Genomic DNA, 72089 nt, shown 5'->3' with positions numbered 1-72089 from the left:
CATTTTAGTTTGAACCATGACAGACCAGACCAACCTCATTATCGCTTTTACTGGATATCACTCACAAAATAAACCTCACCCTATAAACTAACTCTCTCTGTCAAACATCTGCTTTTCCTTCATATTGTTACCTGAACTTTAGAGGAAATACAAGTTGCGCAGGAGTTTAAGGATGACGTTCTTGGCTGATGTCAGTGTCAGTGGGTAAAGGTGAAGGTGAGTTCCATTTCCACGAGCTGTTCTCCTCTGTGCAGTTTCACACAGTGGTGGAGTCTCTTATTGACAGGTTCTCAGGTTTGCAGATACAGATCAGAACACGAGGGCCCCACTCATTAGTCTGATGGATGTAGTTTCCAAAGCGCTAAGTTCTTGGTACTTCAGGGCAACACAATAGAACAAAAGATTTACATAAGACCTTCCAGTCACTGGGCACGGGCGGGGACTTGGCCAGAGGAGCTGTTTACGGGGAATGACAAGGACAGTGAACGCAGCACGGGTCGGGCCAGGCAGAACTTCGCAGATATAATTACATTTTCATCTGGTGTTTTGAAAGACTTAACCCCTTCACTGTCTCGTGTTTGCCCCACGGTCTAAAAAACAAACTGTAATCTGCTTATACGAATTACACTTCATCATGCATGTGGAAGTAATAATAATAATAATAATAATATATATAATTAATTTGGTTTGTCTCATTTTTGTCTGTCCTTTGAAAATACTAGACTTTGAGCATTATTTATTATTTTCTCCTGCCAGTTACATTAACTTTAAATTATAAAATCAGATGTTATGAATGCTTGTATCATTTGTTTATTTGTTTTTCAAAATAAAATCAGAATAAAAAAAAATTTAAAAAACAACTATTTTCTTCATTATTTGTCTCCAAAACTTAAATGAAAAAAAAAAACACCTCTGCAGCAGTGACCGAGGAAACATTTGCTTTTGTACTACTACTAAACCAGGTCTAAACCAGGACTAAACCAGGTCTAAAACCATGTCTAAACCAGGTAAACAGGACTAAACCAGGACTAAACCTAAACCAGGACTAAACCAGGTCTAAACCATGTCTAAACCAGGTCTAAACCACTAAACCAGGTCTAAACCAGGTCTAAACCAGGTCTAAACCATGTCTAAACCAGGTCTAAACCAGGACTAAACAGGACTAAACAGGTCTAAACCAGGACTAAACCAGGTCTAAACCAGGTCTAAACCAGGTCTAAACCAGGACTAAACCAGGTCTAAACCAGGTCTAAAACCAGGACTAAACCAGGTCTAAACCAGGTCTAAACCAGGACTAAACCAGGTCTAAACCAGGACTAAACCAGGTCTAAACCAGGTCTAAACCAGGTCTAAACCACTAAACCAGGTCTAAACCAGGTCTAAACCAGGACTAAACCAGGTCTAAACCAGGTCTAAACCAGGTCTAAATCAGGTCTAAACCAGCTCTAAATTAGGTCTAAACAATGTCTAAACCAGGTCTAAATCAGGTCTAAACCAGGTCTAAACCAGGACTAAACCAGGACTAAACCAGGTCTAAACCAGGTCTAAACCAGGTCTAAACCAGGACTAAACCAGGACTAAACCAGGTCTAAACCAGGGTCTAAACCAGGTCTAAAACCAGGTCTAAACCAGGTCTAAACCAGGACTAAACCAGGTCTAAACCAGGTCTAAACCAGGTCTAAAACCTCTAAACCAGGTCTAAACCAGGACTAAACCAGGTCTAAACCAGGTCTAAACCAGGGACTAAACCAGGTCTAAAACCAGGTCTAAACCAGGACTAAACCAGGTCTAAACCAGGTCTAAACCAGGTCTAAACCAGGTCTAAACCAGGACTAAACCAGGTCTAAACCAGTCTAAACCAGGACTAAACCAGGTCTAAACCAGGTCTAAACCAGGTCTAAAACCAGGTCTAAACTAAACCAGGTCTAAACCAAGTCTAAACCAGGTCTAAACCAGGTCTAAACCAGGTCTAAACCAGGTCTAAACCAGGTCTAAACCAGGTCTAAACCAGGTCTAAACCAGGTCTAAACCAGGACTAAAGCAGGATTTAACCCTAAATCCTGCTGCGTGGATGTGTCTCCTCTTCTTCTATCAATAATATTTTTAATTTGGTTCAGTAAAGTCTGGGCTTTTTATTTTCTTTTATCAGACAAAACATCTCATGTTACAATATCCAAGTCTTTGCTTCTCTACAGCAAATCAAGTAATCCAAAGTATTCAGATTACATTACTCACTTTAAGTAATTTAATGGATTACGTTACAAACTACATTTTGGGGTATGTAATCTGTAATCTGTAGGGGATTACATTTTAAAAGTCACCTTCCCAACACTGTTATTACCTACACTACAGAAATCAATGCAATACTCAATATGACACCGTGATGTTAATAAAAATCACTTTGTAGTAACGATACCTGCTCAGGTGAGTTTCTAGTTTTGATACTTCAGTACTTTTAGTGTTTATTATTATCAGATTTTCCAATACTTTTGATACTCCAGATGTTTCACCTCGTCTCACCTCTGCAGCAGTGACCGAGGAAACATTTGGCTTTTGTTCAATAAAATAAAATAAAAAGTCTTTAGATTTATATAAAGATTCGGTTCTGTTGATTCTTCAGAAATGACCGATCACATGAGTGTGTGTGCGGGTCAGGGGGTGTGTGTCATTGGTGTTTCACTCAATAGATTGTGCAATAGTGGAACTTTGGAATCTTTTACTTCACCCATAAATGACAAACCAAATAATCACTGAAGTGTGTTATCAATCCCTCTGTCCTAATATGTCCTGGTCTTCCTTCAGCTGGACCGCAACACTTTTTTGTATATATTTTATTTAGTGCTGTCATGCGATTAAAAAAATTGAGAGATTAATTAATTATGATCTGTAATTAATTAATCTAATTAATCTCATTTTAATCTCACCTAAAAATTGCTGAGAAAAGCTTCAATTTGAGGTATTTTCATTTAAATTCATTATTACATTATTGTGGCAGATCAAAAGACTCATATAGAACAAAAAAAGTGACTTTATAAAGTCATTTATTGTTTAACAAATCTCTTCAAATTGGCTGTTGAGCCCAAGTCTCCATGAATAAGAAACTGTTTGCTGTAAAGTAGCAAAGACGAGGAAATCTGAACATTATAACTTTTGTCTATTTAAAGACAGTAAAAAGTCCAGTCTTTCCTTAACCATATTAAAAATATTATTGATAGAGAAATGCTTTATATATGAGATCACTGGTTTTAGTCCTGGTTTTAGTCCTGGTTTAGACCTGCTTTAGTCCTACTTTAGTCCTAGTTTAGTCCTGGAATGGGTTAATCCTGGTTTTAGTCCTGGTGTTAGTTCTGGTTTGGTCCTGGTTTAGTCCTGGTTTAGACCTGGTTTAGACCTGGTTTTAGTTCTGGTTTTAGTTCTGGTTTAGTCCTGGTTTAGTCTTGGTTTTAGTTCTGGTTTTAGTTCTGGTTTAGTTCTGGTTTAGACTTGGTTTTAGTTCTGGTTTTAGTTCTGGTTTAGTCCTGGTTTAGTCCTGGTTTAGACCTGGTTTAGTCCTGGACTGGATTAGTCCTGGTTTTAGTCTTGGTGTTAGTTCTGGTTTAGAGGCTCACAGGAGGAAGCGCGGTTTACGCCGCGTACGCGAGAAAACACGATCCACATGTGTGTGTGTGTGTTGTTGTCCCAACAACACATAAAAACAGGTTTTATAATAAAGCAACTCGCATACAGAAACACTAAAGTTAGAGATTAAAAATGAGATTAACGCGATTAAAAAACATAACGCGCTAAATATGACTGTAGTTAATCGCAATTAACGCGATAATTTGACACCCCTAAGTTTATTGTGTCATATTGCCAAAGAGTAACCAAAATAGTACTCAAGTAAGAATAACATTAGTTCAAAATAAATGCTAGTAGAAATCCAAAGTAGTGGGTCCAGATGTTACTCAAGTCATAGTAAAAACATATTTCAGAACAGAACTATGACAAACATCTGAACTGCTGGGACGTATCATCTGTTTTATATTTTAAAATGAAGGCAACAGGAAGGACAAAGTTTCAAATCACGCACAAAATCCGGTAAAACAAATGTTTAAATAATTTCACATAAAGTTTTTGTCACTAGACTCACTCACAACGGGAAGAGGAACCAATAAATTTACTCAAGTAAGAGTGTTGTTACTTCAGTAAAATATTAGTGAAGTAAGTGTAAAAGTACACTTACCTCTTTTTGTCATAAACTCGGATGTGATTCTGGTCAGATGTTCCCCAGATGTTCCCCAGATGTTCCTGTAGCTCAGATGTTGCTGTGACCTGGACTGTGGCCATAGACAAAGATCAAAATAAACACTAATATTTTCTGAAAAAGTAATGTTATATGTGTTGGTGTCAAAACCATTTGATTAAGTAAATTTAAAATGAATATGATGTAAAGTCAAATCAAATGGAGGTTGGTGACAGGCTGTACTGAAGCTCATATTTGAGAATGGATCAAGTTTAATGCCACACTGTGGTACATTCCGGTCAAACCTCAAAGAAGAATGACAGAATTGAGAATAAAGAAACTGAACCAGTTGTGTTTGCTAAATCACAATGAGTGTGTTTACATGCGCATCGGTGTCCCCGTTATGATCGGGTTTTTTGAGTATCCTGGTTTCTTCGTGGTGCATGTAAACGCAGTATCCCGGTTATGGCAGTATCCCGGTTATGGCAGTATCCCGGTTATGGCAGTATCCCAGTTTCAGTATCCCAGTTATGGCAGTATTCCGGTTTTGGCAGTATCCCGGTTATGGCAGTATCCCGGTTATGGCAGTATTCCGGTTATGGCAGTATTCCGGTTATGGCAGTATCCCGGTTATGGCAGTATCCCGGTTATGGCAGTATCCCGGTTATGGCAGTGTCCTGGTTATGGCAGTATCCTGGTTATGGCAGTATTCCGATTATGGCAGTATCCCGGTTATGGCAGTATTCCAGTTTCAGTATCCCAGTTATGGCAGTATTCCGATTATGGCAGTATTCCAGTTTCAGTATCCCACTTATGACAGTATTCCGGTTATGGCAGTATCCCGGTTATGGCAGTATCCCGGTTATGGCAGTATCCCGGTTATGGCAGTATTCCGGTTATGGCAGTATCCCGGTTATGGCAGTATGGCAGTATCCCAGTATCCCAGTTATGGCAGTATTCCGGTTTTGGCAGTATTCCGCAGTTATGCAGTATCCCGGTTATGGCAGTATCCCGGTTATGGCAGTATCCGGTATTTATGGCAGTATCCCGGTTATGGCAGTATCCCGGTTATGGCAGTATTCCAGTTTCAGTATCCCAGTTATGGCAGTATTCCGATTATGGCAGTATTCCAGTTTCAGTATCCCAGTTATGGCAGTATTCCAGTTTCAGTATCCCAGTTATGACAGTATTCCGGTTATGGCAGTATCCCAGTTATGGCAGTATTCCAGTTATGACAGTATCCCAGTTATTAGAAACCGGGATACTGTAGCTGGTTTATTCCGATAGTAACCGGGATACTGTGGCATGTATGCTCAGTATCCCGGTTACTGCACTACACAGAAGACAACCACTTTCCAGTCTTTTCACCGCAACAGTAGCAACATAATAAAGTGTCCGACATAAAATAACATAAATAAAGTGTCCAACATAAATAAAGTGACCAACATAAATAAAGTGTCCGACATAAATAAAGTGACCAACATAAATAAAGTGTCCAACATAAATAAAGTGTCCAACATAAATAAAGTGTCCGACATAAATAAAGTGTCCAACATAAATAAAGTGACCAACATAAATAAAGTGTCCGAATAAATTGTCCAAATAAATAAAGTGACCAACATAAATAAAGTGTCCGACATAAATAAAAGTGACCAACATAAATAAAGTGTCCGACATAAATAAAGTGTCCAACATAAATAAATAAAGTGACCAACATAAATAAAGTGTCCAACATAAATAAAGTGTCCAACATAAATAAAGTGACCAACATAAATAAAGTGTCAACATAAATAAATAAAGTGTCCAACATAAATAAAGTGAACAAATAAAGTGTCCAACATAAATAAAGTGTCCAACATAAATAAAGTGTCCAACATAAATAAAGTGTCCAACATAAATAAAGTGACAAAATAAAGTGTCAACATAAATAAAGTGTCCAACATAAATAAATAAAGTGACCAACATAAATAAAGTGTCCAACATAAATAAAGTGTCCAACATAAATAAAGTGTCCAACATAAACAAAGTGTCCAACATAAATAAAGTGACCAACATAAATTGTCCAACATAAATAAAATGTACGACATAAATAAAAGTGACCAACATAAATAAAGTGACCAACATAAAGTGTCCAACATAAATAAAGTGACCCAACATAAATAAAGTGTCCAACATAAAATAAAGTGTCCGACATAAATAAAGTGTCCGACATAAATAAAGTGTCGACATAAATAAAGTGACCAACATAAATAAAGTGTCCAACATAAATAAAGTGACCAACATAAAGTGTCCAACATAAATAAAGTGTCCAACATAAATAAAGTGTCCAACATAAATAGTGTCCAACATAAATAAAGTGACCAACATAAAGTGTCCAACATAAATAAAATGTCCGACATAAATAAAGTGTCCAACATAAATAAAGTGTCCAACATAAATAAAGTGACCAACATAAATAAAGTGACCAACATAAATAAAGTGTCCAACATAAATAAAGTGTCCAACATAAATAAAAGTGTCCAACATAAAAAATCCAACAAATAAAGTGACCAACATAAATAAAGACCAACATAAATAAAGTCCAACATAAATAAAGTGTCCAACATAAATAAAGTGACCAACAATAAATAAAGTAAAGTGACCAACATAAATAAAAAAGTGACCAACAGAAATAAAGTGTCCAACATAAATAAAGTGACCAACATAAATAAAGTGACCAACATAAAGTGTCCAACATAAATAAAATGTCCAATAAAGTCGACATAAATAAAGTGACCAACATAAATAAAGTGTCCAACATAAATAAAGTGTCCAACATAAATAAAGTGACCAACATAAATAAATAAAGTGACCAACATAAATAAAGTGACCAACATAAATAAAGTGACAACAAACATAAATAAAGTGTCCAACATAAATAAAATGTCCAACATAAATAAAGTGACCAACATAAATAAAGTGTCCAACATAAATAAAGTGACCAACATAAATAAAGTGACCAACATAAATAAAGTGTCCAACATAAATAAAGTGACCAACATAAATAAAGTGTCCAACATAAATAAAGTGACCAACATAAATAAAGTGATAAAGTGACCAACATAAATAAAGTGACCAACATAAATAAAGTGACCAACATAAATAAAGTGTCCAACATAAATAAAGTGTCCAACATAAATAAAGTGTCCAACATAAATAAAGTGTCCAACATAAATAAAGTGACAACATAAATAAAGTGTCCAACATAAATAAAGTGTCCAACATAAATAAAGTGTCCAACATAAATAAAGTGACCAACATAAATAAAGTGTCCAACATAAATAAAGTGACCAACATAAATAAAGTGACCAACATAAAGTGTCCAACATAAATAAAATGTCCGACATAAATAAAGTGACCAACATAAAGTGTCCAACATAAATAAAATGTCCAACATAAATAAAGTGTCCAACATAAATAAAATGTCCAACATAAATAAAGTGACCAACATAAAGTGTCCAACATAAATAAAATGTCCGACATAAATAAAGTGACCAACATAAATAAAGTGACCAACATAAATAAAATGTCCAACATAAATAAAGTGACCAACATAAATAAAGTGACCAACATAAAGTGTCCAACATAAATAAAATGTCCGACATAAATAAAGTGACCAACATAAATAAAGTGACCAACATAAATAAAATGTCCAACATAAATAAAATGTCCAACATAAATAAAGTGACCAACATAAATAAAGTGTCCAACATAAATAAAATGTCCAACATAAATAAAGTGACCAACATAAATAAAGTGACCAACATAAAGTGTCCAACATAAATAAAATGTCCGACATAAATAAAGTGACCAACATAAATAAAGTGACCAACATAAATAAAGTGACCAACATAAATAAAGTGACCAACATAAATAAAGTGACCATACATGAGTGAAATAACTGTAGAATAAAAGGCTGCACTAAACCTGCAGACGTGCTGCACTCGTCTGACCTGCACTCGTGTGATCTCTGAAAAACTATAACATGAACTATCTCCTATACTGTATACGCACAGAACAGACTCACCATCATCAGCACCTCCTCTGTCACAGAAAGAACTCACGTAATCCACTGAGTCGTGTCATTTAGTCCGAAAGAAGCTGAACCTCATCAGTGGCCCAAGGAGCGAGCTGTTTTTTATCACCGCTGACAGTTTATGCAAATGAGCCATGTGGTCTTAAGTTTCCCTAAAATGTAAACAAATGTGGCAAAGTTGAATTATATTATCAAACGGGCTGATGTGGTTCTACAGCAGGGGTGTCAAACTCATTTTGTATCAGGGGCCGTATCCAACCTATTTTGATCCTAAAGGGGCCGGATCAGAAAACTCATGGCATATAAACCCCAAAAATAACAATAAGTTCAAATATTTGTGCAGAGAAAACACAAATCTATTACAAAAATCTTTTTTTAATTGATGAACTCTTTCTTATACAAAATATTATAATATTATGAACAACCTGAAACTTTAAGAAAAATGCAATTTCAACACAATGTTTTAACATGAACTTCGTATGCAAATAAGAATAAGTAAATTTTTCACTCTGCGTCCACTTTTCTCATTTTGGACATTTTTCTGATGAGGGTGTCAACAGTCAAAACAATCGTCCTTTAAGAGCGTTTGGAAAGAGACATGTCTTCATTTGTGCTGCTCTGGTGGGAGGGGCCACGTACAGAGACGCTGGAGACCAAATTACCAATATTTAAACAGAAAATATAATTACAATATTTTAGTAGAAAATCAGCCGAGGGCCAGATTAAAGGTCTTGGAGGGCCGGATCTGGCCCCCGGGCCTTATGTTTGACGCCTGTGTTCTACAGTGTTTATGGTTTATATGTTGTAAAGTTGAGTTTATTTATGCAGAAGATTTTAATGAAGAATCTGTTGGGTTTGATCTGTGCAGTGGATTGTGGGAGATCTCAGAGCTCCTAAACCTCCCGAGCTTCCTCTGCTAAAGGAGTTTGTATTTTTCCTGGTTTATTAAATTGATTTTTGCGCTTGCGCATTTGTAAGATTATGTCAAGAAACCGGGATATTCCATTTGATCATGTACACGGGGATATGAGTGTCCTGGTTTCTCAGCGCGCATGTAAACGCAGTAACACGAATACTGACAGAACCGGGATATGGCGAATAAACAGGATACTGATGTGCATGTAAACACACTCGATATTGATCTATGTGCCAGGTGATCGTGTGCAGGCGGAGGTGAAAAACATGGGTAGTGTTGAGTAAAATAACCTTTTCCTCACGTGTTTGTTAGTTTCTTCTTAGATAAAAATGACACAGAAACAGAAATAAAGTCCAGATAATTTACTGATTCCAATATTAGAAAGTCACACTCGTACAAGGAGTCTGCGCCGACATTCCCACGCAGAGACTCAATGTTTTACGCTTATACAATGACTTTTATACTCAAACTACAGTGGGAGGCGACCGTGGTTCAGACTTAGCGCCTCTTCGTTGATGCACAGTCCAATCAGACTCCATCCGCGGTGTCACGTGGCCACCAAGTCATGACATCATCCCATATCAGTAGTTCTTGTCCTGTTTAGTTACTTTGCTATTAGATAAATTGGAATATCATGCATTTGTCTTGGCATACATCTATGAGTCAGAGCACTTATCTTCAAATGACCTCGATACAATAATGAACGATAGAAGTGATTATACAAAATAGTTAAGCCTAGTTATTTATCCTAACAGTAGATCAGAGCGATGACGTCATGAATACAGGAGAATAAAAATGACTCAAACAGGCACGAGTCACTCTAAAGACAACGTCAAGTGAGTAAATGAGAAGAGAAATCGACTGTAACGTGTTTAAAAGCTCTAAAAAAAGTGTATTTTGCAGAGTGGGCGTCCTTTAAAAACCTTTGTCCCTCATAAATCAGCACTTGTGTTCTTATTGTTTGAGACAGTCTGATGTGGGGGCGGCCTTTCCCTCTCTCACTTCCTGTCTCCTGTCTCCTAATGTTTTCCCCGCTCCACCCTCGGCTCACACTGCACACACACTAATAAAAGGCACCGTGTGAGTGTTTTCGCAGCTGCTGTGAGGCCCTCAGAGCGGCAGAGGAGCCCACTGAAGGAGACGAGGCTCCAGAGTCTGAGGAGAAACCACTAATGCGACACAGGGAGTGGCAGCGCTAATGCAGCAGCTCAGGCTCACAAACAGTCTCCACCACAAGTCCACAGAGCTGGAGGAAAAGGTCCAACTGGCAGAAGATACACAACATAAAACGTGGCCATGGTTTTAAACATGAAAAACGCTGTGGTCTTATTACTGTAACATGTTACAAAAGAGAACAGCATCACTATGAACAGACTTTGAATGACATCACATTTATATAACAGAAAGTTACTTACAACAATGATTGTACTTTTCCTCCAGCTCTGAGCCAGGAGTGTGTCAGCGTTTTCATCAAGGGTCACATCACAACACAGATAAAGCAAAGGGCCGATCGAGGGCCATAGACCAGCGCTCAAAACACTCACTCAAATCTGTGGGTTAGAATCATGTCCTTTAATCCTGTTTAGATCCACACTGTTTTAATGTGGCTTTATGAAGGTAAAGTTTACAAAACTTTGAGTAAAAATTACTGCTTAAGGTAAAATGGGTCAATTCACCTAGAAACCTGAGGGCCAAGAATAATTGATCTGAGGGCTGCATTTGGCCCCTGGGCCATAGTTTAACATGTCTGCTGTAGACAGTTGGTTCAGTTAGTTTGTAATAAGAGTTAGAAGGAGAGAACTGCTGCAGGTGAAGACGAGGAGCTCACATGAGCAGAGACAGAGAGCAGCAGGTCCTGCTCCTGCTGCACCTCTATTTTGTATCTTCTCATGTTTAACAAACAAACTGTTTTATATTGTTTAGATCTTAAATCTTGTTCAGATTGAATTCTGTTTTAAAACCACACAAAAGTTGATTAGAGGATGATGTTTTGCAGCAGTGACACGTTGCGTCTGTGGAGACTATGAAGCATTTGGCTCCTGCACAGAGTCACTCCTCGAGTGTTAAACACAACTGTACAGTTTTTATAGAGTCATTTTGAAACCGTGTGTGAGTGTAACGACGCCTGTTGGACACGTGTGTGACATCACTGGTGTAAACTGTCTGATCGTTAATAATAAAAGTGATGCCCTGTTTTGTTTTGGTGCACTCTGAGGTTGAACACCGGGGCTCAGGTCACAGTGGCTCAGGTGGAAGAACATTTGTCCTATAACTGGTCGATTTGAGTTTGAAATCTCACTCTGTCTACTTCATGCAGCTTTTTTGTCCTTTAGCAAGACACTTATTGATTCTCAAAAGTACTTATGGTGCATTCCACATAACTGATGAAACAGGATTTTTTCAGCTATTTATAAAGCAAAATTTCCCTGGAACGCTGCTCAAACTGTAAATTCTGACCTGTGAACTCAGAGCAGCTCACAGTGTGAGATAAACAAAACTTTAATGTATCTGGACGAGGAGACGAGGTCGGGGCTGATAGTTCCTCTTATCAGTCAACTGGGACTTTTGTAGTCCCGGTTGACTGATAAGACTGTTACTGTTTTTAATTGAGTTAATGAAACATCTTCAAGAAAAAAAGTAAAGAGGCTGAAAAGGAAAATGTGGAGATGATTGTGGTTAAAGGTCCTGATGCAAAACTGAGCTTTAAGTCGTGTTTTATTGTTGTTCTCAAAAACAGACCTGGAGTTGTGTTTTGTTTCATTCACATGTTTGAGTAACTCTTTATTATCAGTCTGTCTCCATCTCTAAAGGTCAAAATGCTCTGTTCCACCTTGTGATGTCATGAAGTGGTAGTTTTCACGTGAACAGCTCATTTTACCTTTAGTTCAGTAGAGACTGGCAATAAAATAAAAATGATTCTAGTGAAGGTGTGTGGAGTTTAAAAGCCCAGTGGAGCACTTCCTGTATCACCACATGATGACATCACAAGGTGGAGTGTTTTCAGCCTAAATCTGCAGGTTAAACATGTGTGAATGAAACAAAACACAACTCCTGGTCTGTTTGTGATGAGGAAACAACATTAGAAGTCAAGTTTATGATCATATATACACGCTGCTTAATTATTTAAACTGTACTAGCAAAATTTTGGTCAAAATGTTCCACATTCGACTCTTTGGGCCTGTTTACATGAGAACACTTGTAGGTAAAAATGACAAAAATATTTTATTGGAAGTGATGGCTAAAAACACGCAAAAAATCTGAAACCACCCTCCAGAGTGGAAAAGTTGAACATGCTGCACCGTAATGTTTCCCTCTACACTGACCAAGACACAAAACTCTGGTCAGATTTATGTTATTAGGTTCTTTTTTCAGACCAAGAGTTTGTTTTCATACCTGACACTTTCAACTACTCACTCGCGGTTTTCCTCAGAGTCACGTGATGTTTCTGTGACGTGTCTGGTCGGCTGATTTAAACAGGTTTTGGCGCTGTTTTCCTACCAGTGGAGGCAGGACGACAGCGCCACCTGCAGTCCGACTTCCTCAGGACAGTCTCCCAGGTGTGTGAGAGTAAAAAAGCCCCCTCGTCTCGGTTTATCGTCCTGCGGGCACGTTTCCGTATTTCGATTGCCTCTTTAATGCAGCGACGATGTTTGTTTTCCTCTGTTCCAGTGACGTTTGCTCCGTCCCAGTCCATAACGTGGTTCTCTCTTTTACAGTGCTCAGAAACCGATTTGAGTTGTTCCTGTTCTGCTTTGTGTTTTGCTGCCTTCGCTGTTTCCTTCTCGCATTCTGTTCTGTGTTCCTTTTTTCGTGTATTGAACGCCCTCCCCGTTTCCCCGATGTGTGTTTTATTGACCGGACACGTCGCAGCAACATCACGTGACTCTGAGGAAGACCGCGAGTGAGTAGTCGAAACTGTCAGGTATGAAAATAAACTCTTGGTCTGAAAAAAGAACCTGATAACATAATTTATCGGAAGACCAAATGCCAAAACGATCGTCCTTTAAGAGCGTTTGGAAAGAGACAAGTCTTCATTTGTGCTGCTCTGGTGGGAGGGGCCACGTACAGAGACGCTGGAGACGCTGCTGTGATAAACACCGCAGAAAATTAACAAGATTTTAATAGAAAATATAATTACAATATTTTAGTAGAAAATCACCCAAGGGCCACATTAAAGGTCTTGGAGGGCCGGATCTGGCCCCCGGGCCTCATGTTTGACACCTGTGCTCTAAACTCTCCTGTATCAGATGTGTGTATGCTCTCTTTTATTTCTGCTGTACAAGAGGTTAAAACATTTCAGTCTAAATATGTCTGAAGTACACAGAACACAGACAGAACCTTCTCGTTCGTTACACCTCCGAGCTGCTTATACAACACATCTGTACTGAGACGTTCGCTCAGACACACGGGGGGAAAAATCGGGGACAGGGCCTGAAGTGACGTCTTTGTTTTGACTACACTTCACTTGGAAAACATCATCTTCAGACAGAGCCAGGATTTTGTCATTTTCCGACCCACGTTTCTCTCTTAAAATGCTTTTGTTTTGGCGTTTGTCCTTTTACGGCGTGTTTCTGGACGGGAGCGTGTTCAGATAACGAGACTCTTCATGTGACATCGGGAGCATCTCTCTTTTTGGAGGGACACTTCAGATATCTACGTCCACAAACAGAAACATTTTGGAGCCCAGTGATGTTTACAGAGGAGTATTAATACTTTGGAGCAGATGTCATCAACATTCCCTGGGATTGTGTTGCTAAATGAAAAGCACTGCTCTGTCTGAAGCTCTGTTACTCCAGTTAGACCTAATCTGAGTTTTGTTTGAAAATAATCTGACCATAAAAAAAATGATTTACCGTATTCTTCAGTTTATAAATCGCTCTGGACCATAAATCACACCAGCCAAAAAGTTTGTAATGAAGAAGAAAAAAACAAATATAAGTCGCACTTTTTGGGGAAATTTATTTTATAAAATTAGAGACCAGGAACATTTCATCTTGAAAGTTAAGTTAAGTCAGACCTGGGTTAGACCTGGTTTAGTCCTGAGTTAGATCTCGTTGAGTCCTAGTTGAGTCCTGGTTTAGTCCTGGTTTAGTCCTGGGTTAGACCTGGTTTAGTCCTGGTTTAGTCCTGGTTATAGACCTGGTTTAGTCCTGAGTTAGACCTGGTTTAGTCCTGGTTTAGTCCTGGGTTATAGACCTGGTTTAGTCCTGGGTTAGACCTGATTTAGTCCTGGTTTAGTCCTGGGTTATAGACCTGGTTTAGTCCTGAGTTAGATCTGGTTTAGTCCTGGTTTAGTCCTGGGTTAGACCTGGTTTAGTCCTGAGTTAGACCTGGTTAAGTCCTGGTTTAGTCCTGGGTTAGACCTGGTTTAGTCCTGAGTTAGATCTGGTTTAGTCCTGGTTTAGTCCTGGGTTAGACCTGGTTTAGTCCTGGTTTAGTCCTGGGTTAGACCTGGTTTAGTCCTGAGTTAGATCTCATTGAGTCCTAGTTGAGTCCTGGTTTAGTCCTGGTTTAGTCCTGAGTTAGACCTGGTTAAGTCCTGGTTTAGTCCTGGGTTATAGACCTGGTTTAGTCCTGGGTTAGACCTGGTTTTGTCCTGGTTTAGTCCTGAGTTAGACCTGGTTTAGTCCTGGTTCAGTCCTGGGTTATAGACCTGGTTTAGTCCTGGGTTAGACCTGGTTTAGTCCTGGGTTAGACCTGGTTTAGTCCTAGTTGAGTCCTGGTTTAGTCCTGGTTTAGTTCTGAGATAGATCTGGGTTAGACCTGGGTTAGACCTGGTTTTGTCCTGGTTTAGTCCTGAGTTAGATCTGGTTTAGTCCTGGGTTATAGACCTGGTTTAGTCCTGGGTTAGACCTGGTTTAGTCCTGAGTTAGATCTGGTTTAGTCCTGGTTTAGTCCTGGGTTAGACCTGGTTTAGTCCTGGTTTAGTCCTGGGTTAGACCTGTTTAGTCCTGGTTTAGTCCTGGTTTAGTCCTGGGTTAGACCTGGTTTAGTCCTGGTTAGATCTGGTTTAGTCCTGGTTTAGTCCTGGGTTAGACCTGATTTAGTCCTGGTTTAGTACTGGTTTAGTCCTGGGTTATAGACCTGGTTTAGTCCTGAGTTAGACCTGGTTTAGTCCTGGGTTAGATCTGGTTTAGTCCTGGTTTAGTCCTGGGTTAGTCCTGGTTTAGTCCTGAGTTAGATCTGGTTTAGTCCTGGTTTAGTCCTGAGTTAGACCTGGTTTAGTCCTGGGTTAGACCTGGTTTAGTCCTGTGTTAGACCTGGTTTAGTCCTGGTTTAGTCCTGGGTTAGACCTGATTTAGTCCTGGTTTAGTCCTGGTTTAGTCCTGGGTTAGTTCAGGACTTGAATTAAGAACGTTTTTCAGATTATAAATCGCACCAGCCAAATGAAGAATTATAAAACATATATAAGTCGCGGTTTTTGGGGGAAATGTATTTTATAAAATCAGAGACCAGGAAGCGACATTTCCTGTTGAAAGTAAAGTTCTAGTAAAAACAACAGAACAGAGAACAACAGACTGTTAACGTCACATGTGAACGAATTGAATGAATTAAAGCTTTTAATGGCTTCTTCTAAAAGCTCTTGGACAGTAATGTCACGATCCAAATCCTGCTTGAGATAATTTAAAAAAATCATCTCTGTCAGCAGGAGCAGGAGGACATTCTGTGTCAAGTCTTTAGTTAAGGAATACAGGTCCGCTTGAAAAACCAGGAAAAAAGACACAAGCTCAACTCAGTTTGAAGACTTTTATTGAAATTGTTCAGTTTCTTCAGCAGTAGTAGTAGTATTTATTGTAGTCGTATTTGTAGTAGCAGTAGTAGTGGTATATGTTGTGGTAGTAGTATTTGTAGTAGTAGTAGTAGTTGTTGTTGTCAGGGAATTCTACCCAAAAGACATCAAAAATACATTAAATAAAGACACACCAGAAAGAGACGGTTAAAATTTATACTTGCGCAAGGAGAGTCGTGCACACTGTCTGTCAGCTCCCTGACCCGACTCTGCTCAACAACTCTCCAAGTCACACTTTTATTGAAAATCATTTCACAGATAAGCATACTTGATGACATCACAATACATACATTTCACATGTTATCTTATAACTAACAATCGTCAACTGAACCACCCTCCCATTTCACTCTTGATTACACATCCCAAAGATAGACAATTGCGTGGTTCCCCAAGGCCTTCAGTTTTAACATAAGATGGGACAAACCCAGAATTGTTGGCGCCCATAGTAGATGAGCTTAATCTGTCAGTTGACATGTCATTCATATCTGCTGCTGGTATCATGTCCTGTACTTCCTGAACCAAAACAGACCCAAAGCAATGTTGATTACACCATGATTAATATTTAAATGATTCACCCTTTAAATGATTAATACTTTAATGAAAGAATTACATATAAATGAGTAACACTTTAATGAGACTTTAATCAAAGAAATACATTTATATCATAGAATTCTCTAACAGTTGTAGTAGTAATTCAATTCAATTATTAATGATATAATTATAATTTATTAATTTACCTTACAGATGAACTTAAATAGCTACAGTTTTAAACAATGGCTCATTTTAGCAATTAATTTTAATTGCAAATATAATTTATTTTTTATACAATTTAAAATGACTAGTTAAAATAATAAAATATTACATTTATTTCATACAAGTCAAAATTTAATGAATTCATGAATAAAAAAAGTTTTTGTCCAGTTCAGTTTCTTTTCTGTTTTGTCTCGTCTCCACCAGAGTCGCAGAGGAAAGTTTACCCAGTCCAAGCCCTGGAAACAGAGGCTCAGAGAAGGACGAGGAGAAGGTCCAGAGGTGGAACAGTTCTCCATCAGAGGAGACGTGATAGAAGGACAGAGCTCCAGCCTCAGAGTCCAGGAACACGCCCACTCTGCCCGAGAACACGACCCCTTGACTAGATGACAAGTCCACTTCATCAGAGGACATGAACCCTGTCTCTGACTGACAGGAGCGGTGGAGTCGTGTTATGACGCTGTTGTGACAGACACTGTACTGTCCAGAATTTAAGATCGTCAGAGTCCAGGATTGATCGTTGAATCCAAACCCACACTCCACATTCCATCCTCTCCGTCTGATCCCTCTGTAACTCACTGCTATATCAACCCCCCCACTCCAGTCCACCTCCCAGTAACAGCGCCCCCTCAGGTCAGTGCAGCTCAGGACCTGAGCGTGGCCTGTGAACCTGTCGTCATGATCTGGATACTCCAGCTTCTCCTTCACTCGTGTCACAGTCCGATGGTCCTCAGACAGAAGCAGAAGACTGTGAGCTGAGTTTGCGTCCAGAGAGAAGTCACAGGAGTCTGAAACACAAACACTTCACTTCATGCCCTGACCTGTTGAGTGCCTCAGGGGTCAATCCTGGGCCCCCTTTTGTTCAGTCTCTACATGCTGCCATTAGGCCAATTAATAAGCAGCAATAATGTGTTCTACAACAATTATGCAGACGACACTCAGATCTATGTCTCTCTGGCAGCAGGAGACTATGGACCAGTGGACTCACTCTGCCACTGCATCCAACAGATCAGTGTGTGGAGGCAAAATCACTTTCTCCAGCTAAACTCTGACAAGACTGAAGTCATATTGTTTGGTCCACAGAAACAAAGCGACAGTGTCAGCAGTCACCTCCAGTCTCTCTCTCTAAAACCTTCTAATCAGGCAAGAAATCTTGGGGTAATAATGGACTCAGACTTGAACTTTAACAGCCACATCAAATCAATAACACGTGCAGCCTTTTACCATCTAAAAAACAACAAAAATCAAAGGTTTACTGTCTAAATTAGACTTGGAGAGACTTATCCATGCGTTTGTCTCCAGTAGGTTAGATACTGTAATGTTCTGCTCACTGGTCTCTCCAAACGAGCTGTGAGACACTGCAGAACATCCACAGTGCTGCAACTCAGGTTCTGACTTGAACCAGGAAGTGTGAGCATATAAGTCCTGTGCTCAGGTCTCTGCACTGCCCCCTGTGGCTCTGCTTGTACAAGTCTCACCAAAGTCCATCTGTGACATGTTAGTGCCAATCAACCATCTCACTCTCTGAGGAGCTCAGGGACCAGCCTCCTGCTCTAGTCCTGGTTTAGTTCTTGTTTAGTCCTGGCCTCCTGCTGGTGCCCAGAGTCAGGACTAAACACTAGTTGCGTCCTTATTGGACCACGTCACTGTGACTTGCTCCTTCCTGATTCGCTGGGTTCGTGACATTGGTCATGTGACGCTATTGCGGAAAACAGTTTAAACAAACCAGAGACAAATGGAAGCAGCGAAGCTAGAACTACTTGCTAGTACACGGCCCACGAAAAGACAGTTTTTATGCCTGCCTCTTCCTTGGCTCTAAATCAGCTGTGCAAGCTTAATAGTGTTTCAGGCCGTTTCACGTTAAAGGGCAAAGTATCGTTCTATGTGTATGTGTGTACGACCTGCACACGTATAATCTCTGAGTTTAACATGAACCATCTCCATAGAAGCACAGAACGGACACAGCATCAGCAGCACATCCTCTGTCACAGGAAGAACACTCATATTCCACTGAGTCGTGTCCTTTAGTCTGACAGAAGCTGAACCGCATCAGCGCACAAGGAAAGCTGTTTTTTTAAGTGCTTAGTTTATGCAAACGAGTCATGTGGTTTAAAGTTTTGTTTCTGTAAAACAAACACATATGCTCAAAGTTGTGTGGATAGGGAAGACTTGCGGACGCAGAAACGACTTGTCTGGACGCAGATCATTTCCAATACGGTGATACGTTTCAGTGTAAATGTAGCCTGAGTTTATGTTTACTGCACCTATCACATCTGTCACACACCTGATTCAAGATGTTGACATTTGAACCAGAGTGAATGACCTGAGTGAATGACCTGAGTGAATGACCTGAGCTGTTCTCTGCACGTTACTGTATGAAGGAAACAAAACAGACTCACATTTCCTCAGACCTGGAACCATCCAGCGCTCTCCAGCAGGATCCAACCTGAAACAAACAAGTCAAGTTTAGTCCAGTTTAGACCAGATAAGGACCAGACCAGGACCAGACCAGAGACCAGACCAGGACCAGACCAGGACCAGACAAGAGACCAGAGAACAGTGTTCTTTCACCTGACAGACAGCAGGGGGCGCTGCTCCTGTAGAGCAGTCAGGAGCTCGGCGGAAGGTCCTGGATGGTTGTAGCTAAGGTCCAACTCCCTGAGGTGGGAGGGGGCGGAGCTCAGAGCTGAGGCCAGAGCAGCCCCGCCCCTCTCTGAGACCAGACATCCAGACAGCCTAAAGACACAGAATTACACGCATGTGGACACAAGGGGGCAGAGTGCATCATGGGAGCATCTCACCTGAGAGTCTCCAGTCTGCAGGAGGCGCTCTTCAGTCCAGAACACAGCAGCTCCACGCCTGAGTCCTGGAGGTCGTTGTTAGTGAGATCCAGATGTGTGAGACTGGAGGAGCTGAGGACTGAGGCCAGAGGAGCACAGCTGTGAGGAGACAGACCACAGCCCCAAAGACTGAGGACAGAGAGGGACGTTAGAGACTAGAACCTCCACACAAGAGTTTAAATACAGTCTGGACTCACAGGGCTTTGGTGGAGGTTCTGACCACCGGCAGCAGACCCAGGAGAGCATTCTCCGAGGCCTGGTATTTCTGCAGGTCAAACTCCTCCAGGTCTGAGTCTGATGACAGTAAGACGAAGGACAGAGCAGACCACTGAGCAGGAGACAAGGTTCTATCAGAGAGGTATCTTCTCATGTTCTTCTGTATCTCTTTCACCAGACTTTGGTCGTTGAGCTCGTTCAGACAGTGGAGCAGGTTCAGACTTCTCTCTGCAGACAGACCCTCTTCATCCAGCTTCTGTTTGATGTACTTTACTGTCTCCTGATTGGTCGGGTCACTTCCTGTGTGAATCAGCAGACCCTGCAGCAGCCTCTGATTGGTCGGCAGAGACAGCCCCAGGAGGAAGCGCAGGAATAGGTCCAGGTGTCCATTTCGACTCTGTAAGGCCTGGTCCACAGCAGAGTGGTAGAAGGCTGCCTCTGGTGTCATGGAGGGGACAGAGGATATCTCTGTTTCTGAATAGTCCTCAGACTCTTCTGGGTCAGACTCAGGACTCTCTGGTGTTTCTGGTCTAGTTTGTCTTGGTTTATGACTTCTTGGTTTCAAAATCTGGAGGAGCTTTGTTTTGAGTGTGGATTTCAAGGGTAGTTTCAGTGTTTTTGTTTTTGTTGTTGGAGTCCTCTCAGAAGGTTGTCTGTCAGACTGTGACTGTCTCTTTCTCAGTCCAATTGCTGAAGCCTCTTTGGGTCTTATTTCTTCTGCTTCAGGACTTACAGACGGGACAAGGAAATCCTCCTTTGAATCTGAATGCTGCTCAGACTCATGACCGGTACATTCTGGACTCTCAGAGAAGTGTGGTGTCTCCAGCAGGTTCTCTCCAGAGCTGTAGAAGGTCTGATGGACGTGAAGAGCTGCCAGAAACTCCTGCACACTCAGATGGATGAAGCAGTAGACCTTGTCCTGGTACAGGCCTGGCTCCTCTCTAAAAACCTGTGTGAACACTCCGGAGTACACTGAGGCCACTGCAGCGTCCAGCCCACACTCGCTCAGGTCACTCTCGTAGAAGATCAGGTTTCCTTTCTGCAGCTGCTCAAAGGCCAGTTTTCCCAGAGACTTCACCATCTCCCTGGTCTCTGGAGTCCAGTGAAGGTCCTCCCCTGATCCCTGGTGATACTTGATGTTCTGAACTTTAACCTGCACCACCAGGAAGTGGACGTACATCTGTGTGAGAGTCCGGGGCAGCTCTGGTTCTATTTGTTCTAGAAGCTTCTGTAGAACTGTGGAGAGGATCCAGCAGAAGATTGGGATGTGGCTCATGATGTGGAGACTGCGGACGCTCTTGATGTGGGAGATGACGGCTGTGGCGTGGTCTCTGAACCTCTTCTTGAAGTACTGCTCCTTCTGCGGGTCGGCGAACCCTCGCACCTCTGTCACCATGGAGACGCACTCAGCAGGGATCTGATTGGCCGCGGCGGGGCGCGTGGTTATCCAGAGGAGAGCGGAGGGAATCAGGCTCCCCCTGATGAGGTTCACCAGCAGCACGTGCACTGAGGTGGACTCTGTGGGGTCGCTCAGGACTCGGGTTCGGCTGAAGTCCAGAGGAAGTCTGCACTCGTCCAGACCGTCAAAGATGAAGAGCACCTGGAGCTGTAGTAAGCTGCAGAGATCTTTGGATGGACTGAAGAAGTGGTGCAGCAGCTCCACCAGGCTGAACTGTGTGTCTCTGAGCACATTCAGATCTCTGAAAGTGAAGGGGAACAGCAGCTGGAGGTCCTGATGGGTCCGGCCTTCAGCCCAGTCCAGACCGAACTTCTGAGTCAGCACTGTTTTCCCCACGCCGGCCACGCCCTTTGTCAGCACTAACCTGATTGGCTGTGGTGAATGTGGGCGGGGTTTAAAGAGCTCTTCACATGTGATGGTCTCCGGAGCAGCCGGTCTCCTGGACGCTGTCTCCACGTGTCTGACCTCATGTTCCTGGTTGACCTCTGAGGCTTCGCCCTCTGTGATGTAGAGCTCTGTGTAGATCTGGGTCAGGGGGGCGGAGTCTCCTGCTTTAGCCACGCCCTCAAATACACGGCTGAACCTCTGCTGCAGATCACACTTCAGTTTATCTCTGAATCCAACTTTACTCCCTTTAAACAACACACAAGTGTTAGAATGTGAAACATGTCCAATATTTCATACAGAAGGGCATCTGACACACAGGGAGGGCATCTGACACACAGGGAGGGCATCTAGAGGTTCTTACTGCTGAGCAGGCGCTGGGCCAGATCCTCCTGGTCCATCCTCTTCAGGAAGTCCAGGGTGATGTTCAGAACCTCTCTGCTCTCCTCCTCCTCACTCTCGGAGCATTCTGTGTAATCTGAGGCCAGGAGACTGTGGAGCCTCTGCAGCTGCTGTTGGACAAACCTCAGGACCTGCTCCTCCAGAACCTGGAACCACACACTGTCTGAAGAAATGTTCTGAGTATGACGTCACCCACAGCGCTCAGTTCCAAATGGAGCTCATGGAGGCCAGCACTTACAGCGGCTCATCTGGAGCCAGAGCTTCAACAAACCATTATTCTCATCTCGACGTTATTTTTTCCACTACAGTACAGTTCACACCTCCACACCTCGTCCTGTAGTGGGCTGTGAAAATGGCTCTAGACTCTAGAGAGACTCTATGAATTTACATTTAAACTTAAACTTTACATTTTAGACTGTAAACTTTCAATTTACACTGCAAACTTTACATTTACACTACAAATTTTACATTTAGGCTGTAAACTTTACATTTAAACTTTACATTTAGACAGTAAACTTTTCATTTAGTCTGTAAATGTTACATTTAAACTTAAACTTTACATTTAGATTGTAAACTTTACATTTCACCTGTAAACTTTACATTTAGTCTGTAAACTGTAACACTGATCTGAACTACATCGTCAGAAGCGACAAATTCATTTACATGAACGTGTGTGTGTTGTGTGTGTTTGTGTTCACAGACCTGGAAGACGGTGTCCAGCTCTGCCTGAGGCTCCTGTTCAATAGGACTTGCACTGTCATCTCTGTCGACCAATAAAAACAGTGAGCTGTTTAGTCCTGGTTTAGTCCTGGATCAGTCCTGGTTTAGTCCTGGTTTAGTTCGTACCTCTGATTGTCTCTGTCTTTGAAGTCTATGATCCAGTCTTTGGAGCGTTCACTTTTCAGAGACTCTGTGGTGGGTCCGTAGGGGGCGCTGTCATCTCTGAGGAACATTCACAGATGTGTTTGAAAAACTGAAGAAAGATTTGCGTGTGAAGCATAAACACACAACACACACACAACACACATTCTGTATACAGTCTATGATCAGACGTAGGTTTCTTTCTGTCGTGGATCGAGTTGATTCTTGATCATTTCAGTTTGAGTTGACTTGTTAAAGGCCTTTGACGGCACAGGCCCTGTAGAAAAGGCCCCCTTGTGGCTGCTACGTGCCACAGACGTTGACACTAACTCTCTCCTCACTTGCCACGCACCTCACTTCACCTGGACTCTGGTCTTGGACTCTTCATCCTGCAGCTCGTTGTCCGTCTGTCGGAGAGTTCGCTGTGAGCTGCAGTGTTTTAGTAGTGCAGACTGTTATTACCTGCCTTTGTGTACCTGCGGTCACCTGATTGTGTGCATCGTGTGCGTCTTGTGTAAGTGTTTGTTGGTTAATGCGTGTAATTGAGTGAGTCATTTCATTATATTTTGTCTGTTTTTATTTCGGCTTAAGGTGCTTTATATTTATAATGTTATGTCTTTACCATGTTCAGTGAATTTCTATATTCCAGTAGCGTGTACTCATGGAAGTTACTTATTTTAATTGGTTGCAGGCCCTGAAGCATGCCTTGTCACGCAGTCGCAGGTCAGGCCTTTGTAATTACCTTCGTTTCTACCAGAGGGAGTCATTCTTGTAAACCTTTTTTGTGTGACTGTACGTTTACATTTACTCATTATTGTTCTTGTTGTTTCAGAACCACACACACATTCATTCACCAACACAATCAGACAGCATCACATAAATATTCTCCAATCACCTGATGTGGGCTCCACCTTAGGATCCAGTAAAATAATATAAGCTCGGGATAGAAGCACATCCTTCCTCACAGCCCCTTTACCCTGAGAGGCTGAAGACGTCGACCATCTGACCAACTTTATGAAATCCTTTTATAGTGACTGAGACACTGACCTGAGCTGTGCAGACGCTCCACTTCGGTCTTCTTTAAAGTTGATGATGACATCTTTGGAGCGGTTACTGCTCAGAGAGACTCCGCTGGGGCCAGGATCTACTTTAGTCCTGATATAGTCCTGGTTTAGTCCTGGTTCAGCTCTGGGTTTACGTCCAGACTCTGGTCCTCCTCCAGAGTTCTCCATTTTTCTGCAAACATAAAAAGTCTTTGTTAAGTTTTACATTTCACATTTTGCGCTCGTCTGTTTCCAAAAAGTCAAAGCGAACAAACTCCTGTGGGCTTTGCTTTGGGGCGGACTGAGCGAGGGGAGTGCGTGTCCGAGGTTTGAACTAAAACATTTCAACTCAAAGTGTAAAACAGGAAGAACGAAACATGTAGTGAGTGTTTGGTGTGTGCTCCCTCTCCGCTCTCCTTCTGTGGGTCTGACTTTCAGCTCTGGACCTGTGAGTCTGGGCCGCACTTGTAGCTGTGAGTCCTTCAAAGTCCTGTGCTGTGCTGGAGCTCCACGCCTCTGCTGCCCCACACTGCTCACGTTTACAGCAGGTAAAATGAATTGTTCTGAATTAAATAGAATTAAATTAAATATTCTCCTTCGAGTTTACGTGGAAATAACGCAATGATCTTCTCTCATCTGTCTTATTGTATCACCTCATGGTCCCAGGCCTCCTCAACTACATTAAAACCGCTTTGTTCATTATACAAACTGACCCTTAAGATCCTTGACAAAAAGCCCAAAAACTGGCACCACTGTGAAATTACAAAGAAACATCAACTTTTTAACTTTGAAAATTTTATCAATTTTAACAATCTTAAATTATTTTTTAAGTGTCTTAACCGCAATACACCATTACACTCAGAATTTGCCAGGACCATAAAATGTTCACACAGAGCGAACACAAGAGGCGCTACTAGTGGTAATTGTGTTGTTCCTAGGTACAGGACAAACTCTTGGTCAGTCCTCGTTCTCTTTTAAAGGGGCCAGTCTGTGGAACGGTTTAACAGCTCATTTAAAATTGGAAACCAACTACAACAAATTTAAAAGGAAATTAAAGTTATTGTATGTTTCCAGTCAAAACTGCATCCACTGAAAATCTACTGCATATATTTTATCTGTATGTAATTTATGTGTCTTGTACTTTCTGTTTTTATGCATGTAGTTTATATTTTTTTATGGACAGGTGTTGAAAACTTGCACTTGTGCTAAAACATTCAAAGCAACGCATCTGGCTTGTCTAATGCGATTGTGATGTCCTTAATAAACATAAATAAATAAATAAAAAGTCTGAATTGAGGTTTACGTGGAAAACACGTTAAATCCCCTTTAAATCGCTCAAAGTCTGGGGGGGTTGGGAGTCTGATGGGACAGAGACACAAACTTATTTATGTTTATTGGAAGAAAACACACACTTCAGCTGCTGCCGGCTTTTTTATCATCTTGGTTTGTCGTTACGTGTGAGGATGTGTACTGCGATCCAAACCCAGAGCAGCTCCAGTTCAGGTCGGGCTCAGATGAGCTGGAGCGGGGAGTGGTGTTACGAGCCTCGGCCTGAGAAGAGTTTTTCCCGGAAAGATTGGAGGACAGCAAGCCTGTTCCGACCTGTGGACGGATCCAGCGCGGACACTCAGACCACTGCACAGATATAACTCTGACGAGGAGGAACCGAGAGGAGGACGAGACCCCCAGCCCCGTCCCCCCTGCGCACTACGGCGAGTGTCCCTTGTCTTTACCGCTGTTTCCCAAACTCAGACCCCCAAAACATGACAAACATGATACAAACTTTTTTCACCATTTTGCAGAGCGTCATCATGTCAGAAGAGCGACCCAACAAGCATGAGCTGAACAACCGGAATTATTTTCAAGAAGAATAAACATGAAACATGATCCAGGAATAAATTAATTTGGCTTTAAAATCAGAATAAACCAAACACTGACTACAAAATTAAGTCTGATTCCTTTTTTAAAGCAGAATTCATTTTTATTCAGAATTAAATGATTTTTCTTCTGAATTAAAGCTCTCATGTAAACATAAATGAGGTGAGACATGACACGACTGGACTCTGCCCTCAGAACACTCCCAAAGCTTTTATAGTCTGTGCTCAAAGAAACTTTAAGGCGCTGTTTTTTTCTCCGCCATGTCGTCTGTTTTAGTTCGTATCTTAACTAAGGACACAAAAACAGCATGCACAGGTGGAGGGCACAGGTCGAGGGCGCAGGTCGAGGGCACAGGTCCCATCCATGTCCTAACCAGACCCAGCCCTGCTCAGCAAAAGAGTCAGGTCAGACGAGTCGTGTCCAGGTAGAACAGACACACATTAGACTGTCTGTGGATTTGAGGAGCAAAAATCTGCACCAAAATATCTTCGTGGGGGTCGGAGCAACGGCCCAAATGTTCTGAGACACGTCAGCACCGTCACACTTACACCAGGCAGTGTTGGGAAGGTGACTTTTAAAATGTAATCCCCTACAGATTACAGATTACATACCCCAAAATGTAGTTTGTAACGTAATCCATTAAATTACTTGAAGTGAGTAATGTAATCTGCTGTAGAGAAGCAAAGACGAGGAAATCGTAACAGAAGAAGTTTTGTCTGCTAAAAGAAAATAAAAAGCCCAGACTTTACTGAAACAAATTAAAAATATTATTGACAGAAGAGGAGGAAATATGGTCCACGCAGCAGGATTTAGTCCTGTTAAATCCTGCTTTAATCCTGGTTTAGACCTGGTTTAGTCCTGGTTTAGACCTGGTTTTAGTCCTGGTTTAGACCTGGTTTAGACCTGGTTTAGTCCTGGTTTAGTCCTGGTTTAGACCTGGTTTAGACCTGGTTTAGACCTGGTTTAGTCCTGGTTTAGACCTGGTTTAGTCCTGGTTTAGACCTGGTTTAGACCTGGTTTAGTCCTGGTTTAGTCCTGGTTTAGACCTGGTTTAGACCTGGTTTAGACCTGGTTTAGTCCTGGTTTAGACCTGGTTTAGTCCTGGTTTAGACCTGGGTTTAGACCTGGTTTAGTCCTGGTTTAGTCCTGGTTTAGACCTGGTTTAGACCTGGTTTAGTCCTGGTTTAGTTGGTTTAGTCCTGGTTTAGACCTGGTTTAGTCTGGTTTAGTCTGGTTTAGACCTGGTTTAGACCTGGTTTAGACCTGGTTTAGTCCTGGTTTAGACCTGGTTTAGTCCTGGTTTAGACCTGGTTTAGACCTGGTTTAGACTGGTTTAGACCTGGTTTAGTCCTGGTTTAGACCTGGTTTAGACCTGGTTTAGACTGGTTTAGTCCTGGTTTAGACCTGGTTTAGTCCTGGTTTAGACCTGGTTTAGACCTGGTTTAGTCCTGGTTTAGTCCTGGTTTAGACCTGGTTTAGACCTGGTTTAGACCTGGTTTAGTCCTGGTTTAGTCCTGGTTTAGTCCTGGTTTAGTCCTGGTTTAGACCTGGTTTAATCCTGGTTTAGACCTGGTTTAGACCTGGTTTAGAGTCTGGCAATGAGTGCAATTACCAAGAAGAAAAATATCGCCCAAAATGTGAAAACAGGAAAATCCCTCTGTGTAATCCATTTATTTCAACAAAGTAACTGTAATCCAATTACCACTCACTGAAACAGTAACTGTAACCGAATACAGTTACTTATAATTTGTACTCTGATTACGTAACTCCGGTACATGTAATCTGTTACTCCCCGACACTGCACCAGGTCAGGCCACTTACACCAGGTCATGACGTTCTACTGGTTTAAAGAAGGTTCTAGTTAAAGGTGATTCTTACCTGCAGCTCCGGACTCGACGGATTCATGTGACACACTTCACCTGAACAAAGTCCACACACACACACACACACACACACACACACACACACACACACACACACACACACACACACACACACACACACACACACACACACACACACACACACACACTCTAGTCTCGGGGTTTCACTTGTGTAACCTGATCTTCGACTGAGTCTTTTATGGTGAAGTGCTGGATAAATGTTTACGTCTGCAGGCGACTGTGGGCGGTGGGATTTTATTTTCTATTTCAGTGACGTAAACATCGTGGAAAATTTGTGCTCATTTTATAACAGCGTAATTATTATTTTCTTAAAGGAGTATATTACACAAAAAATGAAAAATCTTTGTCAGCTTCCTCAAAAACAGACCTGGAGTTGTGTTTTGTGTCATTCACACTTGTTTGAGTAAACCTGGATTATTATTAAGTGACCCAGATCAGATTTTTTTGCTCCTATGCTCCTGTATCTGATCTTTTAATGACAGTCTGAACGCCACACGGTTGTTGTTTTTTTCTTTTCAAAATGGATATGTGGTCCTAAAACTGATCTTTTGACATGCAACTTCAGTCTGAACGGCCAGGTCACATTCATCCCACCTACGCGTCACAACAACACAGTAACAAGCTCCTGTTGCGCCGAAGTCTTTGCTCACTGGAATATGACGCTGAAGACGTGTTTCCTCAGGTGAGAGTGATGCAAGTAGACTCTCACAAATATACACAAACGTTCTTCCCGTCAAAACGAAAATTGTTCCTGAATTCCGTGGCAGTGAAGCAGTGAAGCGCATCACAATCCCACCACTCTCGGCTACAACTCTGCTCCCACACGTTCCTTTCTACGGACGTCGCTGCCGCTGCCCCACAAAACACCACGGACAAAAACCTCGTCCTTCTCCTTCTCAATCTCATCCTTAAAACAAATAAGTTGTTCATGTTCTGGCTCCGGTACGAGAACTTTAAAATCTCCAGGTGCTCAATTCTCACGTCCATGTTTAGGTGACTTCTGTAAACACTGAGCACATTTGCGGGACAGTTTTGGAGCGTTTAAAGTAGAGCCTGACCGATATATCGGCTGGCCGATATTATCGGCCAATATGGGCACCTGGAGACATATCGGCTATCGGCCGATATGCTCGCTGATATGGGCCGATATTTCACGTGGGCATGTTATACCTCGTTATAAAGCTTAGACTCTCTACATTATGTTCATTTAATCCAATTTACAGACAGATAAATGTCCTAATATGTGGCTCCGCATCAGTATTTATCTACGGTGTAATTTGTCTGTGTCCGTACTGTCCCTGAACACACCACCAGAGTGACGTCACTTCACTGGCGTGTGTTTGTTTACACCCGCAGCCGTGCGCAACACTGAGATTATTTTCTTTTTCGGACAATCGGTTTGAGTCTGGATTAAAAGGACATTTATTAGTGCAGATTTGTGATGTGGGAGGAGCCTGTGTGAGCGGTGAGTGTTGGAAATATGTCGACTTTGAAGCTAGTTTAGGTTTTGTTAGCTGTTAGCTGCTGTAGCTCCCGCACATAAACAGGCTGTTTTCTATTGGTCTATTGTAAAGTGACTGTATTGGCCGTATATTTGTTACTGGACCAGCATTGATATGTAAATGAGCTGTGAATAGACGTGTGAATTGATCCACATTTATGCATATAATTAATTACCGCGGTGCGCACGTTTTTACGGCTAAAGGCTAATAGCGATAGTTTACTAGCTTGGAGTTATGGGTCGGTCGCGATCGAAGCGGCTCTTAGTGCCGACTCTTTGAAGCGAACAACAGGAGCCTGTTTCTTATTGGGAGCCGTGTTTTCTCTTTTTCTCACTTTTTCTCTTCATGCCGCATGTAGACCCGTAGTTTGACAGCAGCAGCGGCTGAAAACGAAACTTTCAGAAATCTGCGTGTGCATAGGATAAAAAAAGTGCATATTTGGCTGCAGTTCAGCATAAAATGAATAAACCAGGACTAAACTTGGGCTCGAGTGAAGGGGCGAGATAGAAACCAAGTCCCGACACTCAGTCCTGGTTCAGTTCTGGTTTAGTCCTGCTTGCAACAAAACCATCTCAAGAGTCGCTTGGGAGCCGAAAGAGCCAGTTGCTTTAGTGAGCCGAGCCGGTTCTCCAAAAAAAAACTGGAATACTCATCACTAGCAGTGACAGTAACAGTAGCGAGAATGTGATGCAAAAATGCCATTAGGCCAATCTACTGTCTGTAAATATGATGTAAAGAGTCAAAATAACAATAAATGTTGCCTAAATAAACCCAATTTAGAATCAAGCCAAACCTAAGTTTTTTAATCAATTCAAGATTTACAGTGAATTTTTACATCACTAAATATATCGGCGATTATATCGGCAGCTCCAACTCCCATTATATCGGTTTCATATCGGTCACAACAAAATCCATATCGGTCGGGCTCTAGTTTAAAGTTCACACTGGAGATCAAACACAAGTCGCTTTTATTTGGAAAGGTGAACGACCTTGCCAAAAAATCGGTATTTCACAAAAAAATCCGAATTGAGCATTAAACCCTGCAGTTTGAACGTAAACAGCCTAAATAATAGCAGCTTGTAATCACTGTTCTTCATCAGGGTTTAGGCCTTTTCCTCGTGCGACTTTTAGTTTTTTTTGGAGTGGCTGGATTTTGTTGTGTCTAAAGAAACGACCCTTTCCTGAATCGCTTTAGAATGATCTTGAGCTGTTTCAGTATCTCTATGATTTAATGCTGAAAATCACATTCTAAAGAGTGTTTTTTATTGTCACTGTTGTATCGGAATCAACTTTTCCTCAGCATCGAAATCGAGTTTGAACTTTGAAAGTCGCTTAACGTCACTCAAAATCACTAACAAGATTTGCGACATGAACGTTCTGTGTCAAAATAGCCTGCGGTTTAAAAAGATACACATATGTCTTGTTTGCAGAGTAGAATTTTCAGATAAATAACACGTCAAAACAAATAAACCAAATTTGCCGTGAAAATTGAAACGCGCGGAGCCGTTATGTGTCGTGACAGTGCGCTCGGTCTCACAGGGATCGGGGGATGATGGAGCTTTGAGAAGAATGGATTCTGACAACAAAGTGCGGAGGGAGAGACCGACCGAGTTGCCGGCTGGTCCCTTAGGTCCCGCTTTAGAGGAAAGATGAGCGGCGCAAATGGAACAAGACAAACGTTTGTGAGTGAGCTGCAGTCATCAGAGAGACGGTTGGGGATTGATAAATATTGCACAAATGCCGATCCGAAATGTTCAAGAAGATCTTAGCTGGCACGTCATTTTGGAATTACTAACGTTAATAATCAACGTCAGATCTGGTTGTTCAGAAGTTTGTGACGTCTTGAGGCTTACGCTCCCATTGAAAACCAAAGCCCCGGGGTCTAAACATGTCCGTCCATTCAAGTCAATGGGCTGAGCTCAATGTCGTTTGTCTCTACTAACACTAACTCTCAAATTAGAAATGTATGGAAGGGTACCAGTACTTTAAGATCAGTAGTTCTGAGCTTTCACATGAGGCCTGTCCATACATGTGACGGAGCGCCTGTGTTGCCCCGTCACCTCCCGACTGGCGCGTCTGCATCTGGCCAAAGAGCACGACGCTTCCTTCCCTCCCCGTTTTGCGGAGCTAAGCTCCGATAGTCTGGTTTATGCAGGAAGCTCGTGTGTCTCGCGGTCCTGTTTTTTTCCCCCAACATCTGAACGGTTTCCCGGCTCGTGCGTTCGAGGTGCACACTCGACGCCGACGCTGCTTTCCTACCTGCAGCAGCCTCCGCGCCGTTCTTGAGTTTAGGGCCAAACCGAGGCACTTCCTAGTTGTGCTTTAAATAGCGCATAGTGGCGCGCTCCAGGGGGACATGTGATCGTGGACTCGACCATTGTGTCTTTTTGGGGTCATTTGTGGGTTTTTGAAGTTGTTTAATTAAACTTATGTTAACCTTATGAAAGGTTCTTTAAGTTATTTTTATTAGGTTTATTTCCAAGTTGATTTGTGTTCCTCAATACAATTTTGCTTATGTTAATTCCTTAAAACCCCATTTTGGTTAATTGGTTAGCCCAGGGGGGAGGGGCTAAGGGGGTATAAAAGGAGGGAGCTCCAGTCATTTGGTGGGGGTATTTGGCCCTGACTACGTGGGGGTGCTGCAACTGTAAGTGATTAGTGTACATATGTTTGTAAATACTTCTGTCTACCACCTCATTTTTTTTTGTCACTGTAAATATTTCACTCTGCACTTGGAGCTGTGGTGCGAATAAAAACCCACTTAAGTGAAGTTTTTGACTGAGCCATCATTTTTACATTTATTTCGGACGAACCCGTGACAATACACCTTAATTTCTGGACTATTGAACGCACCTGAATATTAACCACATCAACTAAACTCTAAATAATTCTAAATAAACACGTATTTAGGCCCATCCATTCCATCCATTTTCTTCCCCTTATCTGGGGCTGGGTCGCAGGAGCATCAGTCTAAGCAGGGACTCCCAGACTTCCTTCACCCTGGACACTTCCTCCAGCTCCTTCAGAGGGACCCCAAGATGTTCCCAGGCCAGCCCAGAGACATAGTCCCTCCAGCGTGTCCTGGGTCTTCCCTGGGGTCTCCTTCCAGTGGGACATGCCGGGACGACCTCCTGAGGGAGGCGCCCAGGAGACATCAGAACAGATGCCCGAGCCACCTGAACTGGCTCCTCTCCACATGGAGGAGCAGCGACTCTATTCCGAGCTCCTCCCATGTGATTGAGCTCCTCACTCTTTCTCTGCGGGAGCGCCCAGCCACCCTGCAGAGGAAACTCATTTGGACGCATGTATTCATGATCTTGTCTTTTCAGTCATTACCCAGAGCTCATGACCAGAGGTGAGGGGAGGAACAAAGATCGACGGTAAATCGAGAGCTTCGCCTTTTGACTCAGCTCCCTCTTCACCACAACGGTCTGATACAGCGACCACATCACTACCGATGCTGCACCGATCCACCTGTCAATCTCACGCTCCTCCCCTCACTCGAGAACAAGACCCCGAGATACTTAAACTCCTCCACTTGAGGCAGGGATTTTCCACCCACCCGGAGACGACAAGACGCCTTTTTCCGGTCGAGAAAAAGGTGGCTTTCCCTCTCCATATATAAATAATTAATGAATTCATATTGTTTTTATTTTTAATTAATCATTGCATTTATATAGCGCCTTTCAAGATACCCAAAGTGCTTTACAGTTCATTATTCATTCACTCGATTCTCAGTGGTGGTAAACGACAACTGTAGCCACAGCTGCCCCTCCAACCACACACCATCACTCACACACACCACTTCTATACTAGGCAATGTGGGTGAAGTGTCTAGCCTAAGGACACAACGACAGTATTTTGTGACTGGTGCCCCACTGTGGCTCCTGGAATTCCCAGTGTCTCCATCCAAGTCCTGACCAGGTCCGGTCCTGCTGAGCTTCTGAGACCTGATGGGATCAGGCTTTGACAAGCTGGTATGGACACACCTGAATATAAGCCTCGGGTGTCCATGCCTTGAAGAACTTTTTCAAGTTGGGGCCGTCTGCTTTTATCGCCTCTGAAAGTTTTTGTCATTTTTTTTAACAATGAGTCAGTTCGTCACGCTGCCATCGCCAAAATCTCACCATCGACTCATGGAGGCCGAGCTCAAGTGCAGCAGCTGTTTCCTTCTTCACCAGTCACATCGATCACCATTAACTTAAAGGTTGTATGGAGGATTTTTTTTGTTTCAAATTGTCAATGATAGATTATAGAGATGCAGTCGCCTTGTAATTATGATGACCAAAAAAAAGAGAATAAAAATTCATCAACTCTGGACGTGGTGGGGCTAAACATTTGCCAATAGATAACGACACTGCCTCGTTATCTGTGAGCTGACAGGCTGTCAATCAAACTCCCTACGTTTCTAGTGTAACTGACTTGCCTGCGCCGCCGGTACGTGGTTTACGTACGACTGTCACACAGTCCACAGACGCAAGACGCACAGACGCTGTTTACTCCACCAACGCAACAGTTCTTAGCGGCTTTTTTTGACCTATATCTTCCTCGCAGTTCGCACAAAGTTTGTTGCAATGGCAACAAGAATCCAGGAGCAGTTCGCCGCAAAAGAAAGTCCGTTTTTGAGGTCGCTGAAAGAAGAAGACAAGGGGAAAAGCAGCGAAGCCAAACTAAGGTGATTCTTGAAGATTCATTCCAGCGATGGCGCGACTGAAGCAGACGCAGGGTCTAAAGACTGACGCACTGGTCCACAAATTACTCCTGGACAGGAAACTTCTGCTTATTATGAAAACGTACTTTATTTCCAAGAGCTACACAAACGTTTTTCAGGACACGAAAGCGATATCCTATGTCTGAAAACGTAATTTTCAAGGCAAAGAAAGAGTCCGCTTGCTGCTGCGTGTTGTAGCTAGTTCATTCGCACTGAATCTCCGCGCAACCTTCTCTGCACCCCTTTCCTGCTCCTGTCCCCGCTGCCCGATCCACTCTTCCCCCTGCTCCTCACTTCTCCGGGCACAGAATCTCCGCGCACCGCTCCCTCTCCTCTCTCCTCTCTCCTCTCCCCCCGCTCCTCACTTCTCCGTCTTGCCTAACCAACACTGTAGTTAGTTGTTTACAAGTCATGTGCACCGGCTGTAAACAAACCTGTTTCTGGCGTAAAGGAGGAGGCGGGAGGAGGCGTTTCTACGTAGGAGCTGTAGGGGAGGGGGGTGGTTTCACGCATGCGCAACATTTGAAAAAGGACAAACAGCTGCTGGATTTCTCGTTCCTTGGAAAATCCTCTATACAACCTTTAAAAGCTGCATCATCTGTATTTCTTCGTGTGTTTTCCATGAAGAGGGTGTGTGAACGAAGCGCAAAATAACTGTTCAAAACACAATCAAATTAGTATCTTCCTCGTTACATCACCCCGTCTCTCCTCGTACGTATGAATGGACAATGCCCCAAAGAAATAATCCGTCCATATATTCACTGCATCGTTGTATAAGTCGCAGGGTTCAAAGTGTGAGAAAAAAGTAGCGGCTTATCGTCCGGAAAATACAGCTCTGAGAATGAGACAAACTTGAATGTGTCTCTGTCTGCAGGTGAAAGGCTCGTGTGCTACGTTCTGATCTCTGTTATTCTATCAAAATATAATCTAAAATACATCTTCACTAGAAGTCATTTGGATGATTTCAGCCTTGGAACTGCCAACCTCTGCTGCACTAAAGCTAAAAAGAGCTGTTAACGTGAGAACTACAACATTATAACATGGCTAAAAGTTCACAAGAGTCAATTTTGCAGATAATAGGGCAAAAACGCAACACACTGACAACCAACGTTCAGATGTGATTATAATAGATTTTTAAAACAGCAGGAATCAGGCTGTGTACAGTTCAGTTTAAACACACACAGAACCATTCTCTTTGGGAAATGGATTAATCTCAATTTAATTTCTATATTCTATCCCAAACATATGAGCAGTGTTGGGGAGTAACAGATTACATGTACCAGAGTTACGTAATCAGAGTACAAATGATGAGTAACTGTATTCGGTTACAGTTAATGTTGCAGTGAGTGGTAAATTGGATTACAGTTACTTTGTTGAAATAAATGGATTACACAGCTGTATTTTCCGGTTTTCCTGTTTTCCCCCACCCCCTTTTTTTTTTTTTTGTAATTCTACTTATTGCCGGAAGCTAAACCAGGTCTAAACCAGGACTAAAACCAGGTCTAAACCAGGACTAAAACCAGGTTTAAACCAGGACTAAAACAATATTTAACAGGACTAAATGATTCTGTGTGGACGTGTCTCCTCTTCTTCTATCAATAATATTTTTTATTTGGTTCAGTAAAATCTGGGCTTTTTATTTTCTTTTATCAGACAAAACATCTTATGTGAAGATTTCCTCGTCTTTGTTTCTCTACAGCAAATCAAGTAATCCAAAGTATTCAGATTATGTTACTCGCTTAGTAAAGTAATTTAATGGATTTACGTTACAAACTACATTTTGGTGTATGTAATCTGTAATCTGTAGGGGAATACATTTTAAAAGTCACCTTCCCAACACTGAATATGAGTAAATGTGTAATACACCGTCAGGACGTGAGTGTAAACGCCATCTCCAGAGCCCTCTGCTGGACAAACTACAAAAGTGCAAGTGCTTCTTTCCAAACTTGAGAACCCGAGTTAATTTACTACTTTTTTATTGTTTACTTTTATATATATATATATAAAAGTAAACAATAAAAAAGTAGTAAATTAACTGCATTAAAATATAAATATGTATTGATATTTTTGTATAAGAATTTTTACTTTTTCAATATGACAGACAAGATTAAACCAAAAACTGGTTTAGTCCTGGTTTATCTCTGGATCAATCTGGATTAAATAAATCTGAGTCTAGTTTAGTCCTGGTTTAGTCCTGGATTAATCCTTGTTTAGTTTTAGACCTAAAAACAAGTGATTTCTTTTAGTCCTGGTTTAGTTCTGGTTTAGTCCTGGTTTAGTTCTGGTTTAGTCCTGGTTTAGTCCTGGTTTAGTTCTGGATTAGTCCTTGTTTAGTTTTAGACCTTAAAACTGGTGACTTCTTTTAGTCCTGGTTTAGTCCTGTTTAGTCCTGGTTTAGTCCTGGTTTAGTCCTGGTTTAGTCCTGGTTTAGTCCTGGTTTAGTCCTGGTTTAGTCCTGGTTTAGTCCTGTTTAGTTCTGGTTTAGTCCTGGTTTAGTCCTGGATTAATCCTAGTTTAGTTTTAGACCTTGTTTAGTTTTAAAACATGTGATTTCTTTTAGTCTTGGTTTAGTTCTGGATTAATCCTAATTTACTTTTAGTCAAGGATTAAAACTCATGACTTATTTTAGTCCTGGTTTAGTCCTGGTTCCTGAATTAATCCTTGTTTAGTTTTAGACCTTGAAACTCATGACTTCTTTTAGTCCGAGTTTAGTTCTGGTTTAGTTCTGGATTAGACCTGATCTTAGTTTAGACCTGTAGTTTAAACTGGTGATTTTGAGTCCTGGTTTAGTTCTGATTTTCTCAGTTTTCACCTTTTCTTTCTCCGTGACCTTTGGTTTAATCCTGGCCTACATTAGCACACATTATCATACATTACCTCCACAAGGTCACCTCCACCACGAGCTCATTTTCTTCAGGTTCCTTCAGGATTTTTTTTCGTTGAAGGTTCCTTGGGTTTCACCTGGAGCAGGATCCCGGGAGAAGAACAGCTCACGGGGACGGAGAAGGAGGACGATCAGAGGAGACCAGGAACTGAACACTGAACCAAACATCTGGATCTAAAATGGAGAGACTTTTATTTATTTGAGGTTGAGAAGACGACAAAAGGAGATGTTTTGGTGAGTATAGAATATAGAGTAGGAGATGAAGCAGTTTGAAGAGGATTGTTGGAGGTTCTAGATCAGGGGTGGGCAAACTTTCTGGCTCGCGGGCCACATAGGGTCCTAAAGTTTGACTGAAGGGCCGGACAGAAGACAGGACATAACGTGTTAAGAGCTCAGATTCATTACGTTCTTATTCACATTTATCTAGGACTTCAGACGCGGGCTACACGTTTCATCACTGCTGTGAAAGATTCAGAACATAAAACTGTTGAGACGTGTTCCACTGCACAACACGAGTGAGAATGTACATCATGAGTTCACCGTTTTCAAATATGACTGATAACAGCTCAAAAACAGAGCTCACGCCAAACAACCACAGATATTCAACTGTGAGTGTGATACAACCTGCCTCCAAAATGTTGTACACTTTAATAATTACAACTCAGAGACACAGGTTTCCTTGATTGATATTATCAACTCAAAATGGAAGCAGTGCATCTTATATCTTAAGCACCAACTACTTCACTCATGGTCCGAATAACTCCTGTAAGAACACTTTACCATAAAGCATTGCGGCCAACATACAGTGAACCCTCGTTTATCGCGGGGGATACGTTCCAAAAATAACCCGCAATAGGTGAAATCCACGAAGTAGTCAGCTTTATTTTTTACTGTGATTTTACAATGCAATACTGAACTGCAGAATGAAACAAAAAAATAAAACCTCTTTTCAGGCCCAACATGTGTTAAAGAAATGAAATATTAACGTTTTCTTACAAATCTATAATAGTTTAAAGAACGGTGTTGTAAAACAATATTTTTATATAGTAATGAATACAAGGTAGGAAACATTGTCACTCGCGTATTTCACAGTCCCTCCAGCTGCGCCTCTTCGTCCTGACTCCGTTGCGCTGTAGCATCTTTTTCTACTGAAGGCTGCGCAGTCTTTCTCCGAGAGAAGAACATCGTTATGGGTAGTTGTTGGCCTCTTTCTTTTTCTGAGCAAGAAGATTTTTATAAACGGACATCCCACCTTCAATTATATTTGAGAACTGCAATGAACGACACATCAAAGGGTCCCATTCTTGTGCCGCGCGCTGAAGTTCAGTGGCCATTCTCATCAAACCTCATCAAAAACCAATATAAACCTTTTTCACTTCTAGACAACAGTAACGCCCCTAAGCCAATCAAGATTCACTGTAAAAAATAAAGCACTGTAAAAAATTCCACGAAGCAGCGAGGCCGCGATAGGTGAAGCGCGATATAGCGAACACTGTAATACGCCGCAACTCATTGTATATATAGTGCGCCATCTACTGGGAAACGCTGGAAATGCATGACAAATAAAACATCAACAAGGTTTATTATTGTAATTTATTCCAGTTCGGCGGCCGGATTAAAAGGTTTAAAGGGCCACATACGGCCCCCGGGCCATAGTTTGCCCACCCCTGTTCTAGATTCTTAAAGGCTCCATATTATGCATTTTTTTTATCTACTGTGGATCAATTTTGGCTTCTGTACTTTAAATTTTACTGTAGATACTTTTGATTTTTACGTCACTACATTTTAGATCTTCGCTGAAAAGTAAAAAGTATTTTTCTTTACGGTTTGAGACCTGCTGGACTGACGGACACTTATTTTTTTTAGCACATTTAGTTTGAGTTTCTGAGTTTCTCCGAGCAAATCAAATACACCAAAACACAACAGTTACTAGAAGAACTGAATTATTTAAAATCGACCTTCCTCTGATTTTAACAGTGTTGGGAAGGTGACTTTTAAAATGTAATCCCCTACAGATTACAGATTACATACACCAAAATGTAGTTTGTAACATAATCCATTAAATTACTTAAAGTGAGTAAAGTAATCTGAATACTTTAGATTACTTGGTTTGCTGTAGAGAAGCAAAGACGAGGAAATCGTAACATGAGATTGTTTTGTCTGATAAGAGAAAATAAAAAGGGACTGAGACCGAGACCAGACCAGGACTGAGACCAGGACTGAGACCAGGACCAGACCGGGACCAAACCGGGACTGAGACCGATACTGAGACCGATACTGAGCTCGGGACTGAGACCAGAACTGAGCCCACAACTGAGACCGGGACTGAGACCGGGACCAGACTGGGACTGAGCTCAGGACTGAGACCAGAACTGAGCCCACAACTGAGACCGGGACTGAGACTGGGACCAGAACGGGACCGAGACTGGGACCGAGACTGGGACTGAGACCGGGACTGAGACTGGGACCAGAACGGGACCGAGACCGGGACCGAGACTGGGACCGAGACCGGGACCGGGACCGAGACCGGGACTGACAACGGGACCGGGACCGGGATTGAGACCAGGACTGAGACTGGGACTGAGACCGGGACCAGACCGGGATTGAGACCGGGACTGAGACCGGGACCAGACCAGGACTGAGACCGGGACTGAGACCGGGACCAGACCGGGACTGAGACCAGATCTGAGACCGGGACTGAGACCGGGACCAGACCGGGATTGAGACCGGGACCAGACCAGGACTGAGACCGGGACTGAGACCGGGACCAGACCGGGACTGAGACCGGGACTGAGACCGGAACTGAGACCGGGACTGAGACCGAGACTGAGACCGGGACTGAGGTCGGAACCAGACCAGAACTGAGACCAGAACTGAGACCAGGACTGAGACCACAGTTTAAATCACAGAAATAGGAAACTGCTGTCTGGTTTATAATAATGAAGTAAATTGTTGTTTTTCATTTTCTTATTTTTGGTTTTAATTTGAAAAAAAAAAATATATATATAATATATATATATATAATATATATATATATATTACGAATGATACACGGATTATTTAGTTTTCAGACTTCATATTCTTGGTTCATGTTTTCACTTATTTTCCCATCACTGACTGCAGATGCATCGTCCAACCACCAGGTGTCAGTAGAAACATAATTCTACTCGTGGTGATTACAGTAAACAGACCCTGTTCACGGAGACTCTGTAGTTCCTCTTCTCTCAAAAACCACTGATCCTGCTCCATTTATCATGTTTATGTTAATCGGCCGAGTCATGTTCAAATAAATCATACACTTTGGTTTTTAAGCTTCAGTTTTATTTATTTATTTTAAGTGTTTTATTTCTATTTACAGTGTTGGGAAGGTGACTTTTAAAACATATTCCCCTACAGATTACAGATTACACACCCCAAAATGTAGTTTGTAACATAATCCATTAAATTACTTAAATTAATTAGACCTGGTTTTGGACCTGGTTTAGGCCTGGTTTAGGCCTGGTTTAGTCCTGGTTTAGATCTGATTTAGACCTGGTTTTAGACCTGGTTTAGTCCTAGTTTAGACCAGGTTTAGATCTAGTTTAGAGCTGGTTTAGACCTGGTTTAGTCCTGGTTTAGACCTGGTTTAGTCCTAGTTTAGACCTGGTTTTAGACCTGGTTTAGATCTAGTTTAGAGCTGGTTTAGACCTGGTTTTAGTCCTGGTTTAGTCCTGGTTTAGTCTTGGTTTAGTCCTGGTTTAGACCTGGTTTAGTCCTAGTTTAGACCTGGTTTTAGACCTGGTTTTAGACCTGGTTTAGTCCTAGTTTAGACCCAGTTTAGATCTAGTTCAGACGTGGTTTAGACCTGGTTTTAGTCCTGGTTTAGACCTGGTTTTGTCCTGGTTTAGATCTGGTTTAGGCCCGGTTTAGTGTCCGGCAATGAGTGGAATTACTGAAAAAAAAAGTGTTTCAAAATGTGAAAACAGGAAAATACCACCGTGTAATCCATTTATTTCAACAAAGTAACTGTAATATATCTTAAAATTAAATAATAAAATAACTGTAATTACCACTCACTTAAACAGTAACTGTAACTGAATACAGTTACTCATAATTTGTACTCTGATTACATAACTCTGGTACATGTAATCTGTTACTCCCCAACACTGAATATTAACAAATCACATATTTGTTGTAATTTTTTGTGTTTCATGTGTTATTTTTATTGAAAATTCACATTGTTAATTTGAACAGAATATTCACTGAAAGAAACTAAAAAATAATAATAATTGACACTTAAAGGTTGTTATAAGGATTTTCCAAGGAACGAGAAATCCAGCGACTGTTTGTCCTTTTTCAAATGTTGCGCATGCGTGAAACCACCCCCCCTCCCCTACAGCTCCCTACGTAGAAACGCCTTCTCCCGCCTCCTCACTACGCCAGAAACAGGTTTGTTTACAGCCGGTGAGCTGCACATGACTTGTAAACAACTAACTACAGTGTTGGTTAGGCAAGCGGAGAAGTGAGGAGCGGGGGGAGCGGGTGTGCGGACATTTCGTTCGCGGACGAGAAGTGAGGAGCAGGGAGAAGAGCGGAGCAGGAGAGAGAGAGAGGAGAGAGGAGAGGGGAGCGGTGCGCGGAGATTCCGTGCCCGTAGAAGTGAGGAGAAGGGGGAAGAGCGGAACGGCAGCGGGACAGGAGTAGGAAAGGGGAGCAGAGAAGGTTGCGCGGAGATTCAGTGCGAATGAACTAGCTACAACACGCAGCAGCAAGCGGACTCTTTCTTTGCCTTGAAAATTACGTTTTCAGACATAGGATATCGCTTTCGTGTCCTGAAAAACGTTTGACTAGCTCTTGGAAATAAAGTACGTTTTCATAATAAGCAGAAGTTACCTGTCCAGGAGTAATTTGGCGACCAATGCGTCAGTCTTTAGACCCTGCGTCTGCTTCAGTCGCGCCATCGCTGGAATGAATCTACAAGAATCACCTTAGTTTGGCTTCGCTGCTTTTCCCCTTGTCTTCTTCTTTCAGCGACCTCAAAAACGGACTTTCTTTTGCGGCTAACTGCTCCTGATTCTTGTCTGCCATTGCAACAAACTTTGTGCTAACTGCGAGGAAGATTAGGTCAAAAAAAGCCGCTAAGAACTGTTGCATTGGTGGAGTAAACAGCGTCTGTGCGTCTTGCGTCTGTGGACTGCGTGACAGGCGTACGTAAACCACGTACCGGTGGCGCGCAGGCAAGTCAGTTACGCTAGAAACGTAGGGAGTTTGATTGAAGCCTGTCAGCTAACAGATAACGAGGCCGTGTCGTTATCTATTGGCAAATGTTTACTGGCCCCACCACTCCAGAGTTGATGAATTTTTATTCTTTTTTTTGGTCATCATAATTACAAGGCTACTGCACCTCTATAATGCTATCATTGACAACTTGAAACAAAAAAAACAAAAAAAAAATCCTCCATACAACCTTTAAATGTACGAAATGTTTTAATTTGTTAAACCGGGTGTTTTATTGTGAAAAGGCCTGTACAGGATGCAGATGTCATTTTAACTTCCTACTTCACTTTTCTAAAACAAACAGAAACAAACAGAAAGTGCACGTTCACGTCGCTGCTGCGTTCAATAAAAACTGTAAACGCCGAGATAGTTTTGTACTCCTTTTGCTCCCTGCGCTAAGCCACTCCCCCTTCACAGCACTTTCACAACACAGACTTCTGCACATGGGATCAGGTTTGTCACGTTGTTTGTTTACATTTTTATGTAATTTTTGTGTGTGTGTGTGTGTGTGTGTTTGTGTGTGTGTGTGTTGTGTGTGTGTGTTTGTGTGTGTGTGTGTTTGTGTGTGTGTGTGTGTGTGTGTGGCATTTCCCCACCTTCTTGTAAAACTAAATTCAAACCTCAAATATAAAAGTTAAAAAGTAACAATCATAAATACATTTTTCATAAAAGTTCAAATGGATTTTCAGACAATACTGCGACTGTTTACTTTTACGAGGTATTAACTCTAACCAGTGTTGTGGAGTAACAGATTACATGTACCAGAGTTATGTAATCAGAGTACAAATTATGAGTAACTGTATTCAGTTACAGTTACTGTTTCAGTGAGTGGTAATTAGATTACAGTTACTTTGTTGAAATAAATGGATTACACAGCGGGATTTTCCTGTTTTGTTTTTTTTCTTTTTGTTCTCAGGTCTAAAACCAGGTCTAAACCAGGTCTAAACCAGGACTAAACCAGGTCTAAACCAAAACCAGGACTAAACCAGGTCTAAACCAGGACTAAACCAGGACTAAACCAGGACTAAACCAGGTAAACCAGGACTAAACCAGGTCTAAACCAGGTCTAAACCAGGATTAAACCAGGTCTAAACCAGGACTAAACCAGGACTAAACCAGGTCTAAACCAGGTCTAAACCAGGACTAAACCAGGACTAAACCAGGTCTAAACCAGGACTAAACCAGGTCTAAACCAGGACTAAACCAGGTCTAAACCAGGTCTAAACCAGGTCTAAACCAGGTCTAAACCAGGACTAAACCAGGACTAAACCAGGACTAATCCAGGTCTAAACCAGGAATAAAACCAGGTCTAAATCAGGTCTAAAACCAGGTTCAAACCAGGTTCAAACCAGGTCTAAACCAGGTCTAAACCAGGATTAAAACCAGGTCTAAATCAGAACTAAACCAGGTCTAAACCAGGTTCAAACCAGATCTAAACCAGGTGTAAACCAGGACTAAAACAGGATTTAACAGGACTGTGTGGACGTGTCTCCTCGTCTTCTATCAATAATATTTTTAATACAGTTAAAAGGAAAGTCTGGGTTTTTTTATTTTCTTTTATCAGACAAAACATCTTATGTGAAGATTTCCTCGTCTTTGCTTCTCTACAGCAAATCAAGTAATCCAAAGTATTCAGATTACATTACTCACTTTAAGTAATTTAATGGATTATGTTACAAACTACATTTTGGTGTATGTAATCTGTAATCTGTAGGGTTAATACATTTTAAAAGTCACCTTCCCAACTCTGACTATAACACATCACATATTTCTATCACCATGTGTCCTTTTATTGTTTTAAAAAAGCTGAATTCCTCCAAAACAACATATTAACATTTCAGTTTGACCCCCCCCTCCCTTTGCTCTCTGCGCTAAGCCACTCCCCCTTCACAGCGCACAGACTCACACGGAGTTCTGCACCTCACAGGTTTGTCCGTTTTTGGAGTTTCACTTTCGTTTTATGTCGTATTTTTGCGTGATACAAAACTGTTCACAGCAACTTGACAAACTTGTGGAGAACTCTGCGTTGCCATAGCGCTGTGAAAGGGGAGTGGCCTAGCACGGGGAGCAAAGGGAGCAGGGTCAAATACAAAAGTGAAACTGGTAAAAACCTAATAATACAGTGTGTTGTTTTAGGGGAATATATCAGGGTAAAAGTCCCTGGAGTCCTGCTTTAGTCTTCGCCCATAAAACTAGAATCAAATCTGAAGATGAATCCAAGACGTGTTGTTTTCAGAGGCCTGTGCTCGTTGTGCTCGTTGTGCGTGGGCCCAAAACTATTTTTCTCTTCAGCGTTTACTTCCTCAATAGTGGCGAGTTCCTCCAACGCGTGTGACATTTCTGTTTGACTGTGCAAATAACTGAAAGGTTTTCATTCCGCACTCGTCTCTCCAATTTATGTCTCTCTTTTTTAATTTTAATCTTCATGATTATTTATGTTTTGATTTGTTTTTATTACGATTTTAATGTATTTCTTATTCTGTGAAGCACTTTGAATTACTTTGTGTACGAATTGTGCTGTACAAATAAACTTGCCTTGCTTAACGTGCGCGGCGTGGAGCGTTTGGACCAATCAGAGCGAGAGCTGTTAGAGCGGAGCGAGCGCGGGTTAGGCCAAGTCTTATAAAGCAAACTTTGGTAACACTTTATAATAACTACACCTCATTTAGCCTTAATAAAGCATGAACAAACACTCAATTAATAGGCGAGTTTCAGCTGACGTCATTGTTATTAAAAGCCCGCGTTGCTGCTGGGAAATATTTTGGTCGGAGGCAAGAAACACGATAGCGTCAAACACAGTGCGTAACCTCGCGTATTTATCCCCGATAATGGTAAATTCCTGCTGCATTATCGGATGCACAAATAGAAGCACGGAAGAAGGAAAATGTCTTTTTCGTATTCTGAGTGAAAAGAACCGCTAACGGTGAATTAAACGACTTTCAAACATCCGCAGAGCAAACGTAGAAGATCCTAACAAACCGTGGACTCCAACAAGTTCAACAACACATCGAGACTCTTGGAGGTTTTCATCTTTTCTGCTGTGAATGGCCCAGGAGTTTCCACCAAGTCATTGTGGATATCGCCCAAGTGAATATTTGTCCAGGTAGTTGGCGATTCTGACCAGAAATTTGGTTTGGTCCACCTTTTTGTCGGGGTTGAAAAGGGTGATTTGGCTCCATCGATGCTTATGACCAATTTCTGGTCAAATGGTCTTGGGTCCTCTGCCGTTAGAGTGGATAAATAACCGGGATCAATACCCTTTACGTGCTTTCTCGCTCCGTCCGTCATGTTGAATTAGTGTTTATTGCCGCCGACCAAAATAATTCCCAGCATGCAACGCGCGCTTTTGTCAACAATGAAACTCGCCTATATTGATTCATGCTTAGTAACTACTTAATTACTACCTGAATTAGCACTTAACTTGCACTTAATTCACCTGTGCTGTAAATAGTAACTCAATACTTCTTAATTACTCATGAACTAACCATTTGCATGTTTACAAATGCATATTTAAGTACACATTTGAGCATTTATTAATCATTATTAAGCTATGAGAGAATGATTTACTAATAATGCAATACACTGAGTTCGTACACATGCACATCAGTGTCCCGGTTATTAGCCATATCCCGGTTCTGTCAGTATTCGGGTTACTGCGTTTACATGCGCACTGAGAAACCAGGACACTCATATCCGCGTATACATGATCAAATGGAGTATCCCAGTTTCTTGACATAATCTTACAAATGCGCAGGCGCAAAAATTAACTTAAACAATTTCATAAACCAGGAAAAATACAAACCGTGAGCTCCTTTAGCATAAGAAGCTAAGGAGCTACGAGATCTCCCACAATCCACTGTGCAGATTCTTCATTAAAATCTTCTGCATAAATAAACTCAACTTTATTTAAACCATAAACACTATAGACACATCAGCCCGTTTGATCAGATAATTCAGCTGTGATCACATTTGTTCACGTTTTACAGAAACAAAACTTAAGACCGTTTGGCTAATTAGCATAAACCGTTAGCGGTGATAAAAACAGCTGCTCCTTGTGCCGCTGATGTGATCAGTTTCTTTTGGACTAAATGACACGACTCTGTGGATTATGTGTGTTATTTCTGTGACAGAAGAGGTGCTAATGATGGTAAGTGTGTTCTGTGTGTATAGAGTATAGGAGATAGTTCATGTTTTAGCTTTTCAGCGTCACACGAGTGCAGGTCGTACGTGTGCAGGTTTAGCGCAGCTCTTAATTTTACAGTCATTTCACTTGTTTGGTCACTTTATTTATGTTGGTCAATTTATTTATGTCGCTACTGTTGTGGTGAAAAGACTGGAAAGTGACTTTTGGACGCATGCGACTCAACTTTATGTTGCAGTAACCGGGATACTGCGTTTACATACGACAAATATCCCAGTTACTATCGGAATAAACCAGCTACAGTAACCCGGTTTCTAATAACCAGGTTACTGCGTCTACATGCACCATCAAGAAACTGGGATACTCAAAAAACCCGATCATAACCGGGTTATTGATGTGCATGTAAACACACTCAATGATAATTCAGGCGGCTGTTATCTGTTAGTTAAGTCTTTCTGAGAGCTTTTCTAAAGTGAAGACAAATTATGCTTTATTAAGCATTTGTTAAGGTTGGTCAAATTCCAGAGAAACAATAATGCATTACTAGTAAATCATTCTCTCATGACTTACTAATCATTAATAAATGCTCAAATTTGTGCTTAAATATACATTTTCAAATGCACACACAAATGGTTAGTTCATGAGTAATTAAGTAAGAAATACTTATGAGTAACTATTTACAGCACAGGTAAATTAAGTGCAAGTTAAATGCTAATTCATGTAGTAATTAAGTAGTTACTAAGCGTGAATCATTATTAATTAAGTCTTTGTTCATGCTTTATTAAGGCTAAATAAGGTGTAGTTATTATACAGTGTCACCCAAACTTTTATGCACTTTGAGGATTTAAACATTTTTTAAAGTTTATGTTGTGAAAATAGAAAAGAATCAACAAAATCTGACATTTGTGAAAGTTGTCGATGCCTTGTCACAACAACAACTTTCTAGGCCCAAACTCCCGGGAGCCGCAGAACCTGGAGCAGCCACCAGTCGGTCTTGAGCCTGAACAGAGGGGGAATTCCTTATCCAGTTTTTATTACAGAGCCATGTCCTCACACTTCTCCATCAGCTTTACCTGTCCTTCCTTTATGTATTTTGTGGGTGGGGCTGGTCTCTCTTACTTTCTGTTTCTTTCTCTCCCTCTCTCCTTCTCACACACTCGTCCTCCTTTGAACAAACAACAAAACTGTAGCGTTGTATCAAACAATTTGAGCCAAATATACCAAAAAAAAAAAAACAGTCCTGGTGATATATCGATATATCACACAAGATCGATACTGTATCATCACATTAAACAATAGAATTTGTCAGTATTTTGATATTTTTGCATTGCAGCGAGTTTAAAGAGGAGGTGTTTTACGTCTATGGGGTATTAACTGTTACCAGATGTTGGGACTTGGACTCGAGTCAGACTTGAATCACTATTTTTAGGACTTGAGACTTGATAAAATAGACTAAGGCTGCGTTCAGACTGCAGCCTGAAGTGACCCGAATCCGATTTTTTGGCCTCTATGTTCCAGTATCTGATCTTTTAATGACCCAGGCCACTTGGATATGTGCTCCTGAAACCGATACATATCTGATCTTTTGACATGTGACTTCAGTCTGAACGGCCAAAGTGCATTCATCCACCTACACGTTATCAACAAGCCACAAACGTCACTATTCTGCGCTGAAGTGAAGTATCTGGGAGTCGCCCTGGACACACAACTATCGTTCAAACAACACGTCAAAAGAACAGTGAATAAAATCAAATATCATTTATCAAATTTTCCTCATATAAGAAATAATCTAACGACCAACTCGGCATTTATGTATTTAAATTCAATGATTTTGCCACACCTAAATTATTGCATTACGACTTGGACTCTGACAAACAAAACTACTCTTAAATTAGCTGAAACTATATATAAAAAATCACTTTAAAGTATTAGACAAAAAGCCCACAAATTATCACTGTTGTAGAATACTTGACAAATACAAATTCCTAAATTGGGACAACACAATCAAATATGCAGATTTAATTCTGGTTTACAAAGTTTTTAATCATCTTGCTCCACCTCCTCTAAAGGAGTTTGTGAAAAGAAATTCAAATCGCACAACAAGAGCAGCTCCAGAGGCGACGCTCTGTGCCGTTTAGGAAAAGTACCTTTGGACAAACTCTGTTTTGCTTATCGAGCTGCTCAAACATGAACACAGAGCTGCTCATGTACGAGAACTTTCAACACTGGCAGCATTTTCTAAAGCTTTAAAACAGTGGTTATTCAATGGTCAAATATGTCACCATGTTTAAACAATTTATATTTTCTTTTATTTTGAGGGGTTGTTGGTTTAACTCTTGACTTAATTCTTAAACTTCTGACTTTGAACTTCAAATGAACTGTTTGAAACTAATTGTGTATAGTGAGTGTGTTGTGTGTATAGTGTGTGTGTTGTGTGTACAGTGTGTGTGTTGTGTGTACAGTGTGTGTGTTGTGTGTATAGTGAGTGTGCTGGTGTTGTGTACTTTTGTGTGATTGTTGCTGTACTTTTCCTCGTCCTATAGATGATTTTACATCAACCTGCCGAGGGACTGAAGATGGAAATGAGCCACGTTGGCTATAATCTTTGCATATTTACATTTTTAATGTTCATTAATATGTACTGTCCCTTTACAAATAAATAAAATAAGAAATAAGAAATGAAGTAGGCGAAAAAATTGTTAATGAACTCTGTGTCACTGAAGCACATCACCACTCACCACTCTTGGCTCCGTCTCCACATCCACACGTTCCTTTCAACGTTCTGTCCCACAAAACACCACGACCAAAAACCTCGTCCTTCTCCTTCTCAATCTCCTCCTTAAAACAAGTAAGTTGTTCATGTTCTGGCTCCGGTACGAGAGGAACTTTAAAATCTCCAGGTGCTCGATGCTGTGTTCATGTTTGGACAACTTCCGTAAACACAGAGACGCTCGCTGCGGTTGACGTCGTCGTGTCTCCAGTGTCACATGTGGGACACTTTCAGGCTGTTTACTGTTCACACTGGAGACACACACAAGTCACATTTAATTGGAAATGTGAACGACCTCACAAAAACATCAGATTTCACAAAAAAATCAGAATTGAGCGTTAAGCCCTGCAGTCTGAACGTAGCCTAAGATTTGGGACTTGACTTGAGAAGACTTGATGCTTCTAAAAAATATATGTTTATAGAAAATACTTTTCTCTTTACAGTTGATAAATGTGGTGTTTAATTTTAAAGCAACAAACTGGAACATGTCGCTCCCACTTTTCTGTTTGTTACTTTGGATGTAACTGAAGTACTGTGATGTGGTATCCTCAAATGTACTACAGTAACATAAAGTACAATACAGTAAAACAGAGGGAACTACAGAGAACTTGATCCTTCCAATAACTGTTATTAAGCACTTTTAAATCTTAATTCTTTCTATTCTGTCAAGGCATTTAAAAAGGAAAAATGTCCATTTCTAAAACTTGCAAAAAAATATATTCTAAATTGCAAAAATTTAAGATACTTTGATTTAAAGACTTGAAATGACTTGAAGTTCAAAGCAGACGACTTGGACTTGACTTAGACTCATGGGCCCGTGACTCGAGACTCGACTCGGACTTGCCTTGTCTTGTTTTTGACTCGGGACTTGACTCGGACTTGAGACTTACAAAACAACTCGATTTGGTCCCACCTCTGACTGTAACACATGACACATTTCGATCACTTTTTTACCCTTTATTGTTTTTAAAATGCTATATTCACCTGAAATATCACGTTTTAGAAGTTTCGCTTTTCGTATTTGACCCCCTCCCTTTGCTCTCTGCCCTAAACCACTTCCCATTCCCCTTCAGACCGCAATGACAACACAGAATTCAGGTTTGTCAAGTTTTGTTGTGAAGAGTTTTATGTCACGTTTTTGTGTATGGAATTCCCCCACCTCCACGGAATTCCCCTTCCACCCTGTTTATAGCTCTGATACAGACCTGAGACAGACCTGGTTTAGTCCTGGTTTAGTCCTGGTTTAGTTCTCCCTCAGCTCTACCTGCCCTTCCTGCTTTTTTATATATATATTTGTGGGTGGAACCGGCTTGAATTTACTTTCTCTTTCTGTTCCTCTGCTGTATTTATTTCTCTTCTCCCTCTCTCCGTCTCACACTCGTCCACAGCCATGGCCCTCGTCGACCTCTCGTCCCTGTCGTGCCCCGTGTGCCTGGACCTCCTGACCGCGCCCGTCACCATCCCGTGCGGACACAGCTACTGCCGCAGTTGCGTGCAGCGCCACTGGGGGCAGCAGAGCGGCCCGTTCAGCTGCCCCCTGTGCCGGAGAGCGTACGGCCGCAAACCCACCCTCAAACCTACCTTCCAGCTGGCGGCGCTGGTGGACGGGGTGAGGCAGAGGACGCCCCCGGCCGCCAAACGACGCGAACGGCCTCGGGATTTGTCGTGCGACGTGTGCGAGGAGAAACAGGAGACGAAGAGGAGGAGGAAGAAGAGGAGGAGCAGCCCGGACACGGTTCAAGAACATGACGAGACGCAAAAGGTAAAACTGGTCTGACAAGTTTAGGTTGAGTTACATCACAGTGTTATGACGCAAGAAATATGAGAGTATGCAGTCAGGGAAAAACAAAAGTGAAATAACAGAAATATTTTAACTAAATTATATTAAAATCTTCCTCTTACTTGCTTTTAAAAAACAAACAAAACAAAAACTAACTGTGTATAGGATGTACAGCTCTGGAAAAAAAAATAAGAGACCACTGCAAAATGATGTGTGTTTGAGTAAAATGAACATTTTTGTTTCATTCTATAAACCAGGGGTGTCAAACATACGGCCCGCTGACCAGATCCGGCCCTCCAAGACCTTTAATCTGGCCCTGGGCTGATTTTCTACTAAAATATTTTAATTATATTTTCTATTTAAATATAGGCGAGTTTCAGCTGACGTCATTGTTATTAAAAGCCCGCGTTGCATGCTGGGAGATATTTTCATCGGAGGCAAGAAACACGATAGCGTCAAACACAGTGCGTAACCTCGTGTATTTATCCGCCTCCCGTAAATGTTTGTAGATGAATGTGGGATAGAAGTTGCACAAAAACCAGGGGAAGTTCTGGTTTGTGTCTCTCAAAAGCCACAGCACAAGTTCAGCTCATGGGACGTGTGAATATGTGAAAAAAAAGGACATTTTGACTCAAAAAATTTGATTGGAAAATATGATTTATCACTAGAAAGGCCAAAACTGAATACATTTGGGAAGAAGGTGCAAGAGGTGAGTGGTCATGTGGTTGTTACATTTTTAACTTAATATTTTTGACCATTTTTGATTTGGACAAACTAAGAAGAAGGACAGAAATCAAGGATTATTGGATCGTGTTATTTGAGCTGTTTGTTTTTCCTGTATCCATGGAGACGTTTCACAACAAACGAAACAGACTTTGAACACCGAATATGTCACAAGACATTCCAGGGGAATCACTTTGAGGGAATTTCCCTTCTCATCATCGACCAAAACAACTGAGAGTTCACCTGCGCCCCCTGGAGGCTGCTGTGATGCTGCAGGACACAGATGGAGGGGGAACTTTTGTCCTAAGTGTTGTTACTCTCCTTACACTGGAACCTGATGACTCGACCTGTTGAGCTGCACTTTTTGTTTGAGATTTTCTGTCATTATTGTATTTTCCTGCTCAATCTCACAACCGCCTCCAGGGACAAATAAAGTGATTTTGATTTGAAACTTTGGCTCAGAAAACACAGCTGCTTTGTGTCCAGCTTTAGAAGTGGAGCTTTAGAGGTAATGTACAATGCACAATCACAAAGTTAAAATCATCACATGTTGTTCTGAAGCAGCAGCAGCAGCTTTCATTTCCCTGAGACACTTTGGGTTCCTCTGTCACAAAAGAGGAGCAGCTGTTCGCTCCATCAAACATTTACTCGTCCTGTAGACTTTAACCTGCCCCAGACTCTGCAGCCCTGAGGAGGTCGCTGTTCAGACTCTCCACGAGTCTCTGATCCCAGTCCTGTGAACATGGATTACTACACCTGTAATCTGTTTTGTGTCTGACATTACAGGCAGTTTCCACTCACATGCAACACGCCCACAAACTGTATACCTGGATTTAATCATCTGACCAACAGAAGATACTACAGTCACACCTGAACCTGTGTCTCCAGAGCCTTAACCTGCAGATAGAGACACATCCAAGTTTGTCTCATTCTCAGTTTATGTTCAGGTCTCATGTGAAAGAGGCTGCACTAGCACTGACTCAGGATTGGCTGCAGGTGCTGGTGTTTGAGTAGTGACCATTCAGATCAGAGAGACATTTTAGGTTTAAACACACTGGATTTCAGGTGTATTTAATACTAAAGTCTCCAACCTGCAGTTCGGGAGCTACCAGCAGCTCTCCAACTAATTACAAGTAACTCACCAAGGGGCTTTTGAATTGTACGTATTGTGCTGAAGAACTCAAATTAGATTATTTAAAAGTCCATACCATTGATCCTTATTGTTGTGCACTGATAAATGGATAATGGTGTTTCATATGTATGTTTCATCGACATCTGTTTCCATCTCAGTTTTACCGTTGCTCTTATATTTACTCAAATTCTTGTGAATGATAAAATTTGTAGCTCTCTCAACTTTTCCACTCTGGACGATGGTTTCAGAATAAAATATTTTTACGTTTTTACCCACAAGTATTCTCATGTAAACAGGCCCTTAATCAACTAAGAAGTGCAGCATGTGTAGCTCAAAGGACAAACGTAAGAGACTGTTGGATTGTATGAAATGAGCTGATTGTTTCTCCTGGATCCATGGAGACTGTGGAGAGTTTTTACAACATATGTGGCAGCAAATGTGGCAGAAGATCTTCTAGAGGAAACACTTAAGGGGGAATAAACCATTTCTTCACCGACCGAAACACCAGAGCGGAATAAAGAATGAGGATTTTCCTGTTGTGTTCACCTGGCGCCCCCTGGAGGCTGCTGTGACGCTGCAGGACACAGAGAAGAAACATTTTTGGCTCTTCCTCAGGATCTTCTGACCCTCCCTGACCAGTCACTCTGTTCAACTGACCTGAGACCTTTGTTTGAGACACAAAGTGACTTTCACTGAGACACAAAGCGACTGGAAACACACACACAGATACGAAAACAAACTCTTGATCTGAATAAAGAACCTAATAACATAAAATATCAGAAGATCAAATGAACCTCATTGGACTGAACTAAACAGCACAGAGTAAATTATGCAGCAGCAAAACTTAAATTTCCCTCAGGATCAATAAAGAATCTCTCTCTTTCTCTTTCTCTCTCAATAATCCCATCACGATCCAGAGGGTGAGCAGGGTCCATATTCTCTACAACCTCGAGCTGAAGCAGGCCGAACTGAAGAAACTTCACCAGCAGCCCCATCACATCCACCGCACAGCCAGAGAGACACTGGAGCGCGTGGACGAGAGCTTCAGCCTCCTGTCCCTGCTGCTGGAGAAGACGAGAGCCCAGGTGAAAGAGCAGATGTACCTCTACAAGAAGGACCAGCTGAGGAGCATCCAGGAGAACCAGGAGAGGCTGCAGGAGGAGGTGAGCGAGCTGAAGGAGAGCCTGCCAGAGCTGGACCCGCTGGACGCTGATGATGAAGAGGATTTACCGACCAAAGGTAAGAGCCGAATGTTCAACACAGAGACCTCCACAGGGTTGTAAATAAAAGTAAAAGTGGAGTTTATGATGAAGGACCGGCGCTGAGTGAGCATTTACTGAGCCCACTGATTTATTTATTTATTTATTTATTTTACACATGATGAGTGAGTCTGTCTGAACCAAACACATAAAAAACACACTTCATGTCATGACATTAGTGAAAAGTCACAACTCACCATTACATTTAGAGTTTGTTTACATCGTATGTGGGCCTCAGATTAAGACTGTTCTTTATCTCGTCTCCTTCTCTGTCTCTGCTCCACAGCCCCAAAGCCCTCAGAGACAAACCTGGATCAGTCTGAAGCCTGGAGCTTCTGTGGTCATGTGACCTCGTCTGTGTCGTCCCTGTGTCTCTCACTTCAGTCCACGCTCGAGCTCTTCTGCCCGCCTGAGCCTGAGCCGGTCAACAGGGCGGGCTTCCTGAGATGTGCCTGTGACGTGAGCATGGAGCCCACCTCTGCTCACGCAGGGCTGTCCCTGTCTGCGGACAACAGACAGGTGATCCTGAGGAGCCCGGCCCCGCCCCCTCCTGACCACCCTGACAGGTTCACTCACTACAGGCAGGTGCTGAGCAGGGAGGCGCTGAGCGGCCGCTGTTACTGGGAGGTGGAGCGGAGCGGGTGGGGCGCCGTGCGCGTCGCTCTGTGCTACAGGGACATCCAGAGGAGGGGACATGTGGACACCTGTGCCTTTGGACACAACCCTGAGTCCTGGAGCGTGGACATTTCAGACAAAGGCTTTTCCTTCTGCTTCAAAGGGAAGCGTGTGGAGCTGGCTGGACCACCAGCCTCTCGACTCGGGGTGTACCTGGACCACAGCGCAGGTCTGTTGTCCTTCTACAGCGTCTCCCACAGCATGAACCTCCTGCACAGACTCCACACACACTTCACTCAGCCTCTGCACGTGGGCGTCTGGTTCTACTGGGGATATCAGGGAGACTCTGTCTACTTCCCCAAACTACAAAACAATCCTTTTATACAGATGATCTGTGTGTAACACTGGGCCTATCCACAAACATCCTGTCGGGTACATTTACAAAACTTTAAATTCAGTCATTTTGATCAAAGTGAATTCCACCTTCCAGAATGTAAATCCAGTCTGTTCAATACTTTTTCAATGTTGTTCATGCTGAATATTTTGTATTTATGTTAAATCTATTCAATTTTTTTGGTCTAACATCTTATTGTTTGCATTTGTTTATTTGATTTTAGTTTATTTGGAGTTTATATTTACTATGGTTCATATTTTATGTTGCACCCTGAGGCCACAGTGTGACACGGTTTGACACGGTGTTTAGGCCGGGACGTTTGCACTTGCACTTTTATTTTGACAGCATCCTGGAGTTTATTTTTAGATTGTAAATGTGACACAGACACATGAGGACGGAGACAGATGGAGAGAGTTTACCTGAGCTCAGCACGGACCGGGGGGACAGGGACGAGATGGAGAACAGGCACACAGCCCAGTCCCACAGCCTGAGCAGCTCTGGTACGATAATAAACTACTGTACTGTTAAATCTGTTAAATACAGTTAGATTTGAAGTGAAACGACAGCAAAATGTCTGTAACTTGTTGAATCATTCTGTAAGAGTAAAAACATATTTAACCATATTTATTAGAAGGAGTTAAAGCCACAGAATGTAACTTTTTTATTGCCAAAAAATAGACGTTTTTTCTATTTGGCTGTTTTGTTGCACTGAAAAACATAATATAAATAAAAAATAAAACAAAAAAAACATGCGTCCTTAAAGTGAGCGGGCTTGCATCTCCACAAACCTCCTCCTGCTTGTTTCCATGGAAATGTTGTTCCTTTGGCTAGAATATCCCACAGTATGGCATAAACCAAACCTATCTTCATGGAGAATGTTTTGAAATATGGTTTTAACTAAAATAAAAAACAAAAAAAAACCTGTGATTAAAGGTGCAATACGCAACTTTTCTAGTGGGAGGTCGGTCACCTTCTTGTCTCCATGGAGATGTTCTTGATTTGTCTGGAATGTTCCACACTATGGTATTAATTTGACGTTTATTTATTTAATTTCAGATGTTTTTATTGCTTTAAAAATTACCACAGATTTGACTTGTTTGGCCACAGAACAATAAACTATGAATTGTCTGGGAATTGAACCTTCACCTAAAACACTCTTTCTGACAAGAGAGACACACAGCGCCATCTGCTGGACGTCAGATATTTCTACACACATCTCATTTTATAGTTTTTATTTTCATGGGTTTACAAAAATGTCTCTATTATTTAAATGTTTTTATCAAATATTTATATGATATTTATATTTTTGAAACACAATGAGTGCCTTTGATCAAATTTGTTTGTTTTTTTTTTTCATTTCAAGAAGTGTTCTCTTGGTCTTAAAGCTAAATGTCTAATGGTTTCCAGATTTTATTATAGTTCTATGGCGGCTGTGCCTGTAAACCAGGGGTGGGCAAACTACGGCCCGGGGGCTGTATACGGCCCTTTAAACCTTTTAATCCGGCCCGCCGAACTGGAAGAAATTACAAAAATAAACCTTGTTGATGTTTTATTTGTCATGCATTTCCATCGTTTCCCAGTAGATGGCGCACTACATATACGTTGAGGTGCGGCGTATTATATTGGCCGCAATGCTTTATGGGAAAGTGTTCTTACAGGAGTAATTCGGACCATGAGTGAAGTAGTTTGTGTTCAAGTTATAAGACTGCACTGCTTCCATTTTAAGGTGGTAAAAATGAAACTTTGAAAACTTGAAGATTCTGAGATGTAAATGTCAATATGTGCAACTTCATAGTGTCCAGTTTTACAACGTTGAGCTCATGATGTTTATTTCCCTGTCGTGTGCAGTGGAACAGATTTTATTCACTTTTATGTGTCTGAATCGTTCACAGAAATGTCGAAGCGTCTGAAGTTCTACATAAACGTGATGATGTAATGAATCTGAGCTCTTAACACGTTATGTCTTATTTTCTGTCCGGCCCTTCAGCCAAACTTTAGGACCCTATGTGGCCCGCGAGCCAAAAAGTTTGCCCACCCCTGCTGTAAACTATCACTGACATTCACGACACGTATTATCCCATCAAATTAAGTCAAAATTACCGTTTACATGGTGTTTTTAAATTCCGAATTAAATTGTTTGGAATTAAAATATCCTCCTTCAAGTTCACATGAAAATAAGAATTCTAAATTCAGGTTTACGTGGAAAACATGTTAAATCGTCTAAATTTAATTCTGCTCGACGTCTTGCAGTTGGAAAGGTTCTGATTGGACAGAGACACGAACGTATTTACGTCGACCGGAAGAAAACACAAACACTTCAGCTGCTACCGGCTTTTCTGTCGTCTCGGTTTGTCATTACGTCACGGACACAAACATGATACAAACTTTTTCCGCAGTGATTCCGATGATAATGAAGCAGCAGCTGGAGAATTGTCTCATCACACTTTACGTCTGTCGGCCGAGGAGGAGAAGGGAAGAGTGTCGGAGAAGGAGGAAGAAGACAAACTGAGTGTGAAGTTGCTCTACCTCAGCCCACTCCCGCATCCCGCTCACAAATCCAAAGAGACGTGGATGAAAGTCCGAAGCCAGGACTGGTGGAGCCGGATCATTCGGATCGCGTCAGAAGGGCGACAAAACGAGAATGAACTGAACAACCGGGATTATTTTCAAGAAGAAGAAACATGATCGAGGAATATCTGTGTATCATTCGTTCATTTGTTTTTCAGTATAAAACAATATAACTCCAAAAATAAGAAAATGAAAAAACAACAATTTTCTTCTTTTTTAAATTTTTTTTTATTTTCCAAAATGAAAAACGGGAAAAAGTCGTTAACTGTTTTTTCCATTATTTCTTTAAACACAAAATCGAAAAATGAAAAAAAAAAAAAAAAAAAAAATGAAGAAAATTGTTGTTTTTTTATTTTATTTTTTTGGTTTTATTTTGAAAAACAAATGAACGAATGATACACAGATTGAGGAATGAATTAAATCGGCTTTAAAATTGGAATAAACCACCTAAATCCGTGTATCATTCGTTCATTCGTTTTTCAATATAAAACCAAAAATAAGAAAACGAAAAAACAACAGTTTTCTTCGTTATTTGTCTCGAAAACCAAAATGAAAAAACAGATAACGAATCGTTTTTTCAGTTTTCGATTTTGTGTTTAAATGAAGAATGGAAAAAACGGATAACGGCCGTTTCCCGTTTACGTGACTTCCGTGACTGAGATGCCGAACTTTTGCACCGCGTACGGACTGAACCAGGACTGATCCAGGTCCGAGACCAGAGCGAGACCAGAGCGGGACTGAGACCGGGACCAGAGCGGGACTGAGACCAGGACCAGAGCGGGACCGAGACCGGGACTGAGTCTCAGTAGCGCTCTGGTCCGGTCTTAGTTCGGTTCGTTTTCGTTGGTGTGAATGCGTCAGTCGGAGGCTTTGCACCACCTCGGAATCAGCCGCGGTTCTTGAGCGCGGAGGACCGGAGCAGCTCAGTCTGGTCTCGGACCTGGATCCGTCCTGATTCAGTCCGTATGCGGTGAGACTGGGACCAGACCGGGACCAGAGCAGGCCTGAGACCGAGATCGAGACAAGACCAGGACCAGACCGGGACCAGACCGGAGGCTCAGAGCCCACGGCAGGGCCGGAGCTCGAAGCTGAGGCTCGGACCCCGTGGAGGCTCGGAGTCAAAGCTCGGAGTCCGGTCTGGTCCCGCTCTGGTCCCGGTCTGGTCCCGGTCTCAGTCCCGCTCTGGTCTCGGTCTGGTCTCGGACCTGGATCAGTCCCGGTTCAGTCCGTACGCGGTGCAAAAGTTCGGCATCGCAGTCACTGAAGTCACGTAAACGGGAAACGGCCGTAATCCGTTTTTTCCATTCTTCATTTAAACACAAAATCGAAAACTGAAAAAACGAATCGTTATCCGTTTTTTCATTTTGGTTTTGGAGACAAATAACGAAGAAAACTGTTGTTTTTTCGTTTTCTTATTTTTGGTTTTATATTGAAAAACGAATGAACGAATGATACACGGATTCACCTATTTATTTCAGAATTAAGTTTAATTCTGAATAATCATTTTCAGAAGGAATTAAGTGGTTACATGGTCTTTTTAAAACAGAATTCATTTTCATTCAGAAGTAAATTATTTTTTTATGGAATTAAAGCTCTCATGTAAATGTGACAATTCTTTAACCTAAAATTCTGAACACGGCCTTTGGGGTTTTGATTCAAATCGGAAAAATAAACATTCAAATTTTGCCTATTAGTAAAATCATGATAAGCTGTTGTTCAGTTTGTTCCTCATTTTCCAAAGTACTTCTCTTCCAGATATATCAAAGCCTAATGACATAACGCGCACCTCTTGGGTTCTCATTTATTTGCACCTCTCAGATATGATTAAAGTTTAGCAAGTGTAATAAAAGCTCTTCTTGATATTACGCTGAATATTTGAGACGGGACTTGCCCTGTGGTTCTGTTCGCTCTGTTCATCAAACAAACATGAGGCTGGAATTAAAGAGGAGCCATTAAAGGAGCTCTACCTCTTATTTTCACGTGGATCTGAGCAAAATGTGCCCTGCCCCAGAACAGATGTATCGATACTTTACAGTCACATCACACTAGAGGTGTTCTACATGTATGTCTGTGGTGGAATGTTGAGCTGATTCCATGGTAAAACGATGCACACCTTAGCAAACACGGTAATTCAACATGACGGACGGAGCGAGAAAGCACGTAAAGGGTATTGATCCCGGTTATTTATCCACTCTAACGGCAGAGGACCCAAGATGATTTGACCAGAAATTGGTCATAAGCATCGACGGACGACAAATCACCCTTTTCAACCCCGACAAAAGGTGGACCAAACCAAATTTCTGGTCGGAATCACCAACTACCTGGACAAATATTCACTTTGGTGATATCCACAATGACTTGGTGGAAACTCCTGGGCCATTCACAGCAGAAAAGATGAAAACCTCCAAGAGTCTCGATGTGTTGTTGAACTTGTTGGAGTCCACGGTTTGTTAGGATCTTCTACGTTTGCTCTGCGGATGTTTGAAAGCCGTTTAATTCACCGTTAGAGGTTCTTTTCACTCAGAATACGAAAAAGACATTTTCCTTCTTCCGTGCTTCTATTTGTGCATCCGATAATGCAGCAGGAATTTACCATTATCGGGGATAAATACACGAGGTTACGCACTGTGTTTGACGCTATCGTGTTTCTTGCCTCCGACCAAAATATTTCCCAGCAGCAACGCGGGATTTTAATAACAATGACGTCAGCTGAAACTCACCTATAACATCTTTCCCCTTGATGAAATTCACCAAACATTCTCTTTGTTCAGTCATTGCCAACACAAAATATCTGGCTCGTCGCTGATTGGCTGGTGCCCGAACTTGCTCTTCCGGTTTTCTTACAAACCGTCTAGTGTATTCTGATTCCTGACCTAGTCGCTGGAGAGAAATGAAATTGAGCAGAGGCACTAGGTGACACCAGCCTGATGATCATTTACCTCCTACCAGGGGTCGAAAAGCTCAACAAATCGTGCTGCTGGTGTATGTGTTGTTAATGTCCGTGCTGCCAGATATGTGCAGGCTTTGGCACCTAATTTGAGCGACAAAAATATTAAATCCTTTTTATTTTCATGTTACAGGATGACCATTATGCATGTTGGACTCCGCCAGGGCTGCCCTTTGTCACCGGTTCTGTTCATTGTATTTATGGACAGAATTTCTAGGTGCAGTCAGGGGCCGGAGGGGGTCCGGTTTGGGGACCACAGGATTTCATCTCTGCTGTTTGCGGACGATGTTGTTCTGTTGGCTTCATCGAGCCAGGACCTGCAATGTGCACTGGGGCGGTTTGCAGCCGAGTGTGAAGCGGCTGGGATGAAGATCAGCTCTTCTAAGTCTGAGGCCATGGTTCTCGACCGGAAAAAGGTGGCTTGCCCTCTCCGGGTGGGTGGGGAGTCTTTGCCTCAAGTGGAGGAGTTCAAGTATCTCGGGGTCTTGTTCACGAGTGAGGGGAGGACGGAACGTGAGATTGACAGGCGGATCGGTGCAGCTTCGGCAGTGATGCGGTCGCTGTATCGGACCGTTGTGGTGAAGAGGAGCTGAGTCGAAAGGCGAAGCTCTCGATTTACCGGTCAGTCTTCGTTCCTACTCTCACCTATGGTCATGAGCTCTGGGTAGTGACCGAAAGGACGAGATCGCGGATACAAGCGCTCGAAATGAGTTTCCTCCGCAGGGTGGCTGGGCGCTCCCTTAGAGATAGGGTGAGGAGCTCAGTCACACGGGAGGAGCTCGGAGTAGAGCCGCTGCTCCTCCACGTCGAGAGGAGCCAGTTGAGGCTCGGGCATCTGTTTCGGATGCCTCCTGGGCGCCTCCCTCGGGAGGTGTTCTGGGCATGTCCCACCGGGAGGAGGCCCCGGGGAAGACCCAGGACACGCTGGAGGGACTATGTCTCTCGGCTGGCCTGGGAACGCCTCGTCTGGGGTGAAGGAAGTCTGGGAGTCCCTGCTTAGGCTGCTGCCCCCGCGACCTGGCCCCGGATAAGCGGACGAAAATGGATGGATGGATGGAGGATGACCATTATCTACAAATTTAGAATTGCATTTAAATACAAACATACTAAAATAAAAATACACTGTAATTAAATAGTCGACCCCTGATCTAAAATTTTGACTGAGTTTTTTCATGCTCTCTGGTTCGCTTTTAGTCGCCAAACATGATGTAGAAGGGACTGGCGGGTCAGGCACTGGGACAGGAGACGTCTGACAGGTTTTGGAGGTTCATTTTTATCCAGTCGTCTGTCGCGCTCGGACTTTCCTGCGCTCGTAACCACATTACCTCGTACGCAGCTGTAATCCGGTACTTTTACGCTGACCTGACAAACACGGAACTCCCGGCTTTTCTCCCGGTGTTAAATCGATGGGTTGTAAGGAGCGGAGTAAAAATAGCCCGGCAGACTTTATTATTCCCAATTAGGAAGTGGAGCGTTGCCATGGCAGCAGCCGCCTCCACACGACCTGGCAGCGTTCCAGAGAGAGGAGGGAAACTACCCGTGAAGTCCCGCGGCGAGGAGGTTTGACGCTGCACAAATCTACGGCCAAATCTGCTCTAATGATGTGAATTATTTATCATTAAAGAGCACATATTTTTGTGAGTTTTAATCCTGTTATAACTTCTCTCCCTCATTAAAAACACACCTGGAGTTAAGTTGAGTTTAGCTCCTTTCGCCGGGTTACAGTAATCATCTGTAAAAAGCCTCAGAAGATTTGCGGTTGAAGTTTTCCCAGGATTGTTGCGTCACAGTTACAAATCCTGCACAGTTTTTTAAGTTCATAAATCGTCACAAACTTGAGCAAAGCATTTCTGTCTTCAAACTGCGTTCATTACAACTGTGTGCAAAGCTTGGAAAAGAAAATAAAGTTTCAGATAACCTCGATAAGACCCTGCATTAGGTTTTAGCTTCCCAAAGATGATTTAGTGAGAAATTTGGAAGAAAGAGGAGGTGTTTTAGAGTTTCTGCATGAGGTTTTGAAGCTCCCGCAGATGATTTGGTTCCTTAAGAAGCTGTCACAGAAAATTCCGTTGTCAAGAAAGCAACCTTAAGAGCTTTGAGCGTCATCTTTGGTACTTGAGTGAAGAAATGTTTGGCATTTTTCGACTCCAGCGTGACAGAAGAACAGAAGAAGCTGACGGTTCACAATATGATGGAAAAGAAAGGGTCAGAGGTTCCACCAAAGCGACGTGAAGCTCTTAATCAAGCAGATTATGAAAGGAAGCAGATCAGGGATTTTGTCTCCACCATCACGAGACGTTTCTTCAAAGCCAAAACAGTTCCTCAGCAGCAGACTGGGCTGATGATGCAGACTTTCAGAAGCTGCTAAAATGGACTATGCCAGGACAGTTGGCCATGATGTTGCGGAAACAAGGTGAAGCTTATTCAAGATTTTAACTGTAGCCGAACAAAGAATGAAGATCAGAAACAAGACCTTTGGTGATGCTGGACTTTTTAAGCAACTTTTATGGACTTTCAAAGTAATTTTTATGCAAGTTTCAGTTTGTGTTTGTGGAATAAAATGACAAATTATTTGAATAATTTATTTGGTTCTATGTTATAGTATCGGTCCTATAGGGCAAAAGTGTCTTGAGCAAACTCTAAATATTAATTCATTTGTATAAAATTCTAGAGAATCTAAAAAACATGCGTCCTTCGTGTGAGCGGGCTTGCTTCTCCACAAACATGACTCTTATTTGGCCTAAAGAGAGACCCCCCCCCTTGCTTGTTGCTATGGAAATGTTCTTTTGGCTATAATCTTCGTCAGCATAACATAAAATCTATCTCCATGAAGAATGTTCCAAAGTATGTTTTTAACTTCCTGTTATTCTAGAACAGGAGTGTCAAACTCAAATTCACAGAGGTCAAAACTCAAAACTGGGACTAAGTCCTGGGCCAAACTAAATACTTATTGAAAAATTCCAACAACATCTGCATCTTTTCTCTTCTTTTGAGATATGTAATGTTAAACCTTTTCTTATTCAAATAAATGTTTAATAATAGTTTTGCTTAAACAGTCAATCCAGAACAAGCAAAATATAAAATAATAACATTTTAAATAAATAATGTCTCTATAGTCGATCTGTAAACAGTTTGATATGATCTCGCGGGTCAAATATAATTATATCGCGAGCCAAATTTGATCTCCGGCCCTGAGTTTGACATGTCTGTTCTAGAAACTTTCCATTTTGATTTTGACTCTCCACCCCCAGAAAGTTACATACTGTCACTTTAACTTGTCCGGCCTTGTCCCAGTGGTAATTCCGTCTGCTGCCAGTAGGTGGAGCCCTACAGCCGCCCTACAGTGTGTGCAGCGCCCAAGCTGGAATACGTAACATGTCCTTTAATAAATAATGATTATTTTGTGTTTTACAGTATATTTTTGACGTATTTTAACAGTGTTCTGTGTAACATCTCTGGTGGATGCTCTGCAGTGTGCTTGTCTCCATGGAGATGTAGCTGCTTTCCCTGGAATGTTTCACAGTATGGCATTAAAACATTTATCTTTGTTTAGTTTTTGGTCATTTTTTTAGCAATAGAAAAACCTGTAATATAATAAAGTCAAGACAGATGCCATGATCTCCACCAATAAGTTACACAGTGCACCTTTAATTCAAACTTATGTTTTTGGAAGAGAAAAGAAAACAAAACGGACTCATCAGTTTGAAACAAGTTGTTTATTTTGTTGATATATGTATATATTTTTTTTACAAAACCTTCAAAACCTGACGGATTACAAGACGAGTGTGTGCTGTTTTATGTGGAGTCTCAGAGCGGACGGTTTTTTCAGATGATCCAAACGTCTAAAGGTCCAAAGGTTTGGACGATGATGTGAATGTTACAGAGTCTGTGCGTCCAAAGTTCAAGAATGAACAAAAAAACTAAACAATTTCTCTGCAAAAAACAAAAAACAAAAAACACCCTTGTCAAAAATGAAGCCGAGACGTGGAAGAAACATCACTGCTCGTACGTCACTGGAGAAATGTGTCCAAGAATATGTCCATTTCAGGAGTAGACAGGAGCAGACAGGAGCAGGACAGGTACAGGAGCAGAGTCAGAGAAGCAGACAGGAATGGGACAGGTGTAAAGTTAGAGGAGGAGACAGGAGCAGGACAGACAGGAGCGGGAGCAGGTGCAATGTTAGAGGAGACAGGAGCGGGACAGGTGCAAAGTCAGAGAAACAGACAGGAGGAGACAGGAGCAGGGACAGGAGCAGGACAGGAGCAGGACAGGAGCAGGACAGGAGCGGGACAGGTGCAAAGTTAGAGGAGCAGACAGGAGCAGGACAGGAGCAGGACAGGTGTAAAGTCAGAGGAGCAGACAGGAGCAGGACAGGAGCAGGACAGGTGCAAAGTTAGAGGAGGAGACAGGAGCAGGACAGGTGTAACGTTAGAGGAGGAGACAGGAGCAGGACAGGAGCAGGACAGGTGTAAGACAGGTGTCAGAAGGACAGGAGACAGGAGCAGGACAGGTGCAAAGTTAGAGAAACAGACAGAAGCGGGCAGGACCGGGACAGGTGCAGAGTCAGAAGAGCAGACAGGAGAAGGGCAGGTGTGGGACAGGAGCAGACAGGAGCAGAACAGTTATAGACAAGTCCAGAGCCAGAGGAGCAAAATAAAAGGAGACAGGAGCAGAGCTAAATGAACAGACAGGAGCAGGGCCAGAAGTAGCAGGCAGGTGCAGACAGGTGCAAATCAGAGACGCAGACAGGAGGCGGCAGGAGCAGGGAAAAAAGGAGAAGCCCAGTGTAAACAAGAGAAGACAGGAGCAGAGACAAAAGCAAACAGACAGGAGAAGACAAGTATCGACAGGTCCAGAGCCACGGGAACCGACAGGAGCAGACAGGTGCAGACAGGTGCAGACAGTAAAGAGTCTCTTAAAGCTTGATTTGTTTGTTGGGCTCCTCGTTTTAGACCAGTGTGAAGTCAGAGCAGTGTCCAGAAGACCGAAGAGGACAGAATGGACAGACAGACACTGAATCAGAAGAAGGTCCTGGTTTGATTCTGTGGAGGTGTTGGTCTTTTCTGTGTGGAGTTTGCATGTTCTTCCCGTGCCCGCGTAGGTTTAATAGTCTAAAAGTCAATGAAAATACCAGCTCGTGTAAGTCTGACATGGAATGAGTCTAGAATATTCTTTGTTGGAACTGTCATCGCCCCTTTGAGACGGGATTTCAACTTCATACCTTTAGCCAAAATGCCTCTGGTGGATGAAGTACGCAGTAAGTAAAAGTACAGATGCAGAGGCAAAAAGTTACTCAAGGAAAAAGTATCACATGTTCTTCTAGAGCACAGGTGTCAAACATAAGGCCCGGGGGTCAGATCCGGCCCTCCAAGACCTTTAATGTGGCCCTTGGGTGATTTTCTACTAAAATATTTTAATTATATTTTCTATTAAAATCTTGTTAATTTTCTGTGGTGTTTATCACAGCAGCGTCTCCAGCGTCTCTGTACGTGGCCCCTCCCACCAGAGCAGCACAAATGAAGACTTGTCTCTTTCCAAACGCTCTTAAAGGACGATCGTTTTGACTGTTGACCGTGACACCCTCATCAGAAAAATGTCCAACATGAGAAAAGTGGAGCCGAGTGCAGGATTTTACAACAAAAATTGACTTATTCCTGTTTGCAAACAAGTTAATGTTAAAACTTTGTGTTGAAATTGAATTTTTCTTAAAGTTTCAGGTTGTTCATAATATTATAATATTATAATAAGAAAGAGTTCATCAGTTAAAAAAGATTTCTGTAATAGATTTGTGTTTCTCTGCACAAATATTTGAACTTATTGTTATTTTTGGGGTTTATATGACATGAGTTTTCTGATCCGGCCCCTTTGGGATCAAAGTCGGTTGGATACGGCCCCCGGACCAAAATGAGTTTGACACCCCTGTTCTAGAGTAAAAAGTGAAAGTGTTGTGTGTACTGGTGTAAAGTCATTTTCTTATGAAGTTTGTGTATTTATTTTCGTTTGCCGAAAGTCGAAGCTTGAACTCAAAAGCTTTAGTCAGTATGTTACAACAAACGTGATCAAAAATAAACACTTAAATCATATGAGAACTACTTTTACTGTCAGTCCAGTTCAAAAAAGTTAAAATGTACCTACACTACCAGTCAAAAGTTTTAGAACACCCTCATTTTGCCAGTTTTTCCAGCAATTCAAGTGAATGAATGAAGAGCTTGAAATGGTACAAAGGTAAGAACTGAACAGCCAGAGGTTAAAAAAATGATAAAAGAACAAAACACAAGTCCAAGCTCTGCCAAAACTATCTCAGAAAAAAACAACAACAAGATGGTAAAACTTAGAGTGTCCAGCAGCACAGTGTCCAGACTTAAACCCATCGAGCTGGTTTGGGATGAACCGGACAGAAGAGTGAAGAAACCTACAAGTGCCACACATTTATGGAAACTTCTGCAACAGACTTAAGAAGAACTTTATGAACAATATTTGATTTCTACTGGATCTGTCCACATCTCAGATTTGGCAGAATTATTAAAAAATTCAAAAATTACCAAATGAAAGAATCTAAAATTTTAGCTCAATCCCTTCAGCCGTTTATGAGTTATGGCCCGTAGAAATTTTGCCTTTTCGGAAGCCTTAATTTATAAGCATTTTTGAGAAACCATAAAAAAGCTGAAAGTTTGTATTATTGTAGATTCTGGGTCATAGATTCTGAATCTGTTGTCAAGTATTGTGTATCTTTATGAAAGGGGGCGCTGTGGGCCCCAAGAATCTCAAATTTGGTTGCCACTCAATTTTTTTTTTCAATTTTTAAGGTTCAAGATCTATTTACTCCAAGCAGATATTTACAAACTAACTGCTGAACTACAAATCTGAACTTTCATGTGGATTATACGGAGTCCCAAATGTGGACCAGATTTGACCTTTTTTACCAGAGAAACTTTGGTATATTCTGATTAGTTTAAAGCACAGGTGTCAAACATAAGGCCCGGGGGCCAGATCCGGCCCTCCAAGACCTTTAATCTGGCCCTTGGGTGATTTTCTACTAAAATATTGTAATTATATTTTCTATTAAAATATTGTTAATTTTCTGCGTGTTTAGCACAGCAGCGTCTCCAGCGTCTCTGTACGTGGCCCCTCCCACCAGAGCAGCACAAATGAAGACTTGTCTCTTTCCAAACGCTCTTAAAGGACGATCGTTTTGACTGTTGACCGTGACACCCTCATCAGAAAAATGTCCAACATGAGAAAAGTGGAGCCGAGTGCAGGATTTTACAACAAAAAATGGACTTATTCCTGTTTACAGACAAGTTCATGTTAAAACATTGTGTTGAAATAGATTTTTTCTTAAAGTTTCAGGTTGTTCATAATATTATAATAAGAAAGAGTTCATCAATTAAAAAAGATTTCTGTAATAGATTTGTGTTTCTCTGCACAAATATTTGAACTTATTGTTATTTTTGGGGTTTATATGACATGAGTTTTCTGATCCGGCCCCTTTGGGATCAAAGTAGGTTGGATACGGCCCCCGGACCAAAATGGGTTTGACACCCCTGGTTTAAAGTAATAAAAACATCTACTTTTAACTTCCTTAATTTCAAATGGAATTTTTGAAAGTGAGCTCTCACGGGTCATTTTTTGTGGAGTTTAGGGACTTTTCCACCTGTGAGCAAGGCTAAATGACCTTTAACAGCCTTAAACACTAACTGCTTGTTATAAGAGAAGACAATTAGACAACAGATTTAGAATCTATGACCAAGAATCTACAATAATACACATTTTCAGCTTCCTAACTCTATTTTTTATGAAGTCATGGTCTTTCAAAACTGCTTATAAATTAAGGTTTCTGAAAAGGCATGGCCCCAAAATTTCAACGGGCCATAACTCAGGAACAACTGAAGGGATTGAGCTAAAATTTTAGATTCTTTAATTTGGTAATTTTAGAAATTTTTTGAATTTTTTTCAGCCAAATCTGAGATGGCTCATAGGGGAGATTCCGTGAAAATTGCTGATTTCATATGGACGGACCCTTTTGTGAAAAAGAACGAGCCACGAGTGTTCTGCTGTTATATCTGCCAAAAGTGGACACTTTCAAGAATCAAAAGTTTAGAATATGTTTTGGTCAACAGTAAAGAGTAAAAAATGTAAAAAGTGTGGTGTTCTAAAACCTCTGATCAGTAGTGTAAGTAAAGTAGAGACTTAACTACTTGCAAAATGTCCATGTGTCGAGAGAAAACAATTATTTTAAAAGTTTACAGATTTGTTTCAATAATTATGAAAACTGAAAACTTTGCAGAGTTTGAACATAGTTTTTAAACATAATTTTACGATAACTGAAGGTCTCAAAGGGGCAGTGACAGGAACCTTACCAACAACATCTGTGAGTTGAAAACCAAATTAATTTATTTCTATGAACATTCACCCTGTATTTACACGTGTGGCTAAAGTCCTATACACCATAAACATCTCTACAAATAAACTCCAGCTCGTTTGGGTTCGACCAATCAGACGGCAGTATCAGCATGAGTGGGCGGGGTTTCGATTTACACTGTAACATATACAATACCTCATAATAACGCGGTAATTACATGGTGCACATTTACAAAGTCGGTCAAAAATATAGAGTTTCCTAAATCCGTTTCGTTTGGGAGTTTAGCTACAAAATAAGAAGAGCTGCTGCGATCGGCTAAAAAGTCCTCAGCGAGAGTCTCTCCTCTTCACAAAATCTGAAGAGACACGACAAGACGGCCAATCGGATACAAGAACAAGAAGAACGTTTGGTCAGAGGTGGATAGAGCAGCCCACAAATGTACTCAAGTAACATTAAAAAAAACAACAAAAAAACAAAGAATTACCGTAGTGAGAGAAAATTTTTGAGAAACTTCTGCTCAGGTCTGGACTTAACGTTTGATTTATTGAACCTGTGTCTCCAGAGTCCTCACCTGCAGATAGAGACACATCCAAGTTTGTCTCATTCTCAGTTTATTGACAAACCAGGCCTCACGTGAAAGCTCAGAACCTCTAGAATTTTCTCCCTGAGCTGCAGACGCTGCACTAGCACTGACTCATGACGTCTGCAGGTGCTGGGGTTTAGGTTCAGATCAGACAGAGGCAATATACCGTAATTTCCGGACTATAAGCCGCTACTTTTTCTCGCAATTTGAACCCTGCGGCGAATAAAACGATGGGGCGAATATATGGACAGATTCTTTGTTTGGCACATTGTCCATTCATATTTATGGTCTATGGTCTAACACATGGATCTAGGGTTAACATGAAGTTGCAGCGTTAGTTAGTGATGTTGCCAGCACTAAAACAGTTTAATGCCGTGTGATAAAATAAGTTATGATGCTAAATGACGAGAAGAAACGTCTCAAACTTCTGTAGCCGAACATCCGCTCAGACCTGATCGATACAACTAACCGAGCCCCCGAGAGAGTCTGAAATGTGCTGAAATCCTCCAAGACACTGACATGATACAGACAGAACAGAGGCTCTTTCTGCAGGAGACATGCGCAGTAAAGTGTAGGAGAAAGACGGAGGTGAAGCGCCGAGGAAGATGCTGTTTGATTGTGTTTTGAACAGTTATTTTGGAAAACACGCGAAGAAACGCAGATGATGCAGCTTTTAAAGGTTGTATAGAGGATTTTCCAAGGAACGAGAAATCCAGCGACTGTTTGTCCTTTTTCAAATGTTGCGCATGCGTGAAACCACCCCCCCTCCCCTACAGCTCCTACGTAGAAACGCCTCCTCCCGCCTCCTCCTTACACCAGAAACAGGTTTGTTTACAGCCGGTGCACATGACTTGTAAACAACTAACTACAGTGTTGTTTAGGCAAGACGGAGAAGTGAGGAGCGGGGGGAGCGGGCGTGCGGACATTTCGTGCGCGAACATTTCGTGCGCAGAGCAGGGAGAAGAGCGGAGCAGGGAGCGAGAGAGGAGAGAGGAGAGGGGAGCGGTGCGCGGAGATTCCGTGCCCGAGAAGTGAGGAGCAGGGGGAAGAGCGGATCGGGCAGCGGGGACAGGAGCAGGAAAGGGGAGCAGAGAAGGTTGCGCGGAGATTCAGTGCGAATGAACTAGCTACAACACGCAGCAGCAAGCGGACTCTTTCTTTGCCTTGAAAATTACGTTTTCAGACATAGGATATCGCTTTCGTGTCCTGAAAAACGTTTGTCTCGCTCTTGGAAATAAAGTACGTTTTCATAATAAGCAGAAGTTTCCTGTCCAGGAGTAATTTGTGGACCAGTGCGTCAGTCTTTAGACCCTGCGTCTGCTTCAGTCGCGCCATCGCTGGAATGAATCTCCAAGAATCACCTTAGTTTGGCTTTCGCTGCTTTTCCCCTTGTCTTCTTCTTTCAGCGACCTCAAAAACGGACTTTCTTTTGCGGCGAACTGCTCCTGGATTCTTGTCGCCATTGCAACAAACTTTGTGCGAACTGCGAGGAAGATATAGGTCAAAAAAAGCCGCTAAGAACTGTTGCGTTGGTGGAGTAAACAGCGTCTGTGCGTCTTGCGTCTGTGGACTGCGTGACAGTCGTACGTAAACCACGTACCGGCGGCGCAGGCAAGTCAGTTACGCTAGAAACGTAGGGAGTTTGATTGACAGCCTGTCAGCTCACAGATAACGAGGCAGTGTCGTTATCTATTGGCAAATGTTTAGCCCCACCACGTCCAGAGTTGATGAATTTTTATTCTCTTTTTTTTGGTCATCATAATTACAAGGCTACTGCATCTCTATAATCTATCATTGACAATTTGAAACAAAAAAAATCCTCCATACAACCTTTAAGTTAACGGCGATTGATGTGTCTGTGGAAGAAGGAAACAGAGCTGCCGCACGTGAACTCGACATCAGTGAGTCGATGATGAGATTTTGGCGACGGCAGCGTGACGAACTGACTCGACGCAAAAAGGCGATAAAAACAGATGGCCTGAACTTGAAAATGTTCTTGAAGACGTGGACACCTGCAGCTTATATTCAGGTGCGGCCAATATATGTACAATTTAAAAATTTTGTTAAAATGTTGTTGATGCGGCGTATTTTCAGGTGAGCTCAATAGTCCGGAAAATACGGTAGGTTTAAACCAACTGGATTTCAGCATTGGAACTGGCAACACAAATGAGAGAGTCACGAGAGGCTCATTCTGCTAAACATGTCCAATGTTTTTGTGACTAAGAATAATTCGGCATTAGAATTTGTATCAGTAAAATGTATATTTACATTATATTTGATTGCAACATACTGTGTCAATCTCATATCTGGGGACACAGGTCATGTTTATGGAATCTGAAATCAAAGTCTTACATTTATTTCCTTTAAATTACAAGAAATACAAATTGAGTTTTTCTGTAAGAAACACAAATGTTCAGATCATTTCATATTGTCAACATAAATCATTTGCCACTTGGAGACTTACAGTGGGACAAGTAAAAGTACGGTTACACTGTCAAATATTTGTTATTCAAAAGTCACTTAAGTAAATGTACTTGAGTAAATGTGACGACTACCCACCTCTGCATTTCAGTTCATAAAATAAAGAGTTATAGCTTGGTTTTCCACTTGAATATTAAGCACACATTGACCCTTCTCTCCCTAATATGACAGGACAATCTTCTCATCAAGATGAAATCCAAAGATTTCAGATTCAGGCTTTCTTAGAAGATCCCAACATCTA

General features: G+C 41.8%; 2 protein-coding genes across 4 annotated transcripts; one reads left to right on the top strand and one right to left on the bottom strand.

Moving 5' to 3' along the window:
- Window positions 1–16751: 16751 nt before the first annotated feature.
- On the bottom strand, window positions 16752–50676 carry LOC129410129 (protein NLRC3-like). 2 transcript variants are annotated; one of them, XM_055157553.1, is made up of 12 exons: window positions 50586–50676; window positions 48973–49255; window positions 36831–37011; window positions 23963–24151; window positions 22901–22996; window positions 22757–22817; window positions 22017–22200; window positions 19791–21900; window positions 19555–19722; window positions 19325–19489; window positions 19153–19199; window positions 16752–17541 (listed from the first exon to the last, which is right to left on the bottom strand). In XM_055157553.1, the coding sequence occupies exons 4-12, from the start codon at window positions 24145–24147 to the stop codon at window positions 16898–16900; spliced, it is 3660 nt and encodes a 1219-aa protein (XP_055013528.1). In that variant the 5' UTR covers window positions 24148–24151; window positions 36831–37011; window positions 48973–49255; window positions 50586–50676; the 3' UTR covers window positions 16752–16897. The 2 variants fall into 2 exon arrangements, with proteins under 2 accessions (XP_055013528.1, XP_055013524.1); XM_055157549.1 differs by having other exon boundaries at window positions 36845–37011.
- LOC110162635 (E3 ubiquitin-protein ligase TRIM39-like) lies at window positions 42332–55595 on the top strand. 2 transcript variants are annotated; one of them, XM_055157565.1, is made up of 4 exons: window positions 42332–42546; window positions 50393–50766; window positions 53557–53878; window positions 54185–55595. In XM_055157565.1, the coding sequence occupies exons 1-4, from the start codon at window positions 42537–42539 to the stop codon at window positions 54913–54915; spliced, it is 1437 nt and encodes a 478-aa protein (XP_055013540.1). In that variant the 5' UTR covers window positions 42332–42536; the 3' UTR covers window positions 54916–55595. The 2 variants fall into 2 exon arrangements, with proteins under 2 accessions (XP_055013540.1, XP_055013536.1); XM_055157561.1 differs by lacking the exon at window positions 42332–42546 and adding an exon at window positions 49702–50102.
- The last annotated feature ends 16494 nt before the right edge of the window (window positions 55596–72089 follow it).

Source organism: Boleophthalmus pectinirostris, unplaced genomic scaffold (assembly GCF_026225935.1).
Source record: "Boleophthalmus pectinirostris isolate CB_2022bp ecotype Guang Dong unplaced genomic scaffold, ASM2622593v1 HiC_scaffold_10, whole genome shotgun sequence".
Taxonomy (NCBI): Eukaryota; Metazoa; Chordata; class Actinopteri; order Gobiiformes; family Gobiidae; genus Boleophthalmus; species Boleophthalmus pectinirostris.
This window is presented reverse-complemented; position numbering and strand designations above follow the sequence as displayed.

Excerpts from the sequence above, each read along its gene's own strand:
- LOC129410129 (XM_055157549.1), bottom strand. Across the intron at positions 22,997-23,962 it reads GGAGCGTCTGCACAGCTCAG|AGATGACAGCGCCCCCTACG; the intron begins GTCAGTGTCTCA and ends AATGTTCCTCAG. Across the intron at positions 17,542-19,152 it reads GGTTCCAGGTCTGAGGAAAT|ACTCCTGTGACTTCTCTCTG; the intron begins GTGAGTCTGTTT and ends TTTGTGTTTCAG.
- LOC110162635 (XM_055157561.1), top strand. Across the intron at positions 50,767-53,556 it reads AACATGACGAGACGCAAAAG|AGGGTGAGCAGGGTCCATAT; the intron begins GTAAAACTGGTC and ends ATCACGATCCAG. Across the intron at positions 53,879-54,184 it reads AGAGGATTTACCGACCAAAG|CCCCAAAGCCCTCAGAGACA; the intron begins GTAAGAGCCGAA and ends TCTGCTCCACAG.